Genomic DNA, 72,089 nt, shown 5'->3' on the forward strand with positions numbered 1-72,089 from the left:
TAGTGAACTGAAAATGATCTTGTACCTCCCTAAATTGGTCGTCAGATAACTTGAAGTGACCCTCCAACAATCGTTGTTGGGTATTTTGCTTCTCATGAAGGGAGTCTAAAGAGATATGGAAATCAGAGAAATCAAACCTAGAGGATCCTGTGCTATAAGCAAAAGAGTGTCTAGGAGGTTCCGGATATCCAGAAGGCTTCGAGAATCCTGATGATGAGGGTTCTTGGTGGTACTCGGGTTCTTCTACAATGGAAGGTACAATCTCGGGGTGTAAATCAGTAATCACCCAATTCGCGGGGTCACGAACTGAAGTGCGTTCGGGGCAAGGAAGGGGTAGTGGAAAACCATTGATTCTAGGGAAAGCAAACCCATTTTCATCCCGACAAATCATCTTCATAGCAAGACAAGAATCGATATCGATCTTGTCATTACCATGAATCACCTCTAATTCATCAAGTGCACAACCCAGATTGAATGCTACTTGGGTGATTAATCCTCCAAACACTATCATCCTCGAAGATGCTTTAGCTGCCTTCCACAAAGTTTGCAAGAAATAAAACCCTGAATCAAAATCAACTTTATTTAACATCGCCCAAAGAGAATAGAGTTCTAATTTATTAACCACCCCATCGCTCTCTCCTCGACCAAAGATCGTTTTACTCATCACTCTGTGAAGGTATCTAAAGGTCGGGTTTTGCATCCTGAATGCTTTGGCTCTAGAGGGTTCATAAGGGTCTTGTAATCCAGTAATCGACATCCAAAATTTGTTCCACTTAATACCACCATCAAATCCACGCGAACCACCAGTAGGTAATCCAAAACAATCATTAAAATTATTAAAAGTCAATCGAACTTCTTTATTCATCATTCAAAAAGTCATGCCCCCTACGTAATCATCCTCAGAAGGAAATTTAACATCTATCGAGCTCAAAAATTCAAGAACTAGGCGGGGGTAAGTCGGTGCATGGGCGTACATTATGTTGTTCCAATCTAAAGCACTAATTGTTGGATCGAGAAGCGCTAGAGGGGGGGTGAATAGTGCTCGCGGCTATTTCGTTTTTTGAATCGCAAAACTATCGGAGTAATTAAAACACAGCGGAATAAAATAAAGAAACACAACCAGAAAGACACAGAGAATTTTACTTCGTTCGGAGCCTTGATCGACTCCTACTCGAAGGCCCGCGATCCTTGATCGCTTTGCGTGGGCAAAAACTATAAGCTCGATAAAATGATTACAAGATGAAGTACAAGTAAATGCAAAAACTAATTATACCAACGACAAGAATAGAATCTCGGAGCTTCGGGTCGTCGTAAACTTGTAGCAGCACTTTCGGGCGTCTTTCAGAGCAGCACGTTGGAGACAGAAGACTTGGGAATTATTGTTTTGAGCTGCTGGTCGAGACCCCTTATAAAGGGTGTTCAAGGCGCCTTCTACTGTTCACCAAGGCGCCTTGAATGAGCCGAGTCAGCCGCGGAGATCAGTGCTGAACTAGTCGAACCTTATCAAGTTAAAGGCACCTCCAACCACTCCAAGGCGCCTTGGCTTCCTTCAAGGCGCCTCCAAGCTTACTTCGCAGCCAGCTCAGGTTTTGCACCCGAGGCGCTTCCAAACTCCATGGAGGCACCTCGGACACTGTTCATCTGAGAGTAATTGTGCACTTTGGTCCTTGCAAGATATGTTAATCACAAAAAATACCCTGCAGCACAAAGTTAGAATAAAATGACAGTATAAATATGATCAAGAATATTGTGATAGTCTCAGGACTGTCCGTGTCTGACTTCGGATTTCCTACCGGAAACCCTAGGTCGACCCGACGCCTACTGTTCCCTCTACGGGGAACGCGTCCTCACCTACTCCACTCAGGAGATTTACCTGTTGCCAGTGCGATCCTCCAGATCGACTGGACTTTTGCTCAGCACTCGACGCTTTCGGACTTTCTGCTGGACATCCGCTTCCCGGCTAGTCCAGTCTTTCACCTGGTTCGCGACACCAGGACTTTCCACCTAGGGTTACCACCCCCTAGGACTTTTGCCTGAAGCCATCGACCTGCCAAGACTTTCCGCTTAGGGTTACCGCCCCTATGACCTAGGGTTACCACCACTTAGGGTTTTTCCCTTTGCCTAACCTGTAACGACCAGACCCTTTGGCCTCTTGGGCTGCCCTTGTGGCGGCCCAACTGGCGGCCTTATGTCGTCAGCCCATTTGGCGACCTCTCATGTCGTCGATCGACGACCCTTTGTCCATGCCGTTACTCACTAGGACTTTCCACCCCTGGCTGTGGATTTTTGCCTCCCCCAGGATTAAGCCCGGAGGTTTAGAGTTCGAATCCTGGGGGAGGCAAAAATCCACTACCAGGGGTGGAAAGTCCTAGTGAGTAACGGCACGGCCAAAGGGTCGTCGGTCGACGACATGAGAGGTCGCCAAATGGGCCGACGACATAAGGGCCGCCAGTTGGGCCGCCACAAGGGTCGCCCAAGAGGCCAAAAAGGGCCGGGTCGTTACAATAATCTCACTTGGCTACTAGGATTCATAAACTCTAGTACTTAAGCTTGGAGGTCTAGAGTTCGAATCCTAGGGGAGGCAAAAATCCACTGGCCAGGGGTGGAAAGTCCTAGTGAGTAACGGCACGGCCAAAGGGTCGTCGGTCGACGACATGAGAGGTCGCCAAATGGGCCGACGACATAAGGGCCGCCAGTTGGGCCGCCACAAGGGCCGCCCAAGAGGCCAAAGGGTTGGGTCGTTACAATAAAAAGGCGCCTTTTATTGTAACGACCCAACCCTTTTGGCCTCTTGGACGGCCCTTGTGGTGGCCCAACTGGCAGCCCTTATGTCGTCGGCCCATTTGGCGACCTCTCATGTCGTCGACCGACGACCTTTGGACTTTCCACCCCTGGTCAGTGGATTTTTGCCTCCCCCAGGATTCGAACTCTAAACCTCCAGGCTTAAGTATTAGAGTTTATGAATCCTGGTAACCAAGTGAGATGGAGGTTTAGAGTTCGAATCCTGGGGGAGGCAAAAATCCACTGACCAGGGGTGGAAAGTCCTAGTGAGTAATGACACGGCCAAGAGTCGTCGGTCGACGACATGAGAGGTCGCCAAATGGGCCGACGACATAAGGGTCGTCGGTCGACGACATGAGAGGTCGCCAGTTGGGCCACCACAATGGCCGCCCAAGAGGCCAAAAGGGTCGGGTCGTTACATAACCGCAGCTAGGACTTTTCTCCACCTAGGGTTACCGCCCCCTAGGACCTAGGGTTACCACCCCCTAGGGTTTTCACCTGCCTAACTGCATTTAGGACTTTCCTAAAACACTCATTCAACATGTTAGATAACAACACGACTTAACTTTGAACCCTTTGCCATTATCAAAACTTGGGTTCGATCGTCGGATGCTTCCCGCACCAACAATCTCCCCCTTTTTGATTATGGCAACCCAAATTCAAAGTTAAGTAAAACAAATGCATAAGTATATTAAAAAGTTTTAAGTGAGCAAGCTTAAGTATATAAATTCAAATGAATGCCTAACTTAAGCTAACACTTAAACTTTTGTGAAGCTCCCCCTTAATACAGGGTTTCCTTTTTGAATTTTTACTTTTTACTTTTGAATTTCCTACTCTCCCCCTTTGCCATTTATCAAAAAAATAAGCCAGTTGAAAATTATTTTCAAAAACGGGATAAGTGCTAAGTTGAAAAATAAATTTTCACCTAAAATTTTGAAAGCACTGAGTTAAATTTTGTAAAACTGTGCTTTACGAATTTACAAAGTTAGATTTCAAAGTGAGCTAAGTTTTAAAATTTTGAAAATAAAGATTGGAACTTAGCTAAGCTCTTTGCAAGTATTGGATTTTGAAAGCTATAGCTTAGGTTAAAAACTTAGCTTAATTTTAAACAATACTTATTAAATTTTAGGACAAGGAGGGAGTAGAATAGCTAAAAATTTGGTTTAGGTTATTTATTCAAAGTCAGTTGGTTCTTAAGTCCAAGAATGAGTCAAGTTCAATAGATTGACTTTAAGATGTAACGACCCACCTTTCTACACTACTACTATTCTCTAAAGGTGGACGCTACTTGACTACTAACTCTACTTAACCGGTATGATTAAAAATCACATAGAAACTCTATCGAAAAATTTCGGCAGAGTCTCCCCTGTACCGGTGACCCCAAACTGGGATACATAACATGTATACTCAGCCACAGGCGGCTGGAACATATAATTTCACAACCACGCAGTATAATAGCACAATAAAAATATGAAACTACTCTAGCAATGGCAAACAACCATATCACTCCAACAATAGGAGGTATCAAACTACAAATGCGGAAATAAACTCAATTTCAATATAACATTAAAAGAGAACTAAAAGAAAAGTCTTGACAATTTTGCCAGCTAATTCTGGATCTCTCCATAGTCCACACATCACACACCGTCACAGCACCTCCTTGTCGCCTTCTTCCTTATACTTTAGCTTTTTCCTTTATCTGCAGTAGGAGGAAAATAGTATCTATAAGCTAAAAGCTTAGTGAGCGCTATCCTACTCACAAAACTCGATATGCATGTATATAAATAAAAACATGCTAAAACTGAATGCTAACATGTAAAGCTACTCATGCTCATAAATAGCAAAGAAATCATGCTAACTAAAATACTAAACATGTATGACTAATCATGCTCATAGATAGCGAAGGAACTAACTGAAAAGCTAACATGTAAAGCTATTCATGCTCATAAATAGCAAAGAAATCTAACTAACTGAAATACTAAACATGTATAGCTAATCATGCTCATAAATAGCAAAGAAATCATGCTAACTGAAATACTAAACATGTATAGCTAATCATAGAACTATCATGTGTATCAATAAGAAACTGAATTGATACCTAAGCTAAACTAATTAATGCTAAACTGAGTCTAACTTGTATTCACACAACTAATTTGTGAAGATTAAAATAATAATCATGCTGCTGATGGGCCCGGCAACTGTACTTGCTGTGCGCGCATCCCTAACTAAATCCGGGATTGCAAGTTCCGAATCTAGTAGGGTTTACTAGGTTATCTAAACCTAGGGACGACTGTGGGAGCCCAACCCAATGGATATCTAATCCAGTACAGTGCCACTACTGAAAATAAAATACTGATTTCATAGCTAATTAACTTATCTTGCTTTAACTAGGTTATCTGAACCTAGAACTAGGTTGTCTGAACCTAGAGGCGACTGTGGGAGCCCACCCATTGGACCGTAGTCCCATATAAGCTGAAGCAAGACTAACTAAGTTATTTTAAATGCTTCTACTGCATTTACTGAGCTATTAAAATGCCTACTGTAGCATTATATTGAGCTAAGCATTTTATCAAGCACTTGGTGTGCACTAGAACACACCCTACGTACTGAAAATCTGTATACAAAGCTTAACATAAATCTGCATGCAAAGCTTAACAAAAATCTGCATATTAAGCTTATCAAAAATCTACATACTAAGCTTATCTAAAATCTGCATGCAATACTTTATAAAAATATGCATGCTATACTTACAAGGCTACCCAAGCTTACCGAATCATTAAGAAAGAAAATCTAAACGACAAGTATCTAAAGCTAACACTGCATGCTTTAAACTAGAACAAATCTAAAATTTGATGCTAGATAAAGGGTTGTTCCAACTAATTAAGAAAGCATAAGAAACTAGAAACTAAATTATAATTCAATACTGCTCATGTTATTCTACTGCAAGTGAAACAGATTTTAAGAACTAACACTGCTCATGTTATTCTAATACTGCAAGTGAAACAGAATTAAGAACTAGTACTGCTCATGCTTGTGGACAGCAAAACAAAGGAACTGTTCATGCTCATCTAATGCTAAAAGAAAAGAACCAAAAACTGAACTGCTCGTGATAAATCTGCACTACAACAAACAAAAGAAAACTGCTCATATTAAATCTGCAAAAGATCTAAAACTGGTATGCAATTTATGGCCGGTTCTTGCTTATGGAGACACAAAAGAAATCTGGACTGCACACTTGAATTAAAGCTGTTAAATTAAAGCTGTTCATGCTCAAAATTAACGCTGATCTAAAACTGATCTGGACTTGGCACTAATCTAAAACTGCTTACTAAATAAGTAAAAGATCTAAAACTGATCTAAGTTGCTATAGGCTTATAAAACCCAAGTCAAAGATAAACATGAACTTAAAATTTATTTAAATGTTTCCATAACTAAAGCTGTTCACACCTATTACATAACACAACCGAACCCAAGCATTCTCTGTTCAGTGCTACGGTAAGGGGACAAAAGCATAACCCTTCGATAGAAATCCACCAAAACAGAACTACATGCTAATTAAACTGAACTTTTCTTATTCATAGCCTAGCAGCAGGAATCTAAGGCTTGTATCCCTTCCAACTAACCAAATTAAGCTTGCTGAAAGCTTTAGAACAGAATCCTATATGGAACTGATTCACGACCTGAACTTATACAGGGCAATCTATAAACCAGCAACTCATCTTATTTATCCAGGATGCTAGAACTATGTTACAACTTGGAAAACTCAACTAAACCGAATTCATATGCCTAACCTCTAGAAAGAAGGAAAACAAAACTACAAGGACTCGAAACTATTCTCAAACCTCTAGAAATTCCAATTCTGCACATGCTTGTTAAACTACAAGGAAAACAAGAATCCGAAGCCATGAAAACGAATCAAAGCTCGAAACAACTCCTACTGCAGGTGAGAAGCAACTCACCTTGGGTTCTTGGACTTACAACCGAGCAAGATAGCTTCTAGGGCTTCGGAGAAACTCACGATCTCGGCCTCTTCCTCGCGTCTTCGAGTTCTCCTTTACGAGAGGAGCTTGGATCGGTGAAGAACTCACGGAAGAAGACGCTCGCCGACCGCCGGAGACGAAGCCCTAGCTTCGTCTCTGTTTTCGCCCGAGAGGAAAAAAACGCCGTCACGAGAGGAGGAGAGGAGAAGATTTTTGTCACGGGGAAAACCTAAGTTCTCTTCTTATAACTTTAATATTCTGTTAACTAACTATTGCTTAAATACAACTTGATTCGGGTTTTATTAACAAACCCGCGGCTGGTCTGTTGGTGGGCTGCGTTCTGGGTGGGCTGCGTTCTGCTTAAAGCCCAACTCGAGGGATCGAATCCCAGCTGCAACCATTTTATTTTAAATATTCCAACTTATGCTTAAATATATTTGTTCTCCTATCTAGTTAACAAATCGAGCACAGCTCGGTTGGTCGGACCGAGTTCTGCTCGGGACGAGGAGCTCGGTTCGAAACCCAGCTTCTTCAACTTATTTTCCTTCTTATTATTCTCCATTACCATGTTCTACATCATATACATTTCATCTCATTTATTATTAACAAAACGTTTCCAGATCAGTTGGTTGGCTAAGTCCGGATTCGGGTCCGGGGTCTTGGGTTCAAAACCCGGCTTCAACATTTTTTTGTCACAACTTCTTTCTTTTGGTAAAAATACCAAACGAGCTCCAAAAATTCCATAAAAATACTCTAAAAATTTCTAAAAATATCTAGAATTTTTCTAAAGCATTTCTAAATTTTAATAAGGTCTTTTAGGACTCGAAATAGGGAAAATTGGGTCGTTACATAAGAGGTATCAGAGCCCTAAAGATCAAACATGCTTAACCTGAATATTTGCATTTCCTTTAGTTTGAGAGATACTTTTAGCTGAGATAAGGTTATTTTTGTCTTTAACAAGTAACTAAGCAAATTTTTGTGATATCACAACACTTTAAATTCTTTATTTTTTAAAGAGGGAGTTTAGCAAAAAAAAAACATTTGATCAAGACGCAGTTTAGCTAAGATTTTTACTTTTAAAATACTTTTATCAAAGACTTAGCTAAACTTATGAAAATAATAGTTCTGTTAAGTATTTAGAAGACTTAGTTTTTTTTTAAAAAAAAAATTGTTTTGATGAAATTTTGACAATGCTTTGGAAAATACTTATCTATATGTTCAGCCTAAAAATGATTGCTTTGAGAAAACATCTTGCCAAATAGCTAAGTTTAGAGTATAATCTAACTAAGTTTAGTTAACGAAGACTTGATTAAGTACTTAGCATAAAGAGGTTTTACATAAAGGCTTAGCTTTGAAAATATTTTAGAGGAGTTGTACTTTTAAAAGTCAGGTCATAGATAATTGAAATTTTAAAGCTAAGTTTGAAATGACTTGAATTTTCGAAGACATGCCAAAAATAGTTTTTAATTTTGAGGTCAAGTCAAAATTTTATTTTATAAAAAAAACTAATTTTAAAACCAACTCAAAATCTCTCCCCCTTAATTAATGCCTTAATTAATTCTTTGTTTTCAGGAGTTCAAGCATGAGAGGTTAAAAAAAATATTTTCCTATCTTTTCATCTCACTCATTCTAGATTAACAAGCATGTTTAGCATATGAGTGAGCGTGAGATGAAGTTGTCTTTACAGTTGATATAAAACATAAGTTTTGAATTTCAAATAATTTTGAAATTAAGTTTTGAAAAGATTTAAAATGATTTTGAAATTAAGTTTTGAAATGATTTTGAAAATAAGTTTTGAAAAGATTTTTAAAATGATTTTGAAATTAAGTTTTGAAAAGATTTTAAAATGATTTTGAAAATAAGTTTTGAAAAGATTTTAAAATGATTTTGAAATTAAGTTTTGAAAAGTTTTAAAATGATTTTGAAAGGATTTTTAAAATGATTTTGAAATTAAGTTTTGAAAAGTTTTAAAATGATTTTTGAAATTTAGTTTTGAAATGATTTTGAAAATAAGTTTTGAAAAGATTTTAAAATGATTTCATGATTTTGAAAATAAGTTTTGAAAAGATTTTAAAATGATTTTTGAAATTTAGTTTTGAAATGATTTTGAAAATAAGTTTTGAAAATAATTTTGAAATTTAGTTTTTAAAATAATTTTGAAATTTAGTTTTTAAAATAATTTTGAAATTTAGTTTTTAAAATAATTTTGAAATTTAGTTTTAAAATAATTTTGAAATTTAGTTTTTAAAATAATTTTGAAATTTAGTTTTTAAAATAATTTTGAAATTTAGTTTTAAAATAAGATTAGATTTGAAAATAATTCAAGTTAAAATAATTTAATTGTTAATTAACTTGATTTAAGTTAAGTCAATTTTAATTTCCTAGTCATCTCACCCGATCTAAAATTGTCAATCAGGGAACCCTATAATTGTTGTGAGATGAATTATGGTTGAATTTAAGGGTTTGGTTTGACTTTGTGTTAGATTCAGATTTAGCTTTGGGTTCAACAAGTAAGCATTCTTTGAATAAACTTCTGGGCTATGGTGAGTCACAAGGAACTCATTAAAGTAACCATGCCTTCGAGGTTTTCCAAATAGTCCTACCCATTGAACTTAATACTAAACCTTGGTCTAACTAGTTAGGATCCATTTAAGGGTAGCTTCGGTCAGTTCCACTTGGCCAAATGCACCAGGTCGAAGCCATATCTTCCTAGACATGTGATGCCCAAGCTTCCCTAACGTACTATCATCCAAAAATTTCATCAGTTCCATGGGTCAAGTTAAACCTAGTCCGTTTTAATCTAACCTTAATTACCCTACCGGGTAGTCTACTCTTGTTTTACCCATTTCGGGTAGATTAAGTTCAGTTACCCTGTCGGGTAGTTCAGTTGGGGGTGCCAGCTATTCTGGATCCTCCATCTATCTTTTAATTTTGAATTTTTTATTTTGTTTTTGATTTTTAAATTTTTAATTTGAATTTTTAATTGAATTTTTGAATTTAAAATTTGAATTTCGAATTTTTTAATTTTGATTTTGAATTATGAATTTTGAATTAATATTTTAATTTCAAATTTTTAGTTTGATTTTAAATTTTGAATTAATATTTTAATTTCAAATTTTTAATTTGATTTTGAATTTTGAATTAATATTTTAATTTCAAATTTTTAATTTGATTTTGAATTTTGAATTAATAATTTAATTTTAAATTTCTAATTTGATTTTGAATTTTGAATTAATATTTTAATTTTGAATTCTTAATTTGATTTTGAGTTTTGATTTATTAAGATCGTTTTTCTTTTAACTCCCCCAGGATCATAGCCTCGATATGGCCTATCAAGGTAATGTATTTGATCCTTCGGGACCCAGTATTGACCAAGTCCAATTTGATTGACCAATTTGGACTTGGGAACCCATGCTTGGACTGATGTACTATTTTGTTTGTTTATTAAGGATAAATAAGATTTATATTTCTTTTTACTTTTATATCCTAGTCCAGTTCTATTGTAAACGGCCCTTTGTGTCCCAAGAATTAGGTCAAGATTCTTGGAGCCTAAAGAAAACCGTTCTAAGGTATTTTTTAAATCCTTGACCTGATTTTTCAAACTTGAATTTTCTTCCTCAAGTTTTTGAACATGAGTAGAATTTTCAGTCTGAACTTGATCAGGTATGGATTTAATTTTAGTCACTTCTTTAAGGACAGCTACTTCCTTTAGAAGTGGTTTAATCCTAAGGTTTGACTTAGCTAACTTGCGTAATAAATAATTGACTAGGTTATTAAGTCTCGGAATACTTACTGTGGAGTCTGGCCCTTCGAAAATGGATGCGGATCCGTGGCTTCGCTCGGACTCGGACTCGGCCTCCGACTCGTCCTCGCTCTCAGATTCGACGATCTGGTCCCAGGCCATCAATGCGAGTAAACTCGTCTGATCATGTTCGTCGTCGTCGTCCTCCGAAGAAGATTCATCCCACGTTGCCTTCAGGGCCTTCTTTCTTCTTTTCTTTTTAGCTTCCTTTTGATTGGGGCAGTTGGCTTTGATATGTCCTTTCTGGTTGCACCCGTAGCAGGTAACTTCAAACTTTAATTTCGGACTCGGTTGGGTCTCCTTGGATTGAACTGCCTTCTTCAGGTCTTTCTTGTTGAAGCCCTTCTTCTTGTAGAGCTTCTTCACGAGGTTCACGAGTTCGCTGGTCAGTTCATCTTCTTCATCTTCTGAGTCAGGTTCATCTTCTAATTCTGGTTCAATTTTTCGCTGGGATCTCGATTCACGTGTTCTACTGGTACCTGCAAGCAAAGCTACACCTCTCTCGGATGGCTGTGCATTAGTTTGTTCATGAAGTTCAAATTCACTAAATAATTCATCTAACTTTAAAGAAGACAAATCCTTGGAGACTTTGTAGGCATCTACCATTGATGCCCACAATGTACTCCTTGGAAACGAATTAAGAGCATACCTTATTATATCCCTATTTTCTACCTTCTGCCCGATTCCGTGAAGGGAGTTCAGAATATCTTGAATTCGAGCGTGTAACTAGCTTGCCGTCTCATTTTCCTGCATTTTTAAGTTATACAATTTATTAAGTAAAAGATCCCTTTTACTTACCTTAGTGTCGGAAGTGCCCTCGTGGAGTTCGATCAGTTTCTCCCACAGCTCCTTTGCGGAAGAGAACAGACCGACTCTGTTGAGCTCCTCCTTGGTTAGACCGCACTGGAGGGTGCAGGTGGCTTTGGCGTCGGCTTCCACCTTTTTGATAAGGTCTGGCTCCCAATTCTCGCAGGATGTAGGCTTGCCATCTGTATCAGTTGGTAGTCGTAGTCACGTCTTGACTATCATCCAGGTGTCGAACTGGATCTTTAGATATATCTCCATTCGCCCCTTCCAATATCCGAAGTCTTCTCTGGAAAATAGTGGGGGACGAACAATGCTATATCCTTCTTGTTGGGCCATATAAATCTAGCAATAAAACAAAAACAAGAAGATCTGGTCCAAGACTGAGTCTTGGATTAGTAATGCGGGAAGAATAGAAAAAAATGAGCTCAAGTGGTTTTGACCAACTTTGAGCAACACCGATTTTGAAAAGAATTAGAATTTTAGCTACTTAGCTAATTTCTAATTGACTCCGAAAGAAAAACAAAAAATACCACGAAAAAAATGTTTTAAATGGTGGTTGCACCAATTCAAAACAACCCCGCTCTGATACCAATTGTTGGATCGAGAAGCGCTAGAGGGGGGGTGAATAGCGCTCGCGGTTATTTCATTTTTCGAATCACAAAACTATCGGAGTAATTAAAACGCAGCGGAATAAAATAAAGAAACACAACCAGAAAGACACAGAGAATTTTACTTCATTCGGAGCCTTGATCGACTCTTACTCGAAGGCCCGCGATCCTTGATCGCTTTGCGTGGGCAACAACTATAAGCTCAATAAAATGATTACAAGATGAAGTACAAGTAAATGAAAAAACTAATTATACCGACGACAAGAATAGAATCTCGGAGCTTCGGGTCGTCGTAAACTTGTAGCAGCACTTTCGGACGTCTTTCAGAGCAGCACATTGGAGAAAGAAGACTTGGGAATTGTTGTTTTGAGTTGCTGGTCGAGACCCCTTATAAAGGGTGTTCAAGGCGTCTTCTACTGTTCACCAAGGCGCCTTGAATGAGCCGAGTCAGCTGTGGAGATAAGTGCTGAACTGGTCGAACCTTATCAGGTTCAAGGCGCCTCCAACCACTCCAAGGCGCCTTCATGAAGCTGTCCAAGGCGCCTTGGCTTCCTTCAAGGTGCCTCCAAGCTTGCTTCGCAGCCAGCTCAGGTTTTGCACCCGAGGCGCCTCCAAACTCCATGGAGGCGCCTCAGACACTGTTCATCCGAGAGTAATTGGGCATTTTGGTCCCTACAAGATATGTTAATCACAAAAAATACCCTGCAGCACAAAGTTAGCATAAAATGACAGTATAAATATGATCAAGAATATTGTGACAGTCTCAGGACTGTCCGGGTCTGACTTCGGATTTCCTATCAGAAACCCTAGGTCGACCGGACGCCTACTGTTCCCTCTACGGGGAACGTGTCCTCACCTACTCCACTCAGGAGATTTACCTGTTGCCAGTGCGATCCTCCAGATCGACTGGACTTTTGCTCAGCACTCGACGCTTCCGGACTTTCTGCTGGACATCCGCTTCCCGGCTATTCCAGTCTTTCACCTAGTTCGCGACACCAGGACTTTCCACCTAGGGTTACCACCCCCTAGGACTTTTGCCTGAAGCCATCGACCTGCCAAGACTTTCTGCATAGGGTTACCGCCCCCTATGACCTAGGGTTACCACCCCCTAGGATTTTTCCCTTTGCCTAACCGCAGCTAGGACTTTTCTCCACCTAGGGTTACCGCCCCCTAGGACCTAGGGTTACCACCCCCTAGGGTTTTCACCTGCCTAACCGCAGTTAGGACTTTCCTAAAACACTCATTCAACATGTTAGATAACAACACGACTTAACTTTGAACCCTTTGCCATTATCAAAACTTGGGTTTGATCGTCGGATGCTTCCCGCACCAACACTAATCATCCAATCTATGTCATCCCTAATTCCTAGTACATCCATAGTAGTGGGATCCATATATTTAGTGCATAAGATTTTTCTAACGACAAGAATATAATATCTAGCTTTTTGCTCATGATTTCTAAAAATAATATTGAACTCATTTTCATTACCTTTGTCGCGTGCCACCCACTTTCCTTTGCCCTTAGATGATGAAGCCTTCCCCTTGCCCTTGTGTCCTCCCAATGCATCTCCTTCGCCTGATCCACCGCTTCCTCGATGAAGCCTCTTCAAGATCTACAACATGGTACAAGGCTTGGAGGAGTTTCTTGTGGAAATGGATCTTGAGGATGGGAATAGTGAGGAGAAGAAAGGGAAAATAGGGAAGTTTCTTCTCTCTTTTCGGATTTGTGGCTTGAGGAAGTTTTAGATCTAGGTGTAGATCTAAGAAAAAGTGAGCTCTAGAGGTGAGAAATCAAGGGTGGACGAGGTGTAGTGAAGAGGAGAAGGCTTTTGGGAGAGAGGGAGAGGGGAATAGAGTTTCTTGGTAGAGGAGGCGATGCACACGGGTTGAGACACGCCCATGTCTTATAGACACGGCCAAGTCCATAGATGTCGCACGGCCGTGCCGATTGGCACGACCTCTTTCTTTCTCCCCTCGGCTGAAGTGGCACGGTCGTGCCAGTTGGCACGGCCATCACCCTTTTCTCCTCTGAATGAGACGCACGGTCGTGCCAGTTGGCACGGCCTGGATCTTCTTCCTCTCTGGCATGGCTGCACAGTCGTGCCAATTGGCACGGCCCGTGCCTCTTCCTTCTTTGCACAATCTACATGGTCATGCAGAGTTACACAGCCCCTGGCTTTAGTCTCTACGTTGGCTTCACACGGATGTGTGAGGTCACACGGTCGGCTGCTTCCTTAAGCTCAAAGTGATTCACTCTTTGTCATTTCGGCTCCTCCATCGCCTCCACACCCATGAAGACGCTCATGGTCAGCTCATGGAGGCTATGCACATCCTGAAAATGAAATACCCAAAATAAAATACTAGACTAAAACTCACTATAGAAATAGAGCGACAAAAAGGAATGATGAACTAAAATAGAAGAAAAATCCTTGGGTTGCCTCCCAAGAAGCGCTTGTTTTAGGTCTTTAGCTCGACCCCATTTCAGTTAATGTGGACTAAACCTGTGGAAGGACGGCTCTCATCCTGGGGTTAATGCTCCAGCCTGCGCCTTTAGTTTCGCTCACACAGGACAAATGTACTTCGTGGTGCTTGCTGGAGGGGAACTCTCATGCAAATTGCACTCCTCGACTTTGTGTATGTTGATCTTATGAGAATTTCCCTAAGAAGAGGGGTTGTAGATGGAGGAATCTGATAAATCAAACTCGATCTTCTCTTTGGTGATCTCTAAGGATAACCTGTGACTTTTTACATCGATGATGGCTCCAGCTGTGACAAGGAATGATCTTCCAAGGATAATCGGTATCTTAGGGTCTTCCTCCATATCCAAGATAATGAAATTTGTAGGAACCATACATCCACCTACTTCAACTGGTATATCTTCCACTATCCCCATTGGGTATATGTGATGTGCGTAGATTATATACTCTTTTATGCATGTTTTTACGCACATTTACATATTTTGAGCATGCTTGATCTATGCATTTTTATACTTCCAGCTTTCCTTTTAGCATATTTACTCTTTTGGTTCGGAGATCTGCTTTTTGTGCATTTTCTGTACACAGGAGTCGATTTGGTGAAGAATCTACATCTTTGGGCATGCATTGGAGGAAACAAAGGGAGAAAGCACCGGGCCGTGTACCTCACACGGCCCTTCACTGGTATGGAGCTCGGTCCGTGTGGAGTTTGGCACCAACAGAAGAGGAAGATGACATGGCCGTGTGAACCTCGCACGGCCGTGTCAAGATTTGAAGCCAACCAGAGCAGAAGCCTTACATGGCCGTGTGGATCTACACGGCCGTGTGAGATTTCCAGAGACCAAGCAGGCTTAGGCCGTGTGCACCACACGGCCGTGTAGCATTTCCAGAGACTAAGTAGGCTGTGGCCGTGTGCACCACACGGCCGTGTAGCATTTCCAGAGAGCAGAAGGGTTCTGGCCGTGTGGAGTCACACGGCCGTGCAGCTTTGGCAGAGAGGGAACTGGACATGGCCGTGTGAATCTCACACGGCCGTGTCACGGGGCCGTGTGGCGCCCGATTCCCTCCTCTATTTAAACCCTTCTTCATGAATCGAAAGGGGATCTCTCCCCCTTTGGGAGAAAGCAAGATTTGGTGGTTTCCTCCCAATCTTGGGAGGATTTCTGGGCGATTCAAGGGGAGATCTCGATGATTTCGACTCCGGAGCGAGGATTGGATCCGAATACGAGGCTTCTTCATAGATAAGTTTTCTCTTTCCCCCTCTTCTTGATTTCTTGGATTGGGGACTTAAGAAATGCTTGTAATCTCTATTTCTTCGGGTTTTCTTCCTCGATTCATGGAGTAGATTTTGTATTCTAGGATTAAGGGAGTATTTGTATGGTGAATTGATGTAATCTCTTATGGATTTGCCATTTTCTTGTTTCAATGACATTGTCTTGCTTGTATCAATTAGATCTTGAATGATTAATGGTGATTTGTGCTTAATTCTCATTCTTGATTGATTGTTTGAATTTCTTGTGGACTTTGTAAAGATAAACTCTCACTCGATCATCCGAGGGATCCACGTGACAGGTGCAAGCCCGTGTAAGGACGTTTGAGAGATAATCTTGAAGAGGAAATGGGAATATTCAAGAGAGTAGGATGGATCTTATGATTAGATTCTTGTATCTTGATAGATTAATAAGTTGTGGGCTTCTATGTTGATATCCGAGGAAGGCATAGTAATAGGTGCGCTTCTGTGTAAGGACAACGTAGGTTCATGTCTAATTAATCCTATTTAGATACATTTCTCAGTCCTTAGCCGGTTGTCTATTGCAAGAGAGAACCGGCAACTTTCTACATGTTTGGCAATTGAGGGATAAGAATTGGTGAACCATTTACATTCAAGAAATCTTACAAAGAAATCGAAACTCCTTGAATCTCCCTTTATCAAAACCCAAAACACTAAACTCTTGTTTGTTGATCTTTAAGATTAGATTTGTTTACCTTTACTTTGCTTTTGAAACGATTGGATAGTTGTTTAGCTAATTCGCATTGAGACATTTCTAGTGCTTATTCCAGTCCCTGTGGATACGATAATCTTTTATATTACTTGTGACATTTCCGTACACTTGCGGAGAGCGAACAAGTTTTTGGCGCCGTTGCCGGGGACTGCGCTATAACATTAGGAATTATCAATTGAGTTAGACTAAACATAACATTTGTTTTCCTTTCATATTACATAGTTGTAACTAATCAGTAGATTTCTGTTTTTACTTTCTTGTATAACTTTCACTTTTTGTTAATTCTTTTTGTACAAATTCAATTCTGTATTTTTGATCCTTCTATTTTTCTTTTTGTGTCTAATTGTCATCTGCTATCCTGTTCTTGTGTATGTGAAGATCTAACTTTGCAGGGGAATTCTTTCCTTTTGACCCTGAGATTGATAGAACTTTCCATAAAAGAAGAATTCTGCAAAGGCAAATTGAAGAACAGGAACATTTGAACATGGCGAATAGACCACTTAAGGATTATGCAGCACCCTATGCGAGAGGTTTTCGATCTAGTATTTCAAGACCTTCAGTGGAAGCTAATAACTTTGAGATCAAACCCGCAATCATATCTATGGTGCAGCAGAATTAATTCGGTGGAGGACCTCATGAGGACCCTAATCAACACTTAGAGGTCTTTTATGAAATATGTGGTACCATAAAAATGAATGGAGTTCCTTCAGATGCAGTTAGATTATTGTTATTTGGGTTTTCTCTAAGAGATAGGGCAAAGCAATGGATGAATTCTTTGGCCCCTAATAGCATCACCACTTGGGAGCAGTGTGAGCAACAGTTTCTTGATAAGTTCTATCCACCAAGCAAAACAGCTCATATGAGGAATTTAATTGCAAGCTTCAAGCAAACTGACTCAGAATCTCTTTTTGAAGCATGGGATAGATATAATAGTATGCTCAGACAATGCCCACATCATGGGTTGGAAAGATGGTTAGTGTTGCATACTTTTTATAATGGTATCAATTATCATACCAAAGTGTCCCTTGATTCAGCTGCTGGAGGGGCACTTATGAACAAAAGCTTAGATGAAGCCGAAGAAATCATTGAAAGTGTAGCACAAAATCATCATCAATGGGCAAATGAAAGAAGTGGAGGCTATTCCTCTGTAAACCCAACAATTAAAGCATCAGGGAAGTTTGATGTAGATGCAGTCACTCTTTTGTCTGCAAAATTGGACGCTCTTACAAAGAAATTTGAGAATATGGGGACTAGTGCTAATATGGTCAATGCTATTAGTACATCTTGTGAAGTATGTGGGAGTTCAGAGCATTCAAATGACTCATGTCCATTGGGAGCTATCACTGCACAAATCAATCAACTTGAACAATGTGATGCAATCATGAGTTACAATCAAAGGCAGAACAACCCATACTCAAATACTTATAACCCTGGATGGAAGAGTCATCCAAATTTTTCTTACAGAAACAATCAAGATCAAGGACCATCCATGGGGGCAAGACCAAATTTTCAAGCTGGGCAACAAAATTTTCAACATCTATCTTCTCAAGGCTTACCAAAGTCAAATGTTGAAAAGATGCTTGAAGAAATTATCTCAGGTCAGAATGAAATGAAGCAAGATATAGCAAAGCTCATCCAGAGAATGGATAATTCTGAAAAGCATCAAAAGATCCAGGATAGTCAAATTGCCCAACTAGCTTCCTCATCATCCAGAGCACCAGGACAACTTCCAGGAAAACCTGATGTGAATCCTATAGAGCATTGCAATATGATTGAGCTTAGGAGCGGACGGACCTTGGGAGACTCCCAAGTGACTGCTTCAAAAGGGATACAAAAAGAAGAAGAGCTCTCTCCTCCTATATCAAATCAGATTCAAGCTAATGAGGAGAGTACCATTGAGGTTGAAGAAACTCTTCCACTGAACCATCAGAGCAAAGCTGTCCCTTTTCCTCAAAGACTTACAATGCTCAAGAAAGATGAAGAATTTGGCAAGTTTCTAGAAAAAGTTAAGGAAATTTGTGTAGAGGTACCTCTTATCGATGATATTCTGCAAATGCCTAGATTTGCCAAATTCCTAAAGGATCTCATGTCAAACAAGAGAAGAAGAGGAGAGGTTGAGACCATTATGCTTAGTGAGGAATGTAGTGCTATTTTTGAGAATAACACTTCTCCAAAACTGAAGGACCCAGGGAGCTTTTATATCCCTTGCAACATAGGAAAAGAATTTTTTGAAAAAGCTTTCTGTGACTTGGGGGCGAGTGTTAGCCTCATTCCTTACTCAATTTGTAATAAATTAGGTCTCAAAAACATTAAACTTACTACTATGGCACTTCAACTTGCCGATCATTCCTGCAGGTACCCTTTGGGTATTATAGAAGATGTGCCAGTAGAGGTGGATGGGAATGTTATTCCCACAGATTTTGTCGTGTTGGACATGGAAGAGGACCCTAGGATTCCTATCATATTAGGAAGACCTTTCCTTGCTACAGCTGGAGCTATAATTGATGTCAAAAATCATAAGCTTTCTTTGGTAATTGGTAAGGAAAAGTTGGAATATGATTTATCTAATATCTCTAACCATGTCTCGTCTCTTTTAAATGCTTGTAGCAGGTCAAGCATTTATAAACTTGAGGAATGGAATTTCCATCCTCATGGAAGGCCACCAAATGAAGAAGACAATGAGGTGGAGGATGTTGGGAGAAGATCTCCCAACAAAAACGAAAAGTATATCTGTCCTCCAAGGGCGAGGAAAAGAAGCGAATGATAAAGTTTGGTCGAGCTAAAGACCTTAAACAAGCGCTTCTTGGGAGGCAACCCAAGGGTTCTTTTAGTTAGTTTTGATCTGCATCTAAATCTCTTTTAGTTTGATGCATTCTTTTGATTTTTGTTTTCAGGTTAGGTGCAAAACGGAGCTCGGCTGTGTGCTATACACGGCCAGGCAAAAGTTGCAGAGAAGGGAAGTACTTAGGCCGTGTCATCCAGACACGGCCGTGTAGCATCTTTCAAGGAGAAAGATGAATAGGCCGTGTCCCAGACACGGCCGTGCGAAGAAACCCCGTGAAAGAAGAGGTTTGGGCCATGTCTCAGACACGGCCCGTGTCTGGAATCCAGAGAAGAAAGGGAAGAGGGCCGTGTCCCAGACACGGTCGTGCGAGGAATCCAGAGAAGGAAGAGGGGGAGGCTGTGTGGATCTACACGGCCCGTGCAAAGAATCCCGAAAGGAAAGATGGGGAGGCCGTGTAGATCTACACGGCCCGTGTAGGAGAACTATGAAAGTCTTCTTCCTACCTCACACGGCCAGATCTTGGCCGTGTTCCGCACACCCCCGACTCTCCAAAACATATCTTTCTCTCCCAATTTCTTAAAAACCCCTCTCTAATCTCTCAAGATCTCTTAGATCCGATTCTCCTCCTCTCTAAGACTTGGACTTTTTGTTCTCTTAACCTAAGATCTTTTGTTCTTTGAAGTTTTGTTCTTTGAGTTCCACAACTCTAGATAATTCTTCCCCTATCTAAACTCATCAAGATGTCCAATATTTTGAAGAGACTTCGCAAAGGGGGTAGTGGATCTGGTGGAGACAAAGAGAAGGAGCCATCAAGGGACAAAGGAAAACAACCAGTAAAGGGCAAAGGCAAAAGGACTTCACGCAACGAAGGTAATGACAATGAATTCAATATTGTGTTTAGAAATGATGATCAAGTAACTAGATTTGCAATTCTTGTCAATAGAAAGATAGTGTGTACTAGATATATGGACCCAACTGTTCTTGATATGCTTGGAATTAGGGAAGATGTAGATTTGATGATTGGGTTTTTGGATTGGAGTGATATTATGTACACCTACATATCCTCGTCTTGTTTTGGAATTTTTAAGTTCATTGGATGTCCATTTTACTAATGAAGATGATTATTCTGGAAAAATCTCTTTTAGATTAATGAATCAAGAATTTCTATGGGCATTTAGTGACTTTAATTCTTGTTTTGGAATAACCACCAGTAGCCCTCGTAGGTTTGATCCAAGGTTTAATTGGAATCATTTTTGGAATGCAATAACTGGGTTAGATCAACCTTATGAGCCTTCAAGAGCTAAGGCCTCCCATATGCAAAACCCCATCTTTAGGTATCTACATAGAGTCATGAGTAAAACTATTTTTGGTAGGGGAGAGAGTGATGGGGTGGTTAAAAAGATAGAGCTTTATGCTTTATGGGCTATGCTTTATAAGGTTGAATTTGATTCTGGTTTTCATTTTGTTCAAACCTTATTAAGATCTGCTAGGGCATCATCGGGATCAATTGTTTTTGGTGGTTTGATTACCTGAATAGCTTATAATTTAAATCTTGATGTTGATGGGTTGGAAATAATTCATGGTAATGACATGATTGACATTGATACATGTCTTGCTATGAAAATGATCGTTCGGGATGAGAATGGTTTCGCGTTTCCTAGGAGGAGTGGTTCTCCTTTACCCCTTCCTTTTCCTGAACGAACTACTATTCGTAACCCGGCTAATTGGGTGATTTCTGAGTTAGATTTTGAGGATAACCCTTCTATACCTGGAGACACTGAGCCACATCATGAGCCCTCGTCATCTGGACACACGCAGCCTTCTAGTTTTATGGAGCCTGCTAGGCATTCTTTTGCATATGGCACGGGATCTTCTAGGTTTGATTTTTCAGATTTTCGTACGTCTCTAGAATCACTTCATGAGAAGCAAGATTCCCAACGAAAAATGTTGGAGGGGCGCTTCTCTTTATCTGATGATCAGTTTAGGGAGGTACAAAATCATTTTCAGTTTACGAGGAATTTTCAAGGTCAAGTGGCTGAGTTTGTGCAGGATTATGATACTGATCAGGCTAGGATGAGAGATTTTATGCAGAGTATGACGCTTACTAGCCAACAAGTAGATGCTTTATATGAGTATCATAGATCCTTGGGTGAGATTCCAGGTTTTCCTAGTTTTTCTATTGGCCAACCACGTCGTAGACCTCCTTTCCCTCGTCCACCTCCACCTCCTCCACCATACTGATTTCATCGGGACGATGAAAAGTTTAAGTCTGGGGGGGTGTCATGTATTGTTTAGTTTGGTTTTCAATTTTTAGTTTTTGTTAGTTTTTCATGTTGGTTCTTATTTTCATTGCTTGTTGCTTTATTTTGCTTGTTTTTGAAATAATCATGGCAAAAAAAATTTTGAGAACATCAAATCTTCACTTATATGCTTTCTTGGATTCAAGTAAAATGTTAGCACGATTATTGTCTTGATTCATGATGTTCGAATGATGCTAGTAGTAAACTTTGTGTAGTTCTTTTTTCTATCTTGGGAAGCATTAATAAGCTAAGAATCTTATGGTGATGAGTTTTAGTTTTGGTTCAACCTTAAGGATTTTATCTTCACTACACTTGTGCTTGACACTTGAATAGTTGATGTCATTGAAATAGTCATGATTCATCTTGTTTGCTTAGTACTTGGTTTCCATGGTGATTTCTCAACTTTCATTTTGGTTACTGGATGAGGCTCAAATCATTAAAGCTCATTTGGAAAAATCAAAATATCCCAACATGTGTGCTAAAAGTACATTTGTGAATAAGTTTTGCACAATGCAAACACTTAAAAAAAGAAAAAATAAATAAAAGAATAATAAGGGATATAAAAAATAGTTGTCATGAGTGGAATCTAGCAAGTCACCCCTTTGAGACCGAGTTAGGTTACTGGGGAAATGACTACTTAGCTTCTCTTGAGATTGAGCACACCTTTGAGACCTTGGGTTAGTTGAGAAATATGAACCAAGTGAATGGTGAGTAAGTGCCTATCACTGGTTACTTGTCGTTCACTGGGAACACTAGGAATTCAAATTTGATGACGACTTGACTAGGACATGGATTGAAACTTGAAGGGTGTTGAGTTACTTTTACACTGCGCACAAGATTCTTATGCTTGAACCATACTTTACTTGTTTCCATGATCATGCTTGTTAATGAAACTTTTTGATAGAGTTAGGAAAGTGCACTGGGTTTTATGAATGTGTTGTAGAACATATGAATTTAGACTGCAGCATTTTGCTTGAGGACAAGCAAAGGTTTAAGTCTGGGGGTGTGATGTGCGTAGATTATATACTCTTTTATGCATGTTTTTACGCACATTTACATATTTTGAGCATGCTTGATCTATGCATTTTTATACTTCCAGTTTTCCTTTTAGCATATTTACTCTTTTGGTTCGGAGATCTGCTTTTTGTGCATTTTCTGTACACAGGAGTCGATTTGGTGAAGAATCTACATCTTTGGGCATGCATTGGAGGAAACAAAGGGAGAAAGCACCGGGCCGTGTACCTCACACGGCCATGCACTGGTATGGAGCTCGGGCCGTGTGGAGTTTGGCACCAACAGAAGAGGAAGATGACATGGCCGTGTGAACCTCGCACGGCCGTGTCAAGATTTGAAGCCAACCAGAGCAGAAGCCTTACATGGCCGTGTGGATCTACACGGCCGTGTGAGATTTCCAGAGACCAAGCAGGCTGCGGCCGTGTGCACCACACGGCCGTGTAGCATTTCCAGAGACTAAGCAGGCTGTGGCCGTGTGCACCACACGGCCGTGTAGCATTTCCAGAGAGCAGAAGGGTTCTGGCCGTGTGGAGTCACAGCTTTGGCAGAGAGGGAACTGGACATGGCCGTGTGAATCTCACACGGCCGTGTCACGGGGCCGTGTGGCGCCCGATTCCCTCCTCTATTTAAACTCTTCTTCATAAATTGAAACGGGATCTCTCCTCCTTTGGGAGAAAGCAAGATTTGATGGTTTCCTCCCAATCTTGGGAGGATTTCTGGGCGATTCAAGGGGAGATCTCGACGATTTCGACTCCGGAGCGAGGATTGGATCCGAAGACGAGGCTTCTTCGTAGATAAGTTTTCTCTTTCCCCCTCTTCTTGATTTCTTGGATTGGGGACTTAAGAAATGCTTGTAATCTCTATTTCTTCGGGTTTTCTTCCTCGATTCATGGAGTAGATTTTGTATTCTAGGATTAAGGGAGTATTTGCATGGTGAATTGATGTAATCTCTTATGGATTTGCCATTTTCTTGTTTCAATGACATTGTCTTGCTTGTATCAATTAGATCTTGAATGATTAATGGTGATTTGTGCTTAATTCTCATTCTTGATTGATTGTTTGAATTTCTTGTGGACTTTGTAAAGATAAACTCTCACTCGATCATCTGAGGGATCCACGTGACAGGTGCAAGCCCGTGTAAGGACGTTTGAGAGATAATCTTGAAGAGGAAATGGGAATATTCAAGAGAGTAGGATGGATCTTGTGATTAGTTTCTTGTATCTTGATAGATTAATAAGTTGTGGGCTTCTATGTTGATATCCGAGGAAGGCATAGTAATAGGTGTGCTTCTGTGTAAGGACAACGTAGGTTCATGTCTAATTAATCCTATTTAGATACATTTCTCAGTCCTTAGCCGGTTGTCTATTACAAGAGAGAACCGGCAACTTTCTACATGTTTGGCAATTGAGGGATAAGAATTGGTGAACCATTTACATTCAAGAAATCTTACAAAGAAACCGAAACTCCTAGAATCTCCCTTTATCAAAACCCAAAACACTAAACTCTTGTTTGTTGATCTTTAAGATTAGATTTGTTTACCTTTACTTTGCTTTTGAAACGATTGGATAGTTGTTTAGCTAATTCGCATTGAGACATTTCTAGTGCTTATTCCAGTCCCTGTGGATACGATAATCTTTTATATTACTTGCGACATTTCCGAACACTTGCGGAGAGCGAACAATATGCATGAATGGTCAACTAATTGTAGTGCCATAGTGGTCAATTTAATGTTCTGGTGGCCCAACTTCTTGCATAAAGTGTACGGAAGTAGGCTGACGCTGACCCCCAAGTCGTAGAAAGCTCTCGGTATAAGTTCAGAACAAATTTTGCACGGTATGGAGAAGCTTCTTGGATCTTGAAGCTTTGGTGGAGAATTCACCATAAGGAAAGCGTTGCAATTCTCTGTCAATGCCACGGTCTCAAAGTCACCTTTTTGCCTCCTGTTAGATAAAATTCCCTTTAAAAATTTCGTGAACTTCGGTATTTGGTGTAGTGCATTTATCAGTGGTACTTCTATGCAGATTTCTTTGATATTCTTCAGGAATAGGTTGAACTCTTCGTCTTTCTGGGACGTTATAAGCTTCTAAGGAAAAGGGATCGTTTGATTCTGTGGGGTAGCTTGAAAAGTTTCTTCAATCTTTTTAGTAGCCTATTCTCCATCCCTGTTTTGAGTCTGATTGGGTAGTAGGAGAGAGGACTCTTTCTCTGAGTCAAGCTCCTTCTAAGTAGTGATTTGGGGATCTCCCATAGTACGTCCGCTCCTCAGCTCAATGCGGTTGCAATGTTCCACTGGATTTAAATCTGGCTTCCCTAGGAATGTACCCTGTGCTCTTGAGACGGACTGAGCTATCTGAGCTATCTGGTTGTCTTGCATCTTCTGGTGTTTTTCAGATTTTTCTAGCCTCTGAGTCAGTTGTTTGATCTCGTTTCTCATCTCCTTTTACTCTGAGAGAGCTTCCTCAAGCATCTTTTCAATCCTGGACAGTTGTGAAGGTTGTTGTTGTTGGTAGGTCTGTTGTCTAGATTGGTGACTCTGCTGCCTAGGCTGATAATTCTGATGTGCTGGTCCTTGATCCTAGTTATTTCGGTATGAGAAATTGGGGCGATTCCTCCATCCAGGGTTGTATGTACTAGAGTCGGATTATTCTGCCTCTGATTGTAGCTGGTTATTGCATCACACTGCTCAAGTTGGTTTATCTGTGCCTGTATCGACCCAAAAGGGCAGGTGTCTTGAGCGTGATCCGTACTTCCATAGGTGTTGCAGACGCATGCTATTGCATTAGCTGTGTTGCCTCCCATGACGTCAAATTCCTTGGTCAGAGCGTCCAGCTTTGCAGACATGAGTGTAACTGCATCTACGTCGAATTTCCCTAACGCTTTAATTGGATTCCCCGTAAAAGAGCCACTGGATTTTCAGATGCCCATTGATGGTGGTTCTGCACCACATTCTTTATGATCTCTTTAGCTTCATCCAGGCTTTTGTTCATCAGTGCTCCTCCTGCTGCAGAATCAAGAGATACCTTCGTGTGATAATTTATCCCATTGTAGAAGGTGTACAGAACCAACCATTTTTCAATGTCATAATGGGAGCATTGTCTTAGCATACTCTTGAATCTGTCCCAAGCTTCAAATAATGATTCTGAGTCTATCTATTTGAAGCTGGCAATCAGGTTCCTCATGTGAGCAATTTTTCTAGGTGGGTAGAACTTATCCAGAAACTTTTGCTCACACTGCTCCCAGGATGATATGCTGTTCGCTGGAAGGGAGTTCAACCACTGCTTGGCTCTGTCTTTCAGGGAAACCCTGAAGAGAAGTAGTCTGACTAATTCTGGAGGGACCCCATTCACCTTCATAGTGCCACAGATCTCGTAGAACAACTCTAGGTGGTGGTTCGGGTCCTCATGTGGTCCTCCTCCAGAATTGATTTTGCTAGACCATGTGGATTACTGCGGGCTTGATTTCAAAGTTGTTGGCCTCAATTGGCGGTCAGGTGATGCTAGACCGAACCCCTCATGCATATGGTGCCGCGTAATCTTTCAGCAGTTTGTCAGCCATTTTTGAGGATCATTATGCTGCTTGGAATGCCTTTTGTAGATTTCTTCTCCTGAGAAAGGTCTTGTCAATCTCTGGATCGAAAGGTAGTAGTTGTCCTGAAAGGTTAGCTCTATGCATGCAACAGTAAGGTACGAAATATGATAGCGGAATAAAAAATATAAATAAAAAAAATGAATGCGGAAAATTAAGGAAAGAAAGAAAGCCTAGTCTAATCCAATATGATTTTGCTAATGTTATAGATGCAGTCCCCGGCAATGGTGCCAAATACTTGTTACGATTCCGCAAGTGTACGGATTCGTCATCAGTAATAAAAATATCAATCCCACAGGGATTGGTTATAAGCACTAGCAATTGTTCACTAAGGGTTAGCTAGACTACCTATGGTTGTGGATAATCTAGGGAAGAATGGTCGGGAGGAAGAATCGAGAGCTGGTGAGTCGGAGTGTTCACTTGGTTATGAGGAGCTCTAGGAGGTCGGTTTTGTTGTGGTGGTATTGATGTGTCACGTTTTATCCTACACTCACTGTCCTTTAACATGCAATTGCTGGAAGCTAAAGCGGCTATTCTTAAATGCCAGAATGGAGAAGGACCCTAAGAAGGCCTGTTACGGTTTACCCCTGTCACTAGGGCATCTCAGCAAATCTTGAGGACACGACTCCAATTGGTAAGTCAAGAATAATGGTTAAGAGCTAAGTTTGGCCTCTCGCTTCCTTAAGGGGAATTTGCCTCTCCTTTCAAGGAAGTATCCTAAATGTCCGTGAACGAGTTACCCCTGTCACTAGGGCCCCTCAGGTGTACTATCTAGGGATAATCCCTCTATGAGGTTAACAAGTTCTACACAATCAAGCAACATGCAATTGAGACAAAGCATAAAAGATCATCCAACGAGTATAAGCATAATGCGAGTTTTACATCAAACCGAACCACAACTACTCCCTAGTCCTAGAACAAAGGATCTACTCCATAGGTGTCAGAGAGATATCCAAAGTCATAATGTAGATAAACATACAATCTTCAGACACGGAGAAAGAAAGAAAGAATATGCTTATCCAATGACGACGAGTAGCCTTCGGATCCAATCCTCTACTTCTGGAGTCGATACTGTAACGACCCGCCTTCTACTGGCTAAGCTGTAAGGCCGGGGGTTAAATTATGTTGTGCTAAGCTATATCTTAAGGTGTGGAAAACTGAGTTAATTAAAAATTTTGCTAACTAATACAATTTCTTCTGCTAATTTCTATTAGATCTAAAATTCATCTTTAAACTACATCTTGAATGTTATTCCTATACTAAAGGAGGTAATCTAGGCTTCACATATGATCAAGGGATGAAATGAGGGGGGGGGGGGGGGGGTCCAACTGTTATCAGGCCTCCCAATCGATCGGTGGATCGATTGGAGTGATCTGATCGATCCACTGATCGATTCAGCTTGCTACTGTGCGCGGGATAAATTCTGGATCGATCGGCTGATCGATCCAGACTTGTTGATCGATCTAGTGATCGATTCCACAGCACTCTATTCGCAACAAAACGCGACCGGATCGATCGGCTGATCGATCCAGGAGCTTACTGTTTACGAAAAAACTACCCAATCGATCAGCTGATCGATTGGGAACCCTCGAATCGATCGGCTGATCGATCGGGGTTCCTGATTTCGTATCAGGAGTCTGATTTCAGCACTGTTTCGTGCCCAAATCACATACATAAATTCTAAAGTGGCTGGACAATATTCTAATATCAAATATTAGTATTCTAAGCATGATAACTAGTATTCTAGACATACTTTCACAATTCAAGGCATTGAGATGACTAAGTAAGCAAAGAGTAACATGATAAGAAACGCTAAGTTCTTAAATGTTCTAGTTCTTCCAAGATCTTTATTCCAGGTTCCATCCACACACATCTTCTTTGCATTGTCCTCCAGCCTCCTCTAATCCATCCTTCCATTACCTTTATCTATAATATAAGGAAAAGAAGTATCTGTAAGCTTGGGAGCTTAGTAAGAAACCATCTATCTCACAAAACATGTATTCGATGCAATTTATGCTTTTAAAACATGCTATTTGAAATATATGCTGATCATTGCTAAACATGGACTCTAAAACATGACATAATCACATACGATACATGGCAATTATATCTAAGCATAAAATCATCATGTGGATCCATAAGAACTAAACTGAAATAAAAACGGAGTTATACTACTGCTAACTGATGCTAAGCTGCTCTGTATTCACATAAACTATTTTGTGAGTTTTGAAAGCTATTTATCATAAATAGATTAAAATACATAATCATGCTGATGATGGGCCCGACAACTGTACTTGTTATGCGCGCATCCCTAACTAAACCCGAGGTAGCTAGTCCCGAATCTAGTAGGGTTTACTAGGTTATCTAAACCTAGGGACGACTATGGGAGTCCAACCCAAGGACATCTAGTCCAGTACAGTGCCACTGCTAAAAGTAAAATACTAGATCATACGCTAATTAATTTATCTTGCTTTTACCAGGTTATCTGAACCTAGAGGCGATTGTGGGAGCCCACCCATTGGACCGTAGTCCCATATATGCTGTAGCAAGACTAACTAAGCTATTTTAAATGCTTCTATTGCATTTACTGAGCTATTAAAAATGCCTACTGTAGCATTTTACTGAGCTAAACATTTTATCAAACACTTGGTGTGCGCTAGAACACACCCTACGTACTAAAAATCTACACACGACTAAACTAATGCATAAAACATATAAATAGCTACTTATACTGCAGGTGAGAGGTTTCTTACATCCTGCGCTAGACTTCCTTATGATCTGATCGCTAGTTTCCGGTGGAGAAGATCCCTTCATCGATCTCCTCGCGTCTGCACGTCCCCCTCACGGAGAAGAGCGTCCTCGTGCCGGAGTTGTCGTCGGAAGGTGCTCTTGGAACCTTTGGGACGGAACCCTAGTCCTTGGGGCTTGGTGCGCCGAGTGAAGAAGAAAGAAAGAAAGGGGGCGGCGTGGCTAGGGTGAGGAGAGAAAAGTTCCCGATGAAAAATCACCTCCTCACTTAATTATTTCCTATTTATATTAAGTGGTTTATATGGCCCACCTCTAACATAAATATAATTGATTCCCTCTTCTTTCAGCACAACCCTGCTGGGTTCACTTGGTTACTAGAGTTCTCTATAAGACATTGGGTCCTATAGGTTTTGGGTTCAATTCCCACGTAGGCCATTTTCGTTTTCTATTTATTTTTGCTACTTCCGCTACTCTAAAAATCCCGAAAAAATATTCTAAAATTCTAGAAAAATCATAGAATATTTCTAATATAAATTTGAGAATTTTTCGGGTGTTACAATCCCCCATACCTTATAAAAAGTTCGTCCTCGAACTTAGAATAATTCTGGGTACTTCTCTCTCATACTGGCTTCTGTCTCCCAAGTTGCCTCTTTTGCTGTGTGACTTTGCCAAATAACTTTTACTAATGGTACCCCCTTGTTCCGCAATTTCTTAACTGCTCGGTCTATTATCTGAATAGGTCGACTGTCATAGCTGAGGTCTTCGCGGACTTGTACCAACTGGGGCTCAATCACCTGGGTGGCATCTGGAATATGCTTCTTCAGCATAGAGACATGAAATACATTGTGGATAGCTGACATCTCCTGAGGTAACTCTAGCTCATATGCTACCTTGCCAACTCTTCTGATGATGGGGTATAGTCCCACATATCTGGGGCTTAATTTGCCCTTCTTCCCAAAATGCATCACTCCCTTCATGGGAGCTACTCTGAGGAACACTGAATCCCCAACTGAAAACTCTAAGGGTCAACGCCGTGTATCAGCATAGCTTTTCTGGCGGCTCTAAGCTGTCTCTATCCTCTGGCGGATCTGCTGTATAGCTGCTGTGGTATCTGCTACTAGATCTATCTGAAGTTCTAGTTCTTTCTATTCACCACTTTCATACCAGCAGATTGGAGATCTACACCTCTGCCCGTAGAGAGCCTCGTAAGGTGCCATGCCGATAGTGGCCTGATAGCTATTGTTGTATGCAAATTCCGCTAAACTCAAATATTTGCACCAACTTCCTTTGAAGTCTAGGGCGCATGCTCAGAGCATATCTTCGAGTACCTGATTTACCCGCTCCGTCTGACCATCTGTTTGAGGATGGAAGGCTGTGCTAAATTTTAACTTGGTGCCCAATGCTGACTGTACACACTCCCAGAAGTGTGATGTGAATCTACTGTCTCTATCTGAAATAATGGTCCGTGGGACTCCATGCAGTCTGACAATCTCCTTGAGATACAACTGAGCTAGCTGCTCCATGGAGTAGGATATCCTGATAGCTAAGAAGTGGACTGATTTAGTCAACCTGTCGACTATTACCCAAATGGCATCAAAACCATTTGTGGTTCTGGGTAATCCCACTATGAAATCCATGGAAATATCCTCCCACTTCCATTCTGGGACCTGAATGGGCTGCAGAACTCCTCCTGGTCTTTGATGTTCTGCCTTGACCCTCTGACAGGTCAGACAAATACTAACATACCTAGCGACGTCTCTTTTCATCCCAGGCCACCAAAAACGTTTCTTTAGGTCTTGGTACATTTTGGTGGAACCAGGATGCATCGCATAAGGAATCTTGTGAGCCTCGTCTAGAATCTTCCTCCGTAGTTCCTCCTGATCCGGAACACATAGTCTGTCACCAAAATATAATACCCCACTATCTGAGACCCTGAACTCTCCACTTTCTGATTCTGTTAACCCTTGCTTGATTTTCTGAATTTCAGGGTCCTGATCCTGAGCTGTCTGGATGTCACCAAGCAGGGTAGATGCTAAAGTCATGGTAGAGAGCTGTCCCACTATAAGTTCGAGACCAAAATCTGTAATCTCCTTCTGTAGGGATGGTGACATGGCTGCCAGGGATAGTAAGGTGACACTGGACTTCCTGCTAAGTGCATCTGCCACCTTATTGGCCTTTCCTGGGTGGTAGAGGATGTCTATATCATAGTCCTTGACCAGCTCGAGCCATCTGCACTGTCGCATATTCAGATCCTTCTGAGTGAAGAAGTACTTCAGACTCTGATGATCTGTATACACTCTACACTGAGCTCCATACAGGTAATGTCTCCAAATTTTGAGAGCATAGACGACTGCTGCAAGCTCAAGGTCATGAGTAGGATAGTTCCTCTCATAGTCCTTGAGTTGTCTGGAGGCATAGGCGACCACCTTGCCATTTTGCATCAGTACTGCTCCTAGTCCCAACTTAGAGGCATCACTATAAATGTCAAAGTTGTCTGTGTTTTCTGGTAGAGCCAGAATGGGAGCACTGGTCAATCTCCTCTTTAGCTCGCTGAAGTTGTTCTCACAGTCCTCTGTCCACTGAAATTTTCTGTTCTTTCTGGTAAGAGCTATCAGTGGGGAGGCTATCCTGGAGAAGTCCTCTACGAATTTTCTGTAATAGCCTGCTAGCCCCAAAAAGCTTCTGATTTCACTGGCGTTCTTAGGCCTTTTCCATTTGCTCACAGCCTCTATTTTACTAGGGTCTACCATAATACTCTCCTTAGAGATGATGTGACCCAGAAAGGACACCTGATCGAGCCAGAATTCACACTTCGTGAACTTGGCGTACAGCTGGTTCTACTGAAGAATCTGTAGTACTGTCTTCAGGTGCTTTGCGTGTTCTTCCTGAGTTCTGGAATAGATAAGAATGTCGTCGATGAATACGCTAACAAACTTATCTAAGTATTCCCTGAATACTCTGTTCATGAGATCCATGAAGGTAGCTGGAGCATTTGTCACGCCAAAGGGCATGACTACGAACTCATAATGTCCGTATCTGGTCCTGAAGGTTGTCTTGGGTATATCACCTTCTTTAACTCTAACCTGGTGATATCCTGACCGGAGATCTATTTTAGAGAACACTGCTGCTCCCTTTAGCTGATCAAACAGGTCATCTATTCTGGGAAGAGGATACCTGTTTTTGATTGTGACTTGGTTAAGTGCTCTGTAATCTATACACAGGCGCATGCTCCTGTCCTTCTTCTTCACAAATAATACAGGCGCTCCCCATGGTGAGTGACTAGGACGTATGAAGCCCTTGTCAAGCAGCTCCTGTAGTTGCTCCTGAAGTCCCTTCAGTTCTGTTGGAGCCATGCAGTAAGGTGCTTTGGAGATGGGATTTGTACCGGGAATGAGTTCTATCTCGAATTCAATCTCCCTGTCTGGTGCTAGGCCTGGTAACTCTTCAGGGAAGACTGCTGGGTAGTCACATACAACTCAGACCTCTTCTAGCTTTTGGTCGTTGTCCTGACTGGTATTGACTACATGCACTAAAAATCCCGTACATCCTGAATCTAGCAATTTCTGTGCTTTCAGAGTTGAAAGAAATTGCTTGGCTTTTCTCTTTGGTTCTCCGCTGTACTCAAATTGTACTCCTACTTCAGGTTGGAATATGACTTTCTATTTACGGCACTCGAAAGAGGCACCGTATCGGATTAGGAAGTCCATTCCAAAAATGACATCGTAATCAGTCATATCTAGCACTATTAGATCACAAAAGAGTTCTCTGTCTGCTATAATGACTAGCACTGCTCTGAGCCAGTGCGTGGATGCCATAATTTCTCCCGAAGGTAGTGTTGTCAGAAACTGACCACTGAATACCTCTGGAGGTATCGCTAACTTTTCATAAAACGCCCTGGATATATAGGAATGGGTTGCCCCAATATCGAATAAGACAGTTGTACTTTGCTGTAAAATACTGATCTGACCTGTAACAACTGTCGAGGCATTCGCTACGTCTTCTCTGGTGAGTGAATAGATCCTCGCGTTCGTCGTGGCTGAGGGGGCTTCTAGTCTGCCTTGGCTGATGTATGGACCGTCTAAAGCAGCCTGCATCTGGTGTAACTGGGCTGGCTGGCCTCCATACTGAATCGGCTGTGGTTGAGGAAAACTGGTCTTGTTCGGGCACTGCTTGGCCATATGCCCCTCTTGTCCACATTCGAAGCATCCTCGTGTGCCCTTGCGACAAACTCCTGGGTAGAATCTCCCACAAGTAGAACACTTGGGATAACTAGGTTGTTTGTTGGTTGGTCCTCCTTTTGGGTAACTCCCTGGTTTGCGTTTGTTGCTGGAGTTCCCTTTCCAGTTAGAGCTGTGGCCCTAGTGTTTCTAAGTACCTGAGCCTCCCTGACCTTTGGACTCTGAGAGGACTTGCTTCTGCTGTTTGATATTGTTCTGGTAGTGTTCGGTGGTCAGAGCACTGCTTACTAGTTCTTTAGTGGTTTGCGGCCTATGGACGCCGCTGGCCACGTTCATTGCTATTTCCATCCTTAGCATCCTGAGTATCAACCAGACTCGTTCTTTTTCAGTGCTGACCAGTTCAAGGCATAGACGAGCCAATCTGTTGAATTTCTTCACGGCTTCCTCCACTAAAAGGTTGCCCTGGCGAAATTCAGTGAACTCATCGTAGTGGCGGTTTGTGACCCGCATGTGAAAGAACTCTTCAAAGAATTCTTTCTCGAAGTCGGCCCACATCACCTGGTTCACTGGGCGCTTCGCTTTAATTCTCTCCCACCACATACGTGCGTCCCCTGCCAGGCAGAAAGAGGCGCATTTCACTTTCTCATGCTCTGGCCAGTCCAGAAGCTCCATCGTACTCTCCAGTGTTTTGAACCAGGCTTGAGCATCCCATGGTTCACTGGTGCCTGAGAAATTCTCTGGCTTAATTTTCTGCCACTGGATTAGATAGGCTTCCCTGCTGGGGCTACTGGTGCTGCAGGTTGGACTGGTGGAACCGATATAACTGCTGGGGTTGCCATGTTAGGTTCTGGAGTGACAGTGGGAGTGTTCTGCTGACTAGCCCTTAAGGTGGCTATCTCCTGTTGTTGTTCGGCCAACTGCTTCTGTAACTGAGCTACTACTGCTGTAAGGTCTGGAGGAGGCACTGAGCTTCCTACCTCATGCTGGGGCTCAGTAGTTGGCGTCTTTCTAGCTGGGCATCCTCGTACCATTTTCTAAAGAAATAGAGGGCATACATAACTAATAGGATCATATTGCATAACTATTGTTATCATGTTAGGTACTATCATACATATATAAGCATGCTTTAGTTATCTAGGAACATGAAAACAACAAAACATAAATTAAGTGAGAGATGTTCTTACCTGGAAGCTGCAGGTACAATGCTGATGTGTGTGTGAGGAAGTATGGAACCTTTTGCTCTGATACCACTCTGTAACGACCCGCCTTCTACTGGCTAAGTTGTAAGGCCGGGGGTTACATTATGTTGTGCTAAGATATATCTTAAGGTGCGGAAAACTGAGTTAATTAAAAATTTTGCTAACTAATACAATTTCTTCTGCTAATTTCTATTAGATCATAAATTCATGTTTAAACTACATCTTGAATGCTATTCCTATACTAAAGAAGGTAATCTAGGCTTCACATATGATCAAGGGCTGAAATGAGGGGGGTTCCAATTGTTATCAGGACTCCCAATCGATCGGTGGATCAATTGGAGTGATCTGATCGATCCACTGATCGATTCAGCTTGCTACTGTGTGCGGGATAAATTCTGGATCGATCGGCTGATCGATCCAGACTTGTTGATCGATCTAGTGATCGATTCCACAGCACTCTATTCGCAACAAAACGCGACCGGATCGATCGGCTGATCGATCCAGGAGCTTACTGTTTACGGAAAAACTACCCAATCGATCAGCTGATCGATTGGGAACCCTCGAATCGATCGGCTGATCGATCGGGGTTCCTGATTTCGTATCAGGAGTCTGATTTCAGCACTGTTTCGTGCCCAAATCACATACATAAATTCTAAAGTGGCTAGACAATATTCTAATATCAAATACTAGTATTCTAAGCATGATAACTAGTATTCCAGACATACTTTCACAATTCAAGGCATTGAGATGACTAAGTAAGCAAAGAGTAACATGATAAGAAACGCTAAGTTCTTAAATGTTCTAGTTCTTCCAAGATCTTTATTCCAGGTTCCATCCACACACATCTTCTTTGCATTGTCCTCCAGCCTCCGCTAATCCATCCTTCCTTTACCTTTATCTGCAGTATAAGGAAAAGAAGTATCTGTAAGCTTGGGAGCTTAGTAAGAAACCATCTATCTCACAAAACATGCATTCGATGCAATTTATGCTTTTAAAACATGCTATTTGAAATATATGCTGATCATTGCTAAACATGGACTCTAAAATATGACATAATCACATATAATACATGGCAATTATAGCTAAGCATAAAATCATCATGTGGATCCATAAGAACTAAACTGAAATAAAAACGGAGCTATACTACTGCTAACTGATGCTAAGCTGCTCTGTATTCACATAAACTATTTTGTGAAGTTTTGAAAGCTATTTATCATAAATAGATTAAAATACATAATCATGCTGCTGATGGGCCCGGCAACTGTACTTGCTATGCGCGCATCCCTAACTAAACCCGAGGTAGCTAGTCCCGAATCTAGTAGGGTTTATAAGGTTATCTAAACCTAGGGACGACTATGGGAGTCCAACCCAAGGACATCTAGTCCAGTACAGTGCCACTGCTAAAAGTAAAATACTGGATCATACGCTAATTAATTTATCTTGCTTTTACCAGGTTATCTGAACCTAGAGGCGACTGTGGGAGCTCACCCATTGGACCGTAGTCCCATATATGCTGTAGCAAGACTAACTAAACTATTTTAAATGCTTCTATTGCATTTACTGAGCTATTAAAAATGCCTACTGTAGCATTTTACTGAGTTAAACATTTTATCAAACACTTGGTGTGCACTAGAACACACCCTACGTACTGAAAATCTACACACAACTAAACTAATGCATAAAACATACGAATAGCTACATATACTGCAGGTGAGGGGTTTCTTACATCCTGCGCTAGACTTCCTTACGATCTGATCGCTAGTTTCCGGTGGAGAAGATCCCTTCGTCGATCTCCTCGCGTCTGCGCGTCCCCCTCGCGGAGAAGAGCATCCTCATGCCGGAGTTGTCGCCAGAAGGTGCTCTTGGAACCTTTGGGATGGAACCCTAGTCCTTGGGGCTTAGTGCGCCGAGTGAAGAAGAAAGAAAGAAAGGGGGCGGCGTGACTAGGGTGAGGAGAGAAAAGTTCCTGATGAAAAATCACCTCCTCACTTAATTATTTCCTATTTATATTAAGTGGTTTATATGGCCCACCTCTAATATAAATATAATTGATTCCCTCTTTTTTCAGCACAGCCCTACTGGGTTCACTTGGTTACTAGAGTTCTCTATAAGACATTGGGTCCTATAGGTTTCGGGTTCAATTCCCACGTAGGCCATTTTCATTTTCTATTTATTTTTGCTACTTCCGCTACTCTAAAAATCTCGAAAAAAATATTCTAAAATTTCAGAAAAATCATAGAATATTTCTAATATAAATTTGAGAATTTTTCGGGCGTTACAGATACGATGGTGGAAGATCACTAGACGGTGGTCCAAGACGGCGCGGGATGGCTTCAGGATGTTTCTCCGACTGACGGCTCGCTTCCCCGTGCTCTCCCCTCGAGAAAAAAGGTTAAAACCCTTATATAGACTAGGGTTCGGCTACGGCGACACGGCCGAGCAAGGATGGCACAGTCGTGTCCATTGTCTTCTCTGGTGGCACTGCACGGCCGTGCCAATTGGCACGGCTGTGTGGTGTCTAGCCTCGGCTCCTGCAGCACGGCCGTGCAGGGATGCACGGTCGGGCACTTCCTTGTCTCGGTCAAGGGGTGGCACAGCCATGCAGGGTTGCACGATCGTGTGTTGATCTGCCTCGGTCTCGGCTGCACGACCGTGCAGTGTTACACGGCTGTGCACTTCCCCTCTTCGATCTGGTCACACATTCGTGCGAGATCGCACGGGTTCTGTGGCTTGTTCCGGTGCATTGATAATCATTGTTTTCGCTCCGAAAGTTGTCCCTGTTAACACGAAACCAAACAAAAAGCATATATCCGAACAAAAAGAGTATATATAATGAATACAAGATGAAAGAGGCAATCATGCAATGAATACATATACACAAAGTACGTGAATGTACGCTAAAACATGCGTAAATTATCATAATATTTACGCACATCAAAAGCCTAATATATGCAATATTATGCACAAGACCGAATATCTATTTTGCTGTGGGCATGGTTAGCAGATATCAAAGTAACCTAGGACCGAGACATTGGATTGTTGTATGGCAGATAATTTTCTCCCTGTGGGTTATATGGATTGGGACTGATAGGAACAATAGTAAGTTGACCTCAGGGTTTTGTATTTACTTTAGGAAGTAGAGGCATAACAATGGAGAAGTGTTGAGCAGAAATACGTTTCAGAGTCAACCATGAAAGCAAAGTATGTGGTAGCCTCAGAGGCAGCCATAGAAGCTGATTGGCTCTGTAACTTCATGATGGACTTAGATGTGATTCCTGGTTTGTCCAAAATCATTTAGTGCAGTAGCAAACTCGAAGGAACCACGAGCCTATAAGACAAGTAAACATATAGAGCGCAAGTACCACCCAATACGAGACATCGTATAATGAGGAGAAGTTGTTGTCACCTAGATTGCATCAGGAGATAACCTGGATCCTTTCACTAAGGCCCTTAAGGCAAGAGCTTTTGATGGGATGGGAATCAGATGTATGGCAGCATATAGGGCAGCATAGTCTTTTATAAGTGGGAGATTGTTAAAATGTATACTAAAAGTCTAGCTTTTTGTATAAACACTTAGTTTGAAATAAGAATCATATTGGTCAAATATCTGCATTTATGTTAAATGTAGTTGTCCATTTAATTTATATTGTAGATAACATGGTGTGAGGTGCCACACAGAAAATCATGTTATCAATTCCTTATAAATTATAAATAGTAGCTCACAGCCAAGATGGAATGGGACAAACTATTGGAGTGGTTGTAGTGTAATTTGGTATTAGTTTATCTTAACTATAAAATTACACTAGTACACTAGGTGTATATTGAGCAGGATCATTTGAGGTAGTTCTTTTTATACTGACTAAATAAAAGAACAAGACCTTTGTTATTATGGAAGTGTATGCTCTTAATCTCGATATAATAACAAGCACGTATATTTAGTATTTATTTCTTTAATTTATCAAAGGGTGAGATTTATTTTTATGAATCAATAGGCCCGATAAGTTGGGAAATAATATTATTTATATGGTATGTTGTTGGTTATAGAAGAAAATTATGTCCTAGTAATCTAGGTTGATAATGTCCCCTTGAGGAGTTCATAACGATTGTCATGTAAACCCTGCAGGTGGACTTAGTCCAACATGACAATAAAGTTGAGTGGTACTACTCTTGGACCTAGATATTAATTAAGTGAGTTATCAGTAACTCATTTAATTAGTGGGCATTCGATATCTTAAACACAGGGAGATTAATGCACTCATAATAAGAAGGAGCCCATAATGTAATTTGGGATTGGTACGGTAGTTCAATAATAACTCTTTAGTGGTATGAATTATTATTGATGAACTTGAGTTAGGTGTTCGGGGCGAACACAGGATGCTCAAGCTCATCGGGAGACCAAAACCAATTTCTCCTCTCGGTCCCTGTTGTAGCCTCTATAAAGTCTTGTATCCAAAAAGTCCACTTCTTACCCAAGTAAGTGGCCAGACACATCCTTGCTTGGAGCAAGGGGGTCGGCCAAGCATTGTTTTGGAGCCCATGAAGTGGCCGGCCAAGCCATGCTTGGTGACCAAGCATGGGGCCGACCATAAGAAAAGGAATAAGGAAGTTTTGTTTAAAACAAAATTTTGTTAAAATCTTTCCTTATTTGTAGTTATCTATAATGGTTAAAAGAGAGATTTTATTTTGTTAAAATCTTTCCTTTTTTGTAGTTATCTACAATGGTTAAAAGAACGATTTTAATTTCCTTTTATAGTCATCCTCATGGTTTTAAAAGAGAGTTTTAAAATTTTAAAATCATTCCTTTTATAACTATCTACAAAAGATTAAAGAGAGATTTTAATTTTGTTAAAATCTTTCCTTATTTGTAGTTATTTATAATGTTAAAAAGAGGGATTTTAATTTTTGATAAAACCTTCCTTTTTTGTAACCACGATTTAAAAGGAGAAGTTTTAATTAATCTTTCCTTTTTGTAGTTGTCTACATTGTTTAAAAGAGAGATTAATTTTAAAACTTTTCTTTATTGCCATGTACAATAAGAAATTTAGAAAAGAGAGATTTTAATTGTTGTTAAAATTTCCTTTTTTAAAAGGGAGGTCACAAATAAAGAAGTTTTAATTATGTTTAAAACTTTCCTTTTTTGCCGTGACCAAGGATTATAAAAGAGAGGTAGAGGGTGCCTTATGGAAAGATAATTGATCTCTCTTAGCTCCTCTCTTTTCCTTGGTGTGGCCAGCCATCCTCTTCTCCCTTCCCTCTTCTTTGTGGTTAGCGGCATTAAGGAGAGAACCACATCCTTGGTGGTCAGTTTTATAGAGAAGAAGAAGAAGAGAATAAGGCATTGTATCCTAGCATCCCTTGGTGGTTGGTGGCCAGATTTTCTCTCTTTTCTTCCTTTCTCTTTTGCTTCCTAAGGGTCGGCGGCACATCAAGTTGGCATCTCCTTGGTGGCCGGCTACTTGGAGGAAGAAGAAGAAGAGAAGGAGTTCCCTATTTTGGTATCCCTTGGTGGCTCAAGAGTCTTGGAGGAGAAGAAGTAGTTCGAGTGGATTCCATCTTGGTAGATCGTTGCCCACACAACGTCCAAGAGGAGAAGAGGAATACAACAGAAGATCAAGAGGTCTTTAGCTACAAAGAAAGGTATAACTAGTTATTTGTTTCCGCATCATAACTAGTTCATGTTCTTTATATAGATCTTGAAAACCCAAACACAAGAGGCTATCGGTTTTAGTTTATCATTTTTGTTATCGATTTTATTTTTCAATTTCATGTTTCGATAATGTGCTTCTATTGAGGTCTCTATAGTTAAACCTAGTTTACTGTAAGAAATTAAATATCCAATTTCTTTGTGAGCCTTTGTCTAGGAAGTGGTGGATGATCCCATACCCAAGAAGGCTTAGTGTCTCGCTATGTTTAACCTGGAAGCCGATCTTTGAAATAGATATTTGATAACTTTTGTAATATGATTTAACTTAGAAAGATCACATCGGTTAAACTTGAAGTAAGAATGTTAAGTTTCGTTCCCAATTCAAGTTTAACTTCTGAAGGACAACTTGGATTAATAATGTTAAGCATCATTTGCAATCCAAGTTTGACTTCAGTAGAGCACAAGGATAGCTAGTAAAAGTTCTATGCTTGTACAAAATTTTTGTACAGGGGAACTAGAGCGGTATTCCGAGTAGCAACCAATAATAGTAGCATAATTTGACATGTAATTACATTAGATGGATGTAAAAATGACTTTCCTTAATGGTAATCTTGATGAAGAAATCTATATGGTACAACCAGAGGGTTATGTTGCTGAAGGCCAAGAGAATAGAGTATGTAGGCTTAGGAAGTCTATATATGGGCTAAAGCAAGCGTCAAACAATGGAACATGAGATTTAATGAAGTCATTTTGTCTTATGGTTTCAAAATGATCAATGAGGATCATTGTGTTTACCTTAGAAAGAAAAAAGGAAAGTTTGTCATTTTATAATTATATGTTGATGATATGTAATAGCTAGAAGTGACATAAAGTGTGTGATAGAAGTCAAATCTTGACTTTCATCGCAATTTGACATAATAGATATGGGAGAAGCAGAGTACATCTTAGGAGTGAAGATCATTAGAGATCGATTAAAAAGGCTTTTAGGTTTGTCTCAAGAAACTTATATCACTAAGATGTTATAGCACTTTAATATGTCAGATTGCAATATCGAACAGATGCCTATAGCGAAAGGTGTTAGAATGTATACTAAAAGCCTAGTTTTTTGTATAAACATTTATTTTGAAATGAGAATCATATTGGTCAAAGGTATGCATTTAGTTAAATGTAGTTATCCATTCAATTTATATTGTAGATAACATGGTATGTGGTGTCACACATAAGATCATGTTATCAGTTTCTTATAAATTATAAATAGTAGCTCACAACCAAGATGGATTGGGATAAACCATTGGAATGGTTGTAGTGTAATTTGATATTAGTTTATCTTGACTATAAAATTATACTAGTACACTATGTGTGTATTGAGCATGACCATTTGAGATAGTTCCTTTTATACTGACTGCATAAAAGAACAGAACATCTGTTATTATGGATGTGTGTACTCTTAATCCCGATATAATAATAAGCACATATACTTAGTATTTATTTCTTTAATTTATCAATGGATGAGATTTATTCATTAAATCAATAGGACCGATAAGTTGGGAAATGATTTATTTATATGGTGTTGTTAATTATAGAAGAAAACAGTGTCCTAGTTATCTAGGTTAATGATGTCCTCTTGAGGAGCTCATAAGGATTGTCATGTAAACCCTGCAGGTGGACTTAGTCTGACATAACAATGAAGTTGAGTGGTACTACTCTTGGAGCTAGATATTAATTAAGTGAGTTGTCAGTAACTCATTTAATTAATAGACATTCGATATCTTAAACACAGGGAGATTAACGCACTCATGATAAGAAAGAGCCCAAAATGTAATATGAGATTGGTGCAGTAGTTCAATAATACCTCTTTAGTGGTATGTGTAATGCCCGAAAATTCTCAAAACTATCTTAGAAATATTCTATGATTTTTCTAGAATTTTAGAATATTTTTATGGAATTTTTAGAGCAGCAGAAGTAGCAAAAATAAATAGAAAACGAAAACGGCCTAAGCGGGGATTGAACCCGAGACCTATGGCTTAGGGATAATGCTAGTAACCAGTTGAACTCAGCAGGGCCGTGCTGAAAGGAAAGGGAACCAATAAAATTTATATTGGAGTTGGGCCGAAATACCCACTTAATATAAATAGGAAATTAGAAGAGGAGTTATGAGATTTTTATTCGTGGCTTTCTCCTCCTCACCCTAACCTCACGCCGACTCCCCTTCTCCTCTCCTTCTCTCGGCGCCAACCACAAGAACAACCTAGGGTTTCTCTCCCTAGGGCCCTAAGAGCACCTTCCGGCAGCGATTCTAGCACAAGGATGTTCCCCTCCGCGAGCAGAACACGTAGACGCGAGAGTATCGTCGAGAAGCTCATCTCCACCGGAAACCTAGCGATTAGAATTGTAAGGAAATTAGCGCACGAGGTAAGAAACCCCTCACCTGCAGTATAAGTAGCTTCCATGTGGTTTTCTATGCATTAGTTTAGTTATATGTAGATTTTTCGACACATAGGGTGTATTTAACCCTCCTCGCAGGTTTAGGGATTTAGTGAGTACCTTTAGATGGGTCGGACACGTCTTTCCCCCTTCAGTTGGAGGTCTTAGATATTGTCGGGTGCCTAGAGGTAGTCTCCCTAAAAGAGGGGAGAGTTTAAGCACACTAGATGTTCGATTAAATGATTAGCTCAGTAAAATACAACTTAGGCATTTTTAATAGCTCAGTAAATGCAATAAAAGCATTTAAAATAGCTTAGTTAGCCTTACTACAGCTTTCATGGGACTACGGTCCAATGGGTGGGCTCCCACAGTCGCCTCTAGGTTCAGACAACCTAGCACTAGGTTCAGATAACCTAATAATAGCAAGATAAGTAAATTCAACTATATCAGTATTTTATTTTCAGTGGCACTGTACAGGATCAGATATCCATTGGGTTGGACTCCCACAGTCGTCCCTAGGTTCAGACAACCTAGTAACCCTACTAAATTCGGGATTTGCAAACCCGGGTCTAGTTAGGGATGCGCGCACAGCACCTACAGTTGCCGGGCCCAAACAGCAGCATGATTACCATTTTCACTTATTATGATAATAGCTTTCAAATTCGCAACCTAGTTATGTGAATATAGTTTTAGCTCAGTTTTAGTTTCAGTTTCAGTTTAGTTTCTCCTAGTTGATACCATGAGATAGCTCCATGCCTAGATTTTATTATGCATGCCATGTTTCAGTATTTATGCCATGTAACTTCAGTATGCCATGCTTTAACAAATTCAGTGCATGTTTGTAAATAGCATTCTTTAAAAACATGATTGTATCGTTGCATGTTTTTGTGAGGTAGATGGTTTCTTACTAAGCTTAAAGCTTACAGATACTTTTTCCTTATACTGCAGATAAAGGTAAAAGGAAAATGGATTAGCAGAGGAAGCTGGAGGTCAATGCAGTGATGGTGTGTGTGGAAGGAATCTGGAATGAAGATCCTTAGGGAGTTTAGCCAATTAAGAACTTAGTTTTTTTTCTCAAGTACCTTTATGCAATTTTAGACCTTAGAATATTTAAATCATGGAAGATTTGTTTAAGTTGTTAGTAATTATGTTGGAATGCTAGTTAATAGATGTTAGAACTTATTTCAATTGATTTTAGAACTCTTATATGAGATTTTGGCACGAACTAGTGCTGAAATCAGAAGTTCTGATTCGAAATCAGAACCCAGATCGATCTACAGATCGATCTGAAGTTGAGTTGTGCCCCTGGATCGGTCAGCTGACCGATCCATACACGAACAGAGAGTTAGCGTCTGTTATGGATCGGTCAGCCGACCGATCCATGTGCGAACAGAGAGCACAGACGCTCACTGATCGGTCAGCCGACCGATCAGTGAGCCACTGGATCGGTCTACCGACCGATCAGTGTGCTCCTGGATCGGTCGGTAGACAGATCTAGCCGCATTCAGAAGCGATGTGTGCTCCTGGATCGGTCGGTAGACCGATCTAGCCGCATACAGAAGCGAAATAGCTTATGGATCGGTCAGCCGACCGATCCAGTGTCTTTTTCCGTGCCAGTATCAAGCTGGATCGATCACTGGATCGATCCGATAGCCCAATCGATCCTTGGGTCGATTGAAATGCCTGATTACAGCTAGCAGGTCATCCGAGAGGCATAGATTATCTTCCCTAGCATGTGTACAACTTCTAGGTACACTTAGAATATTAAGTTCAGATTTTACAGTAATCAGTTTAGCAAAATTTTAATCAATCCAGATTTCCACAATAGTAATTTAGCACAGCATAATGTAGCGATCGGCCTCACAGCCTAGTCAGTAGGAGGCGGGTCGTTACAGAGTGGTATCAGAGCAGTGTTCCATACTTCCTACACACACATCAGCATTGTACCTACAGCTTCCAAGTAAGAATACCTCTCACTTTGTATGTTTATTGATTTTCTGTTATAGACAACTAAAGCATGCTTGTTTATGATAGTAGTTAACATGATAACAATAGTTTCTCTATTATGCTTGTGTTAGTCATGTATGTCCTGCATGTCTTTAGAAATGGCACGAGGACGCCCAGCTAGAAGGGCACCAGCCACTGAGCCCCAGCAAGGGGCAGGCAGTTCAGTGCCTCCCCCAGATCTTACAGCATTAGTGGCTCAGTTACAACAGCAGCTAGCTGATCAGCAGCAAGAAATAGCCACTCTTAGGGCTAAGCAGCAGAACACTCCCACTGTCACCCCGAAACCTAACTTAGCGACACCAGTGGTCTTAGAGGTTCCACTAGTCTAGCCTACAGCACCAGTAGCCCCAGCAACAGAGGCAAGGAGAGAAGCCTATCTGATCAAGTGGCAGAGAGTCAAGCCAGAGAACTTCTCAGGCACCAGTGAACCATGGGATGCTCAGGCATGGTTCAAAACACTGGAAAGTACGATGGAGCTTCTGGATTGGCCAGAACACGAGAAGGTGAAGTGCACCTCCTTCTGCTTGACAGGAGATGCACGCATGTGGTGGGAGAGAATCAGAGCGAAGCGCCCAGTGAACCAGATGTTGTGGGCTGACTTCGAGAAGGAGTTCTTTGAGGAATTCTTTCACATGCGGGTCACGAACCGCCACTACGACGAGTTCACAGAGTTTCATCAGGGCAACCTTTCAGTGGAGGAAGCCGTGAAGAAATTCAACAGGTTGGCTCGTCTATGCCCAGAACTAGTCAGCACAGAAAAAGAACGAGTCCGGTTGATGCTCAAGATGCTGAGGCCGGAAATAGCAATGAATGTGGCTGGTGGCATCCACAGGCCGCAAACCACCGAAGAACTAGTCAGCAGCGCCTTGACCACTGAGCACTACCAGAATAGTATCAAGTAGCAGAAGCAAATCCTCTCAGAACCTAAGGGTTAAGGAGGCTCAGGTACCCAGAAGCAGCAGGGCCACAGCTCTCATGGCTCTAACTGGAAAGGGAACTCCAGCAACAAGCACAAACCAGGGAGTTACCCAAAAGGAGGACCAGCCAGCAAGCAGCCCAGTTATCCAAAGTGTGCTACTTGTGGGAAATTCTATCCTGGAGTTTGTCGTAAGGGCACACGAGGATGCTTTGAATGTGGACAAGAAGGGCACATGGCTAAGCAGTGCCCAAACAAGACTAGTCTTCCTCAGCCACAGCCGATTCAGTACGGAGGCCAGCCAGCTCAGTTACATCAGATGCAAGCCGCTTTAGATGGTCCACACATCAGCTAGGGCAGATTAGAAGCCCCTCCAGCTATGACCAATGCGAGGATCTACTCACTCACCAGAGAGGACGTAGCAAATGCCTCGACAGTTGTTACAGGTCAGATTAATATTTTTCAGCAAATAGCAACTGTCTTATTCGATACTGGGGCAACCCATTCTTATATAGCCAGGGCATTCGCAAACAAGTTAGCAATACCTCCAAAGGTACTCAGTAGTCAGTTTCTGACGACATTACCTTCGGAAGAAATTATGGCATCTACGCACTGGCTCAGAGTAGTATCAGTCACTATAGCAGACAGAGAACTCTTTTGTGATCTGATAGTGCTAGATATGACTGACTACGATGTCATCTTTGGAATGGACTTCCTGATCAGATACGGTGCTTCTATAGAGTGCCGTAAACAGAAAGTCGTATTCCAACCCGAAGCAGAAGCACAGTTTGAATACGTTGGAGAACCCAGGAGTATGGCCAAGAAGTTTCTCTCAGCTATGAAGGCACAGAGGTTGATGGATTCAGGATGCACGGGGTTCTTAGCACACGTAGTCAGTACAGTCAGGACAAGGACCAACCGTATGTGACTACCCAGCAGTCTTCCCTGAAGAGTTACCAAGCCTAGCACCAGACAGGGAGATCGAATTTGAGATAGAGCTCATCCCCGGTACAAATCCTATCTCTAAAGCACCTTACCGCATGGCTCCAGCAGAACTAAAAGAACTTCATGAGCAACTACAGGAGCTGCTTGACAAAGGCTTCATACGCCCTAGTCACTCACCATGGGGAGCACCTGTATTGTTCGTGAAGAAGAAAGACGGGAGCATGCGCCTGTGTATAGACTACCGGGCACTGAACCAAGTCACAATCAAGAACAGGTATCCTCTTCCCATAATAGATGACCTGTTTGATTAGCTAAAGGGAGCAGCAGTGTTCTCTAAGATAGACCTCAGATCAGGTTATCATCAGGTGAAAGTTAAAGAAGGGGATATACCCAAGACAGCATTCAGGACTAGATACAGACATTACAAGTTCGTAGTCATGCCCTTCGGCGTGACAAATGCTCCAGCTACTTTCATGGACCTCATGAACAGGGTATTCAGAGAATATTTAGATAAGTTCGTTATTGTATTCATCGATGACATTCTTATCTATTCAAGAACTCAAGAAGAACACGCAGAGCACCTGAGAACAGTATTGCAGACCCTTCAGCAGAACCAGTTATATGCCAAGTTCACAAAATGTGAATTTTGGTTAGATCAGGTGTCCTTCATGGGTCACATCATCTCAAAGGATGGTATCATGGTAGACCCCAGTAAGATAGAAGCTGTGAGCAACTGGAAAAGACCCAAGAATGCCAGTGAGATCAGAAGCTTTCTGGGATTAGCAGGTTACTACAGGAAATTCATAGAGGACTTCTCCAGGATAGTCTCCCCACTGACAACTCTTACCAGAAAGAATAGAAAATTTCAGTGGACAGAGGACTGTGAGAACAGTTTCAGCGAGCTGAAAAGGAGATTGACCAGTGCACCTATTCTGACTCTACCAGAGAACGCAGATAGCTTCGACATATATAGTGATGCCTCGAAGTTGGGACTAGGAGCAGTGCTGATGCAAGATGGCAAGGTGATCGCCTATGCCTCCAGACAACTTAAGGATTATGAGAAGAACTATCCTACTCATGACCTTGAGCTTGCAGCAGTGGTGTTCGCTCTCAAGATTTGGAGACATTACTTGTATGGAGCTCAGTGCAGAGTGTATACAAATCATCAGAGTCTGAAGTACTTCTTCACTCAGAAGGATCTGAATATGCGACAGCGCAGATGGCTAGAACTGGTCAAAGACTACGACATAGATATCCTCTACCACCCAAGAAAAGCGAATAGGGTAGCAGACGCCCTCAGCAGAAAGTCCAGCGCTACCCTATTATCTCTAGCAGCCATGTCACCGCCCCTACAGAAGGAGATCTCAGATTTCAGTCTCGAGCTCATAGTTGGACGGCTCTCTACCATGACATTAGAGTTTACCTTGCTTGGTGACATCCAGACAGCTTAGGAGCAGGATCCTGAAATTCAGAGAATCAAGCAAGGTTTAGCAGAATCAGGAGGTGGAGAGTTCAAAATATCAGATAGCGGGGTGTTGTATTTCGGTGACAGGCTATGCGTTCCAGATCAGGAGGAACTACAGAGGAAAATCCTAGATGAGGCTCACAAGACTCCCTATGCGATGCATCCTGGCTCCACCAAAATGTACCAGGATTTGAAGAAACGTTTTTGGTGGCCTGGGATGAAGAGAGACATCGCTGGATATGTCAGCACCTGCCTAACCTGTCAGAGGGTTAAGGCAGAATATCAGAGACCAGGAGGAGTTCTGCAGCCCATACAGGTACCAGAATGGAAGTGGGAAGACATTTCTATGGATTTTATAGTGGGATTACCCAGAACCACGAATGGTTTTGATACCATCTGGGTAATAGTCGACAGATTGACTAAATCAGCCCACTTCTTAGCTATCAGGATATCCTACTCCATGGAACAGCTAGCTCAGTTGTATCTCAAGGAGATCGTTAGATTACATGGAGTCCCACGAACCATTATTTCAGACAGAGACAGCAGGTTCACGTCACACTTCTGGGAGTGTGTACAGACAGCTTTGGGCACGAAGTTAAAGTTTAGCACAGCTTTCCATCCTCAGACAGATGGTTAGACGGAGCGAGTAAATCAGGTACTCAAAGATATGCTCCGAGCATGTGCAATAGATTTCAAGGGAAGTTGGTGCAAATATCTGAGTCTAGCAGAATTTGCATACAACAACAGCTATCAAGCCACTATCGGCATGGCACCTTACAAGGCTCTCTATGGGCTGAGGTGTAGATCTCCACTCTGCTGGTATGAGAGTGGTGAACAGAAAGAACTAGAACTTCAGACAGATCTAGTAGCAGATACCACAGCAGCTATACAGCCCAGAAGAGTTATGCTGATACACGGCGCAGACCCTTAGAGTTTTCAGTTGGGGATTCAGTGTTCCTCAGAGTAGCTCCCATGAAGGGAGTAATGCGTTTTGGGAAGAAGGGCAAGCTAAGTCCCAGATATGTGGGACCATACCTTATCAGCAGAAGAGTGGGCAAGGTAGCATATGAGCTAGAGCTACGTGAGAATGTCACCGTCCACAACATATTTCATGTCTCTATCTGAAGAAGCAGATGCCACCCAGGTGATTGAGCCCTAGTCAGATCCGCGACCTCATGCTATGACAATGGTTGCCTATTCGGATAATAGACCGAGCAGCGGTTAAGAAATTGCGGAACAAGGAAGTACCATTAGTCAAGGTTATTTGGCACAATCACAACAAAAGAGGCAACTTGGGAGACAGAAGTACCCAGAATTATTCTAAGTTCGAGGATGAACTTTTTATAAGGTATGGGGGATTGTAATGCCCAAAAATTCTCAAAACTATCTTATAAATATTCTATGATTTTTCTAGAATTTTAGAATATTTTTATGGAATTTTTAGAGCAGCAGAAGTAGCAAAAATAAATAGAAAACGAAAACGGCCTAAGCGGGGATTGAACCCGAGACCTATCACTTAGGGATAATGCTAGTAACCAGTTGAACCCAGCAGGGCCGTGCTGAAAGGAAAGGGAACCAATAAAATTTATATTGGAGTTGGGCCGAAATACCCACTTAATATAAATAGGAAATTAGAAGAGGAGTTATGAGATTTTTATTCGTGACTTTCTCCTCCTCACCCTAACCTCACGCCGACTCCCCTTCTCCTCTCCTTCTCTCGGCGCCAACCACAAGAACAACCTAGGGTTTCTCTCCCTAGGGCCCTAAGAGCACCTTCCGACAGCGATTCTAGCACAAGGACGTTCCCCTCCGCGAGCAGAACACGTAGACGCGAGAGTATCATCGAGAAGCTCGTCTCCACCGGAAACCTAGCGATTAGAATTGTAAGGAAATTAGCGCACGAGGTAAGAAACCCCTCACCTGCAGTATAAGTAGCTTCCATGTGGTTTTCTATGCATTAGTTTAGTTATATGTAGATTTTTCGACACATAGGGTGTATTTAACCCTCCTCGCAGGTTTAGGGATTTAGTGAGTACCTTTAGATGGGTCGGACACGTCTTTCCCCCTTCAGTTGGAGGTCTTAGATGTTGTCGGGTGCCTAGAGGTAGTCTCCCTAAAAGAGGGGAGAGTTTAAGCATACTAGATGTTCGATTAAATGATTAGCTCAGTAAAATGCAACTTAGGCATTTTTAATAGCTCAGTAAATGCAATAGAAGCATTTAAAATAGCTTAGTTAGCCTTACTACAGCTTTCATGGGACTACGGTCCAATGGGTGGGCTCCCACAGTCGCCTCTAGGTTCAGACAACCTAGCACTAGGTTCAGATAACCTAGTAATAGCAAGATAAGTAAATTCAGCTATATCAGTATTTATTTTCAGTGGCACTGTACAGGATCAGATATCCATTGGGTTGGACTCCCACAGTCGTCCCTAGGTTCAGACAACCTAGTAACCCTACTAAATTCGGGATTTGCAAACCCGGGTCTAGTTAGGGATGCGCGCACAGCACGTACAGTTGTTGGGCCCAAACAGCAGCATGATTACTATTTTCACTTATTATGATAATAGCTTTCAAATTCGCAACCTAGTTATGTGAATATAGTTTTAGCTCAGTTTTAGTTTCAGTTTCAGTTTAGTTTCTCCTAGTTGATACCATGAGATAGCTCCATGCCTAGATTTTATTATGCATGCCATGTTTCAGTATTTATGCCATGTAACTTCAGTATGCCATGCTTTAACAAATTCAGTGCATGTTTGTAAATAGCATTCTTTAAAAACATGATTGCATCGTTGCATGTTTTTGTGAGGTAGATGGTTTCTTACTAAGCTTAAAGCTTACAGATACTTTTTCCTTATACTGCAGATAAAGGTAAAAGGAAAATGGATTAGCAGAGGAAGCTGGAGGTCAATGTAGTGATGGTGTGTGTGGTAGGAACCTGGAATGAAGATCCTTAGGGAGTTTAGCCAATTAAGAACTTAGTTTTTTTTCTCAAGTACCTTTATGCACTTTTAGACCTTAGAATATTTAAATCATGGAAGATTTGTTTAAGTTGTTAGTAATTATGTTGGAATGCTAGTTAATAGATGTTAGAACTTATTTCAATTGATTTTAGAACTCTTATATGAGATTTTGGCACGAACTAGTGCTGAAATCAGAGTTTCAGTGCGAAATCAGAAACCCAGATCGATCCACAGATCGATCAGAGTTGGGTTGTGCCACTGGATCGGTCAGCTGACCGATCCAGTCACGAACAGAGAGTTGGCGTCTGTTATGGATCGGTCAGCCGACCGATCCAGATGCGAACAGAGAGTCACTGAAGCTCGCATACGTATGCTTATGGATCGGTCAGCCGACCGATCCAGAGTCATCTTCCGTGCCAGTATCAAGCTGGATCGATCACTGGATCGATCCGACAGCCCAATCGATCCATGGGTCGATTGAAATGCCTGATTACAGCTAGCAGGTCATCCGAGAGGCATAGATTATCTTCCCTAGCATGTGTACAACTCCTAGGTACACTTAGAATATTAAGTTCAAATTTTACAGTAATCAGTTTAGCAAAATTTTAATCAATCCAGATTTCCGCAATAGTAATTTAGCACAGTATAATGTAGCGATCGGCCTCACAGCCTAGTCAGTAGGAGGCGGGTCGTTACAGTATGAGTTATTATTGATGAACTTGAGTTGGGTGTTCGGGTCAAACACAGGAAGCTAAAGCTCATTAGGAGGCTAAAACCAATTCCTCCTCTCGGTCCCTGTTGTAGCCTCTATAAAGCCTCGCATTCACCCATTTTGATTTTCCTTCCTACCCAAGTGAGGGGTCGGCCACATCCTTGCTTGATGCCCAAGCAAGGGGCCGGCCAAGCCTTGCTTGGTGCCCAAGATGTGGGCCGGCCAAGCCATGCTTGGTGCCCAAGCATGGGGCCGGGCATAACAGAAGAGAAAAGGAAGTTTTTATTTAAAACAAAATTTTATTAAAATCTTTCCTTTAATAACTTTCTACAAAGGATTAAAAGAGAGATTTTAACTTTGTTAAAATCTTTCTTTTTTTGTAGTTATCTACAATGGTTTAAAAGAAAGATTTTAATTTTGTTAAAATCTTTCCTTTTTTGTAACCAATCATTATAGGAATAAAAGGAAGATTTTGTTAAAACAAAGTTTTGTTATAATCTTTCCTTTTATAGCTATTTACAGCGGTTTATAAGAGAGATTTTAATTTTGTTAAAATCTTTCTTTTTTTTGTAACCATCCACAATAGAAAATAAAAGGAAAATTTTGTTAAAACTTTCCTTTTTAGCCGCTAGCAAAGATTATAAAAGAGGAGGAGGTACTCCCTAAAAACATAACCTAAGCTCTCTCTCTTTTATTCTCTTGTGTGGCCGGCCCTCATCTATTATTTTCTTTCTCTCGAGGTCGGCGGCACCTTGCTTCAATCTTTGTGGCCGACGGTGCTTGGAGGAGAAGAAGAAAAGGTTCGAGTGTTTTGTCTTGGTAGATCGTCGTCCACATGACGTCCAAGAGGAGGAGAGGAATATAGCAGAAGATCAAGAGGTCTTTGTCTACAAAGAAAGGTACTACTAGTTCTTTATTCCGTAGTGAAACTAGTTTAGTTTTTCTTTGTATGGATCCTAAAATACCAACACAAGAGGCTATCAATTTTGTGCTTCAATTGAGTTCTCTGTAGTTAAACCTAGGGTTTACTGTAAGGAGTTTAAATATTCAATTTCTTTGAAAGGCTTTGTCTAGGAAGTGGTGGATGATCCCATAACCAAAAAGTCCGAGTGTCTTGCCAACGACCTGAAAGTCAATCCTTGAAATAGAAATTTAATCAACTTCTGTAATATGATTGATGTGCGTAGATCTTATGATCATTTATGCATGCTTTGACGCACATCTACTTGTATTTCATTAGCATAATTTATGTTTATTGTATCCTGTTTCATTATAATGTCATACTTTCATTATATTTTATTCGGAGATCTACTCTTTGCTTGTTTTAATTGATAGGACATGATTTGAAGCAAAAACGGAGCTTAAATGAAGTCTAGAGCTTCTAGAGTGTCACGGGCATTCAAAAACTAACTTCTTCCAAGTTCTGGCCGTGCGGAGACTACACGGTCGTGTGAAGGTCATTGTGTGTGTGTGTGTGTGTGTGTGTGGGGTGAATGTCACACGGGCGTGTGAAGGCCGTGCGGAATTTTCAGCACTATAGACCAAAAGTAAAATGACTATAACTTTGTGCTTAGTTGGAGTTTTGGGTTGTTCTTTATACCAATTTGTAGATAACTTCAAGATCTACAACTTTGATGTAGACCTCAACTCAAGAATACCACGTTAAATGTGCTAAAATGATCTACAATTTCACACGATCGTGTCAATTCCAGAGCAGAAGGAAGGTACGACCGTGTCAATTCGCACGGACGTGCGATGTAACTAGAGTAGAAGAAAGAAATGGCTGTGCCAATTCGCACGGCTGTGTAGTGCAACCAGAGTAGAAGGAAGGCACGACCGTGCCAATTCACACGGCTGTGCGGTGTAACCAGAGTAGAAGGAAGGCACGCCTGTGTCAATTCGCACGGCCGTGTAGCACGGCCAGAGGCAAAAGAAGGCACGACCATGCCAGATCTCGCATGGTCGTGCCACTCAACCCGAAGGGAGAAGGCAGTTGGTCGTGTCAAGTCACACAGCCGTGGCACGGGCCGTGCAACGCCCATGCTCCAGCTTATAAAAGGGGTCAAGAACCCTATTCTTGGGAGCATCTTTGGTTCGGAATTTCATCCCTCTCCTTGGGAAAGGGTTCTCCCCGTCGAGAGAAACCCTAGAGCTTCATTCACCACCATCCCTTGACATTCTGTCCATCTCCAGAGCAAAAAGGCATCCCTAAGACATCGGAAACTTCAGCAAGCATCTCTTCTTCTCACATCAAGGGTTGTAAGTATGCTTTACTTTATATTTTGGGGTTGTTCTTCCCTCACAATGGAGTAGATATCCTCTTCTAGGATTAGGAAGTATTTGTAATATGATGGAGATGTAGAACTATGTAGATTCGCCATATTTCTATTCAATGACTTGTTAATACCTTGTTCATGATGAATTGTGTGTGTGACATATTTATATTTCTTTGCATGCTTCATTGATTGATGTGGAGGATTGTTAATCTCGCAAAGGGGATGCCCTAGAGTGTATTGACCAAGGTGCCCTAGTGGCAGGGGTAATCCTTTCTGGACGTCTAGGACGTTCCCTTAAAAGGAGAAACAATCCCATAGGAATTGTTTCTCTCGTAGAAAGAGTGCTCTATATCGTATACCCGAGTGGCCCTAGTGACAAGGGTAACCCATTCACAGACGTCTAGGACATTCTCTTGAAAGGAGAGGCAACTCCTCCATAAGGAAGTAGGAAATCGTACCAAATCTCTACCTTTAACCTTATTGTTATTTACTAGACATATATTCCTGTGATCTACCGAGGCACACTCGTGATTGGAGTTAACCGTTATAGGATTTCATAGGAACCGTCTCTATTCGATACTTAGGGATATTGACCAATTTAACTTCCTGCAAGAGCATGAACATAGAGGGTAGAAACTATGCAATCTATGTAATATCTCCTAGTATTATAATGAAACCGAAATCCTAGAATTCATCTTTCAAAGCTCATTCCCTCCAAGATCAATTCTCTCTCTCCTCTCTCTTCGTCTTAGCCTTCTTTTCCACTCTTTAATTGTTAGAGTGTATACTGAAAGCCTAAGCTTTTGTAAACATTTATTTTGAATAAAAATCACATTTGGTCAAATTGACTACATTTAGTTGTAGTTGTTCAATTAATTTATATTGTAGATAACATAGTATGTGGTGCCACAACAGAAGATGATGTTATCAATACCTTATAAATTATAAACAGTAGCTCACGGCCAAAATAGAAAGGAACAAACCATTAGAAGGTCGTAGTGTAATTAGGAATTAGTTTATCTTGACTATATAATTACACTAGTACATTTAGAGTGTATTGAGTAGGACCATTTGAGGTTGTTTCTTTTATACTGACTTTATAAAAGAACAAAGACCTCAGTTATTATGGAAGTGTGTACTCTTAATCCTAATATAATAACAAGCACATATATTTGATATTTATTTCTTTAATTTATCAATGGGTGAGATTTAGTTCGATGAATCAATAAGCCCGATAAGTTGGGAAATGATATCACTTATAATGTGTGTTGTTGATTATAGAAGGAAATTGTGTCCTAGTAATCTAGGTTGATAATGTCCCCAAGATGAGCTCATGAAGATTGTCATGTTAAACCCTGCAGGTGGACTTAGTCCGACATGACGATAAGGTTGAGTGGTACTATTCTTGGATGAAGATATTAATTAAATGAGTTGTCAGTAACTCACTTAATTAGTGGACATTTGATATCTTAAACACAGGGAGACTAACACACTCATAATAAGAAGGAGCCCAAAAATGTAATTTGGGATTGGTGCGGTAGTTCAATAATAGTTCTCTAGTGGAATGAATTATTATTGATAAAATTAAGTTGTGTGTTCGGGGCGAACATGGGATGCTTAATTTTATCGGGAGACCAAAACCAATTTCTCCTCTCGGTCCCTATCGTAGCCTCTTATTTATAGAGTACTATACCCAACTATACCCACCTTCGTACCCATGATATAGGGGCCGGCCAAGCTAGCTTGTGGTTCAAGCTAGGGCCGGCCAAGCCTTGGTTCATGGGTGGCCGGCCCTAGCTTGAACCCAAGCTTAGGTGGTCGGCTCCCATTAAATTAAAAATAATATTAATTTTAAAATTTTCTTATGTGAAAGATATAATTTATTGGAGAGATTAAAAATTAAAATATCTCTTTTAAAAGGATCTACAAAAGATTAAAGAAAGAGATTAGATCTCTTTCCTTATTTGTAGATTGGAAAGATATTTTATTTTTCTTCTTTATAAATTATTCACATGTAGAAGAATTAAAATTATAGAATTTTCTTTTTATCAACCATGAAGGGATTTTAAAGGGAAATTTTATTTTTTAAAATTTCCAAAGATAAATAAGGAATTTTAATTGTTGATTGAAATTGCTTTGTTTGCTCTTGTTGATGTGGCTGGCCAAGACATGGAGTATTAAGAAATTTTGTTTAATTTTTCTTAATTAATTCATGTCAAAGAAAGTTAAGGAAATTTTATTGTAATTAAATTTCCTTATTTACCAAAGCTAAGGAATATAAAAGAGAGGGTTGGAGTGCTTTCATGAGACACAACTTCTATTATTCTCTCCCTCTTTTCCTTGGTGTTGTGGTCGGCCATCTTCTCTCCCTCTCTTCCTCTTTGTGGTGGCCGAAACTCTTCATTGCTTGGAGCTTTTGTGGTGACCGGATACTACTTGGAGAAGAAGAAGGAGGAGGAGGGAAAGCTTTCATCCCTTGGAGTTTGGTTGGTGTTTTTTCTTCATCCTTGGTGAAGCTTTTGATTTGGCCGAACCTAGCAAGGAGGAGAAGAAGGTGCTTTGGTGGTTTCTCATCTCGGAAGATCGTTGCCCACACAATGTCCAAGGTTAGAAGAGGAATACGGTAGAAGATCAAGAGGTCTTTCTAAAAGGTATAACTAGTATTTTTCCTTTCCGCATCATACTAGTTATTTTTGAAAATAATACCAAATACAAGAGGTATGCGATTCTAGTATTTCGAATTTGTTTCGATGTTGTGTTATTTGTTTTTTCTTATCCTTGTGATTTGATTGTTTCTTTCGGTTAACCTAAAGTTATTTTAGGAAATTAAATATTAGCTTTCCTTAAAAGGTTTTGTCTAGTCGGTGGTGGTTGTTCCCATATCCAAGAAGGTCATGTGCCTCGCCACGTCAATACTGGAAATCAATTTTGGAAATTAATATTTAATGAAATTAATATTTAATGAAATTAATAACCTAGGTGATTTGGATCGAACGTGTTAAGTTCCGCAGGAGATCCAAGTCAAAACTTAAAAGAACAAATAGATTAAATTTTGGATCAAACGTGTTAAGTTCCACAAGCGATCCAAGTTTAATTTAAAAGAACACATGGTAGCTAGGAAAAGGTTCAGACCTTTGTACAAAATTTTTGTACAGTGGAACCATTAGGTTTTCCGAGTAGCAACCAACAATTGGTATCAGAACTAGGGTTTTGCCTCTGTGTATTTGGTATTAGTTTAATTATGCACATGTCATACATAATTTAGGCAGGTTAATAGTAGGATGTGCTAATTTTGTGGATGCAGGATCCAACTATTATGGCTTATAGTTTTTTATGTGTGTGTTTGGACCCTTGGACATGTCAAGGGCATTTATATGTGTATACATGATTGTATTATAAAATACAGCAGGAGCTGTATTTAGTTTTTATTAGGATTTTATTTTTGATCTAGTTACATGTACATTCCTTTTATGGAATATAGGATCAATGGATGTAAATTTTTATTTTATGTTCGATCTAGTTTACATGTACATTCCTTCGAGGAATATAGGATCGAAAAATGTAAAATTCTATTTATGTCACGGATCGAATCTTGCAAGACGTGGAACCTTTTGAGGACCAGAGGCGCAGCGGAACAAGGAGCAAGATGGATGCGACAACCAGACCCGGTGGCGGTGACCAAAGATGGCAGCAACTAGGGTTGGCGACACACGGAGGACAACAATAGATAAAATCCATAATAGTTGAAAATTAGTTTTTCATTTATTGCTTTTATATTGTGCTGTGTGTGCATGTTAGTAAACATGTCTAGTAGGCTAACATAGTTAAAATTCCTCATTTATAAATAACTAAGTGGGAGAGGGATTTTAAATAAATTCCACGGTCTCCATTACTGGTTTGTAAGTGATGCAAGCAAGCTTGCGCGTTGGCTCTGAGTGCCTTCCTCCATATCGGATGAGCTTGTTTGTGGATCACTAGAACAAACTTCCATTTTGGATTACTATAGGAAGTTAATTAAGAGCGTGTGATCTTCCCCATCGGAAGGGGCACAATCTTATTAATGGACTTAGTGTCAAGTAATGGTGCACACTTAGGCACGTCTAATAGTATCCTCCCCATCGGAGTTACTGCTATTATTCGTGTGACCAAACAATACCAACTATTAATTTTATTTGTCAAAAAGTTAGGTTGACAAGATAATAAAATTAATGGGCTAAAACCCTCCTTTTACAAATGTTAAATTTGTATACGTCCACACTATCGTGGCATACAAAATTCATGGTGTTTTGATGTGTTGGTTAATTTAAAATAGTATTGTTTGAGGAATCAATATTATTCTAAATTTAGAATTCTAACCAAAAGTTATTTGTGATTCTTAGGATGACTTTCAACCCACTGTCCATCATACTACAACAGAATAGACTTACTGGTCCTAACTACATAGATTGGAAAAGGAACCTGGACATTGTTCTTACTGCTGAAAGTTATAAGTTTGTACTGACTGAGCCATGTCCTGATGCACCCACTTGTGAATCTACCCAAGAGGAGATTGAATATCATAGGAAATGGGTAAAGGCAGATGAGATAGCGCGGTGTTACATTTTGACTTCAATATCAAATGTATTGCAACATCAGCATCAAGATTTACCAACAGCTTATGATATTATGAACAATCTCAAGGAACTCTTTGGTCATCAAGATCGGGCTTCTAGACAAGAAGCCATGAGAAAGATAATGACAGCCACCATGCAAGAGGGTACTCCTGTGAGAGATCATATCCTAAAGATGATGGCTTATCTAAACGAAATACAGATCCTTGGAGGAGAAATTGATGGGGAAACCCAGATCGATATGATCCTCCAAACACTACCTAGAAGTTTTGAGCAATTCCACCTGAATTACAATATGAACAAAAGGGTATATTCATTGGCGGAACTACTGACAGAACTTCAGGCAGCAGAAAGATTGTTTCGTCATAATTCTCATATTCACTATGCTGAAAATGGTTCTACTTCTAAACCGAAAGGAAAGAAGAAGAAGAAGAAACAAGTTGGTTCAGCAAAGAAAGTGAATAAATCTCAGAGTACAGGACCTAAAGCTGGAATGAAGAAGTCGAAGGGCAAGTGCTTCATCTGCAAGCAGTCAGGGCATTGGAAGGCGGACTGTCCTCGTAGGAATCAGAACAAAAAAGGTATATCTCATGCTCTAGTTGTTGAAACATGTTTAGCAGTGTTATCTACCAGCACCTGGTGTGTAGATACGGGATCCACTGATCATGTCTGCAATTCCTTGCAGAGGTTTCAGGAAACCCAACGACTAACTGAAGGAGAGATTACCGTCTACATGGGCAATGCTACTAAGGTGGTGGCTGTTGTAGTGGGAGACGTCTACTTATCTTTTAATAGAAATAGAAATTTGGTTTTAAGAAATTGTCTTTATGTACCCAGTTTCAGAAAGAATTTAATTTCAGTTTCTAAACTGTTTTTGGATGGATATTCAGTTTCCTTTAGTAACGATGTAGTTATTAAGAGAAATAAAGTGATTATCTGTTCTGGTGCATTAGTTGGCAATTTGTATACTTTAAATCTAATTTCTTCCACAAAGCAAAACATAGAAATTTATAACTCATCTTCTAACTCAAATAAAAGAAAAGAACCTTCGGAAATGTACCAAGCATATCTTTGGCATCTAAGGCTTGGTCATATTAACTTAAGTAGGATTCAAAGGCTTATGGCCGATGGACTTTTGGGTTCATTAGAGTTGGAAAATTTTTCAACTTGTGAATCTTGCTTGGAAGGTAAAATGACCAAGAGGCCTTTTAAGGCCAAGGGGTATAGAGCCAAAGAAGTGTTAAAATTGGTTCATTCTGATTTGTGTGGTCCTATGTCTGTCCAGGCAAGAGGTAGTTTTGAATATTTTGTCTCTTTTATAGATGATTATTCAAGATATGGATACATTTACCTAATGCGACACAAGTCCGAGTGCTTTGATAAGTTCAAAGAATACAAGGCTGATGTGGAGAAACGACTAGGTAAAAGTATCAAGACACTACGGTCTGATCGTGGTGGCGAATACCCCTTAGGAAAGTTTAGGAATTACTTATCAAAGGTCGGGATTCAATCCCAACTGTCCGCACCTGGTACACCCCAACAGAATGGTGTGGAAGAACGAAGGAATAGGACTCTTATGGAAATGGTTAGATCGATGATGAGTTATTCAGAATTACCAAATTCGTTTTGGGGATACGCTCTGGAAACAGTAGTGTACATTCTGAACTTAGTACCTTCTAAATCAGTTTCTTCTACTCCCACAGAATTGTGGAATGGGCGAAAGCCCAGTCTAAGACATATTCGGATTTGGGGTAGTCCAGCACATGTGCTGAAACCAGATGCTGATAAGTTAGAATCTCGTACAGAAGTTCGTGTGTTTGTGGGGTATCCCAGAGGAACGAAAGGTGGTTTATTTTATAGTCCTAAAGACCAGAAGGTCATTGTTAGCACCAATGCCCAGTTTTTAGAAGAAGACTATATAATGGATCACAAGCCCAGTAGCAAAGTTGTTTTAGAAGAACTTAGAGAGGACACGTCTACCTTAGTACCAGCAATACAAGATGAAGTACCACAAGAGACTGCAACACGTGTCACACATGATGCACAACCACAGATAGTACCTCGTCGTAGTGGGAGGGTTGTAAGGCAGCCTGATAGATTCATGTTTTTGGGAGAGTCTTCGGACTTGATCCCGGGAAAACATGAACCTGATCCCCGAACATATGACGAAGCACTCCAAGATATAGATGTAGCATCTTGGCAAAAGGCAATGAATTCTGAATAGAGTCTATGTACTCTAATAAGGTCTGGGAGCTCGTAGAACCACCTGATGGTGTAAAAGCCGTTAGATGCAAGTGGATCTACAAAAGGAAAGAGGGACAGACGGGAAGGTAGAAACCTTCAAAGCTAGGCTTGTTGCGAAAGGGTACACTCAGAAAGAGGGAATCGATTATGAGGAGACCTTTTCACCAGTAGCCATGCTTAAGTCTATCCGGATACTCTTATCCATTGCTGCTCATATGGATTATGAGATTTGGTAAATGGATGTCAAGACAACTTTCCTTAATGGAAGTCTTGAAGAGAATATCCATATGAAGCAACCAGAAGGGTTTATTGAAAAAGGCAAAGAGCATCTAGTGTGCAAGCTCAATTGGTCCATTTATGTACTGAAGCAAGCTTCAAGGTCTTGGAATATCCGGTTTAATGAAGTAATCTAGTCATATGGATTTATTCAGTGTCCGGATGAGTCTTGTGTATACAAGAAGTGTAATGGAAACGTGGTGGTATTTCTTGTACTATACGTAGATGATATTTTGTTAATTGGCAACAATGTCAAGGTATTATCGGATGTAAGGGTATGGTTATCCAAATAATTTGATATGAAGGACTTAGGAGATTGTGCTCACATTCTTGGGATCAAAGTAATAAGGGATCGCAAGAAAAGAATATTGTGTTTGTCACAAGCTTCATATATAGATACAATCCTTGCTCGTTTTAGCATGCAGGATTCCAAGAAAGGTTTCTTACCTTTTAGGCATGAAGTAGCTCTATCTAAAGAGATGTCTCGACATCAAAGGAGATAGAGGACATGAAAGCAGTTCCTTATGCTTCGGCTGTAGGAAGCCTAATGTATGCAATGCTATGTACGAGACCTGATATCTGTTTTGCCGTGGGCATGGTGAGCAGATATCAGAGTAACCCTGGACAAGGACATTGGACTGCGGTAAAGCATATATTAAAGTACCTGAGAAGGACTAGAGATTATATGCTAGTTTACCAAGTAGACGATTTGCTCCCTGTGGGTTACACGGATTCAGATTTCCAATCAGATAGGGACAACAGTAAGTCTACATCAGGCTATGTGTTTACTTTGGGAGGTGGAGCCTTTGCATGGAGGAGTGTTAAGCAGAAATGCGTTTCAGACTCAACCATGGAAGCTGAGTATATAGCAGCCTCTGAGGCGGCTAAAGAAGCAATATGGCTCAGGAACTTTCTAATGGACTTAGATGTGATTCCTGGTTTCCCCAAAATCATCACAATTTATTGTGATAATAGCGGTGCAGTTGCAAACTCGAAGGAACCACGAGCCCATAAGGCAAGTAAACATATAGAGCGCAAGTACCACCTAATACGAGATATCGTGAAGCGAGGAGAAGTTGTCATCGCCAAGATTGCATCAGCAGATAACCTGGCAGATCCTTTCACTAAGGCCCTTCCAGCAAAAGCTTTCGATCGGCATGTGGAGGGAATGAGAATCAGATGTATGGCAGAAGATATGGCAGCTTAGTTGTTAGTATAAGTGGGAAATTGTTAGAGTGTATACTGAAAGCCTAAGCTTTTGTAAACATTTATTTTGAATAAAAAATCACATTTGGTCAAATTGACTACATTCAGTTGTAGTTGTTCAATTAATTTATATTGTAGATAACATAGTATGTGGTGCCACATACAGAAGATGATGTTATCAATACCTTATAAATTATAAACAGTAGCTTACGACCAAAATGGAAAGGAACAAACCATTAGAAGGTCGTAGTGTAATTAGGAATTAGTTTATCTTGACTATATAATTACACTAGTACACTTAGAGTGTATTGAGTAGGACCATTTGAGGTTGTTTCTTTTATACTGACTTTATAAAGGAACAAATACCTCAGTTATTATGGAAGTGTGTGCTCTTAATCCTAATATAATAACAAGCACATATATTTGATATTTATTTCTTTAATTTATCAATGGGTGAGATTTAGTTCGATGAATCAATAAGCCCAATAAGTTGGGAAATGATATCACTTATAGTGTGTGTTGTTGATTATAGAAGGAAACTGTGTCCTAGTAATCTAGGTTGATAATGTCCCCAAGATGAGCTCATAAAGATTGTCATGTTAAACCCTGCAGGTGGACTTAGTCCGACATGACGATAAGGTTGAGTGGTACTATTCTTGGATGAAGATATTAATTAAATGAGTTGTCAGTAACTCACTTAATTAGTGGACATTTGATATCTTAAACACAGGGAGACTAACACACTCATAATAAGAAGGAGCCCAAAAATGTAATTTGGGATTGGTGCGGTAGTTCAATAATAGTTCTCTAGTGGAATGAATTATTATTGATAAAATTAAGTTGTGTGTTCGGGGCGAACACAGGATGCTTAATTTTATCGGGAGACCAAAACCTATTGGTTGCTACTCTAAAAACCTAGAGGTTCCATTGTACAAAAATTTTGTACAAAGGTCTGAACCTTTTCCTAGCTACCATGTGTTCTTTTAAATTAAATTTTGGATCGCCTGCGGAACTTAACACGTTTGATCCAAAACTTAATCTATTTGTTCTTTTAGGTTTTGACTTGGATCTCCTGCAGAACTTAACACGTTCGACCCAAATTGTTGGTGCAACCTTAGGTCAAGGTTGACTTGGTTGACCTGACTCGAGTTGGTCAAGGGTGACCTGACTCGAGTTGTATTTTGATGTTTGACAATGTTTGAGGAGAGTAGAAAAGTTGTATTCTGATGTGTTGACAAGAATACGAACTTGGGAGATTGTTGGTGCAACCGTAGGTCAAGGTTGACCTGGTTGACCTGAAAAGTCCAAGCAGGGAGCTTGGCACTGGAAAAGTCCAAGTATGGAGACTTGGCACTGGAAAAGTCCAAGCAAGGAGCTTGGCACGATGGAAAGTCCTAACTGGGATGTTAGGCAGTTGGAAAGCCCTGGTGAGTGAAGCCAGGCAATGGGAAAGTCCTAACTGGGATGTTAGGCAGTTGGAAAGCCCTGGTGAGTGAAGCCAGGTAGTGGGAAAGTCCTAACTGGGATGTTAGGCAGTGTGGAAAGTCCTGGTAAGTGAAGCCAGGCAGTGGGAAAGTCCTAACTGGGATGTTAGGCAGTTGGAGAGTCCTGGTGAGTGAAACCAGGCAAGGGAAAATCCAGATGGATCAGGGATGATCGGACTTCTGGTGTTGGAAAGTCCAAGTAGGTCAAGGGAGTGATCGGATACTTGGCACGAAGAGGAAAATCCAGATGGATCAGGATGATCGGACATCTGGTGTGGAAAAGTCTAAGTGGGTCAAAGGGATTGACCGGACACTTAGCGGGGAGTGCTAGCAGGTCAAGGGAGTGACCGATGCTAGGATGATGTACCAACAGTCAAGGTTGACCGGATGTTGGTGTGGAAGCCTTAGGTTTAGGGTCGAAGTTTGGATCGGCCGGTGACCGATCCGGTGATCGTTGTTGCTGATCGGTCCGTGACCGATCGTAATCGATCGATGGCTCATCGATAATCGATCGGCCCGAGACCGATCAGAGGCAACGCAACTCGCGAGAAGAAAGGCGTGGATCGGTCCCGACCGATCCACCCATGGCTCCGATCACCGCAGACCGATCGCATAGATCGCGGAAGAAAGCCCGACGGCTATGGACCGATCAGATGTTCCTGATCGGTCCACAAGACCGATCAGAGACGCCGATCGATCTGGGGTCAAGCCCGATCGGTCCATGGACCGATCAGAATCTTAGCCGTTGTGACGCAACGGCTAGTTCTCTCTTCTTCTTCGCAGTATAAAAGAGGGCTACTGGACTTGGTGAAATCTCTTCGCAGCCTACTTCTTCTTCCTTCGAAGTTCTCTCCCGCTCAAGCTTCGCTTCTTCTTCCCGAGCTTTGTTGAGCTCGGGTGCTAAAGCTTCGCGTGAGCTTCTTCCTGTTGCTGGTTTTCTAGCTAGGCTTGGATCTGAGAAGCTGCTGCTTCACCAGGGTTCCTGCTGACTTCAAGAAGGCAAGCAAGTGTTGTTTACATTTCTGTTCTTGTTTTCTTGTTCCTATTTGTACTCCTATTGCTGTTGCAAAGATTGTAGTGAGGTTTCTCCACCCACAAGGAGTATCTATTAGCCGGGTTTCCGGGGACTCATCCACCGACGGATTGGTAGGCTTCGTCCACCTTACGGACACGCCGAGGAGTAGGAGTTCATCTCCGAACCTCGTTATATGGTTTGTCTTTCTTCTCCTGTTTTCCTTCTACGTTGTATTTCCGCTGCACTAACCTAATCGTAGGAAGAAACGCGAAAGATTGGGGTCGGCTATTCACACCCCCCTCTCTAGCCGTACGAAGGATCCTAACACAAATCACCTTAAGTTATTAATTCCATTAAATATTAATTTCCATAATTGGTTCCCAGTACTGACGTGGCGAGGCACATGGCCTTCTTGGATATGGGAGCAACCACCACCGACTAGACAAAACCTTTTATGGAAAGCTAATATTTAATTTCCTAAAATAACTTTATGTTAACCGAAAAGAACAATCAAATCACAAGGAAAAAATAAAACAAAAGAACACAACATCGAAAAATATATTCAAAATACTAGAATCGTAAGCATCTTGTATTTGGTATTATTTCCATAAATAACTAGTATGATGTGGAAAGGAAAAATTACTAGTTATACCTTCTAGAAAGACCCCTTGATCTTCTACCGTATTCCTCTTCTAACCTCGGACGTTGTGTGGGCAACGATCTTCCGAGATGAGAAACCACCAACCACCTTCTTCTCCTCCTAGCTAGGTTCGGCCACAACAAGGAAGCTTAACCAAGGATGAAGAACAAAACACCAACCAAGCTCCAAGAGATGCAAGCCTTCTCTCCTTCTTCTTCTTCTTCTCCAAGTAGTATCCGGCCACCACAAGAGCTCCAAGGGAGATGAAGGATTCAGCCACCATAAGAGGAAGAGAGGGAGAGGATGATGGCCGGCCACAATACCAAGGAAAAGAGAAAGAGAAATAATAGAGGTTGTACCCCATGAAGGCACCCCCACCCCTTCTTTTATATTCCTTAGTCTTGGTAAATTAGGAAATTTAATTACAATAAAATTTCCTTAATTTCCTTGACAACAATTAATTAAGAAAAAATAAATAAAATTTCCTAATTAATTGAATGTGGCCGGCCACCTCATGGAGAACAAATAAGCCAATTTTTAATCAACAATTAAAATTTCCTTATTTTTCTTTGGAAATTAAAAAATAAAATTTCCCTTTAAAATCCCTTCATGGTTGATAAAAAGAAATTTCTATAATTTTAATTTTTAATATGTGAATAATTTTCAAAAAGAAAAAATAAAATATCTTTTCAATCTACAAATAAGGAAAGAGATCTAATCTCTTTCTTTTAATCTTTTGTAGATCCTTTAAAAAGAGATATTTTAATTTTAATTCTCCGTAATAAATTATATCTTCCACATAATAAAAATTAAAATTAAAATTCTTTTTAATTTAATTATGGTCGGCCCCCTCTAGCTTGGGTTCAAGCTAGGGCCGGCCACCCATAAACCAAGCTTAGGCCGGCCCTAGCTTTGATTCCCAAGCTAGCTTGGCCAGCCCCCTTTAGGTGGGTATATAAGGTGGGTATAGTACTCTATAAATAAGAGGCTATGATAGGGACCGAGAGGAGGAATTGGTTTTAGTCTCCCGATAAAATTAAGCATCCCGTGTTCGCCCCGAACACACAACTTAATTTTATCAATAATAATTCATTCCACTAGAGAACTATTATTGAACTACCGCACCAATCCCAAATTACATTTTTGGGCTCCTTCTTATTATGAGTGTGTTAGTCTCCCTGTGTTTAAGATATCGAATGTCCACTAATTAAGTGAGTTACTGACAACTCATTTAATTAATATCTTAGTCCAAGAGTAGTACCACTCAACCTTATCGTCATGTCGGACTAAGTCCACCTGCAGGGTTTAACATGACAATCCTTATGAGCTCCTCTTGAGGACATTATCAACCTAGTATCTCTAGGACACAGTTTCCTTCTACAATCAACAACACACACTATAAGTGATATCATTTCCCAACTTATCGGGCTTATTGATTCATCGAACTAAATCTCACCCATTGATAAATTAAAGAAATAAATATCAAATATATGTGTTTGTTATTATATTAGGATTAAGAGCACACACTTCCATAATAATTGAGGTCTTTGTTCCTTTATAAAGTCAGTATAAAAGAAACGACCTCAAATGATCCTACTCAATACACTCTGAGTGTACTAGTGTAATTATATAGTCAAGATAAACTAATACCTAATTACACTACGACCTTCTAATGGTTTGTTCCTTTCCATTTTGGTCATGAGCTACTATTTATAATATATAAGGTACTGATAACATCATCTTCTGCATGTGACACCACATACTATGTCATCTACATTATAAATTAACTGAACAACTACAAACAAATGTAGATAATTTGACCAAATGTGATTCTTTATTCAAAACAAATGTTTACAAAAGCTTAGGCTTTCAGTATACACTCCAACAAAACAAATTCCTCCTCTCGGTCCCTATCGTAGCCTCTTATTTATAGAGTACTATACCCACCTATACCCACCTTCATACCCATGATATAGGGGTCGGCCAAGCTAGCTTGTGGTTCAAGCTAGGGCCGGCCAAGCCTTGGTTCATGGGTGGCCGGCCCTAGCTTGAACCCAAGCTTAGGTGGTCGGCCCTCATTAAATTAAAAAGAATATTAATTTTAAATTTTTCTTATGTGAAAGATATAATTTATTGGAGAGATTAAAAATTAAAATATCTCTTTTAAAAGGATCTACAAAAGATTAAAGAAAGAGATTAGATCTCTTTCCTTATTTGTAGATTGGAAAGATATTTTATTTTTCTTCTTTATAAATTATTCACATGTAGAAGAATTAAAATTATAGAATTTTCTTTTTATCAACCATGAAGGGATTTTAAAGGGAAATTTTATTTTTTAAAATTTCCAAAGATAAATAAGGAATTTTAATTGTTGATTGAAATTGCTTTGTTTGCTCTTGTTGATGTGGCTGGCCAAGACATGGAGTTTTAAGAAATTTTGTTTAATTTTTCTTAATTAATTCATGTCAAAGAAAGTTAAGGAAATTTTATTGTAATTAAATTTCCTTATTTACCAAAGCTAAGGAATATAAAAGAGAGGGTTGGAGTGCCTTCATGAGACACAACTTCTATTATTCTCTCCCTCTTTTCCTTGTTGTTGTGGTCGGCCATCTTCTCTCCCTCTCTTCCTCTTTGTGGTGGCCGAAACTCTTCATTGCTTGGAGTTTTTGTGGTGACCGGATACTACTTGGAGAAGAAGAAGAAGAAGAAGGAGAGAAAGCTTTCATCCCTTGGAGTTTGGTTGGTGTTTTTTCTTCATCCTTGGTGAAGCTTTTGATTTGGCCGAACCTAGCAAGGAGGAGGAGAAGGTGCTTTGGTGGTTTCTCATCTCGGAAGATCGTTGCCCACACAATGTCCAAGGTTAGAAGAGGAATACGGTAGAAGATCAAGAGGTCTTTCTAAAAGGTATAACTAGTATTTTTCCTTTCCGCATCATACTAGTTATTTTTGGAAATAATACCAAATACAAGAGGCATGCGATTCTAGTATTTCGAATTTATTTTCGATGTTGTGTTCTTTATTTTTTCTTATCCTTGTGATTTGATTGTTCCTTTCGGTTAACCTAAAGTTATTTTAGGAAATTAAATATTAGCTTTCCTTAAAAGGTTTTGTCTAGTCGGTGGTGGTTGTTCCCATATCCAAGAAGGTCATGTGCCTCGCCACGTCAGTACTAGAAACGAATTTTGGAAATTAATATTTAATGGAATTAATAACCTAGGTGATTTGGATCGAACGTGTTAAGTTCCGCAGGAGATCCAAGTCAAAACCTAAAAGAACAAATAGATTAAATTTTGGATCAAACGTGTTAAGCTCCGCAAGCGATCCAAGTATAATTTAAAAGAACACATGGTAGCTAGGAAAAGGTTCAGACCTTTGTACAAAATTTTTGTACAGTGGAACCATTAGGTTTTCCGAGTAGCAACCAACATTAATCACTCTCGTTAATTTGCAAGCGCCAAAGCTAACTTTCGACCGTCTAGATAACCTACTTTGTGACATCTCTAGTGCTTAATCAACAATTCCTGTGGATTCGACAAATCTTATATATTACTGACGACGAAACCGTACACTTGCGGAATCATAACAATGGTTTAACTTCTGAAGAACACATGAGTTGAACTTGGATTAATAATGTTAAGTTTCATTTGCAATCCAAGTTTAACTTTTGAAGAACATATGGGTTGCTAGGAAAAGTTCTATACTTGTATAAATTTTTGTACAGGGAAAATAGAACGGAATTCTAAATAGCACCCAACAATTGGTATCGGAGCTAGTTTTCTGTCTCTGTGTGTTTGGTTTTCAATTAAATTATGCACTTTTCATGTTGGTTGCTACACCTGGAGATCGTTCTATTTCCTTGTACAAAAATTTTGTACAAGCATAGAACTTTCCTAACAACCCTTGTGCTCTACTGAAGTTCAACTTGGATTGCAAACAGAACTTAACATTATTAATCCAAGTTATCCTTCAGAAGTTAAATTTGGATTGGGAATGATGCTTAACATTCTTATACCAAATTTAACCGATGTGTTCTTTTTAAGTTAAACCATATTACAGAAGTTGATCAAATATCCATCTCAAGGACCGACTTCCAGGTCAAATGTGGCGAGGCACATGACCTTCTTGGGTATAGGAGCATCCACCACTGCCTAGATAAAGCCTTTCAAAGAAATTGAATATTTAAACTTCTTAAGTAACCTAGGTTTAACTACGAAGACCTCAATAGAAGCACAATATCGAAACATGAAACCGAAACGAAAAATCGATTACTAAACGATAACTAAAAACTGATAGCCTCTTGTGTTTGGTTTTTCAAGATCTATACAAAAGATGAACTAGTTATGATGCGGAATTAAATAACTAGTTATACCTTTTATAGCTTATAGACCTCACGATCTTCTATTGTATTCCTCTTTTTATCTCGGACGTCGTGTGGGTGACGATCTACCAAGATGAGACTCCACCAAAACCTTCTTCTTCCTTCCAAGTTTCGGCCACCAACAATCTCTTAGAGATGAACAACTTCGGCCACCAACCAAGCTCCAAGGGATGCTAAGAAACAATGACTCCTATCTCTCCTTCTTCCTCTAACAAGATCCGGCCACCAACAACTCCTAGAGATGAGATGTCGTCGGCCACCAAGGAAGAACAATAGGGGAAGAAGAGGGTCGGCCACCACCAAGGAAGAGAGGAGAGGAATAATAGATGTGTTATGTTATGAGGCAACCCCTCCCTCTCTTTTATAATCTTTGGTCATGGCAAAGAATGAAAGTTTTAAACATAATTAAAACTTCCTTATTTTCCTTGCCAATAACTAAAAAGGAAAATTTAATTAAAACATTCTTTTAATCTTTCAATGGCCGGCCACATCATGTGCACTAAACAAGGAAAGTTTTAAACATAAAATTAAAACTTCCTTATTTGTTTCCGAAAATTTTTAAAATAAAAATTTCTCTTTTAAATTCCCTTCATGGTTGGTTATAAAAGGAAATTTTTATAAATTAAAATCTCTCTATTAAAATAAGTAGATGATTACAATTAAGGAAAGTTTTTTCTAAAAATTAAAATCTTCCTTTTAACTACAAATAAGGAAAGATATCAAACCTTTCTCTTAATCCTTTGTAGAAACTATAAAAGGAAAGATTTAATTTTTAAAACTCTCTTTTAAAATCATGGCTTCCACACAAGGAAAGATTTTAAAATAAACTCCCTTTATTTTTTTTATGTGGCTGGCCACCTAAGCTTGGGCTCCAAGCTAGGCCGACCACATCTTAATCCCATCCAAGGCTTAGTTTGGCCGGCCCTTGCTTGGGCTCCAAGCTTGGCTTAACCGGCCACCTAAGGATGGATAAGAAGGTGGGCTTTAGGTGGATATAAGACTTTAAAATTAAGAGGCTATAATAGGGACCGAGAGGAGGAATTGGTTTTGGTCTCCCGATGAACTTGAGCTTCCCGTGTTCGCCCCGAACACCCAACTCGAGTTCATCAATAATAACTCATACCATTAAAGAGTTATTATTGAACTACCGCACCAATCCCATATTACAATATGAGCTCCTTCTTATCATGAGTGCGCTAATCTCCCTGTGTTTAAGATATTGAATGTCCATTAATTAAATGAGCTACTGACAACTCACTTAATTAATATCTAGCTCCAAGAGTAATACCACTCAACTTTATTGTTATGTCAGACTAAGACCACCTACAGGGTTTACATGAGAATCCTTATGAGCTCCTCTTGGGGGCATCATCAACCTAGATCACTATGACACAGTTTCCTTCTATAATCAACAACATACACAATAAATAATATTATTTCCCAACTTATCAGGTCTTTTGATTTATCAAAATAAATCTCACCCATTGATAAATTAAAGAAATAAATACTAAGTATATGTGCTTGTTATTATATCGGGATTAAGAGTATGCACTTCCATAATAACAGAGGTCATGTTCTTTTATATAGTTAGTATAAAAAGAAACTACCTCAAATGGTCCTGCTCAATACACTCAGAGTGTACTAGTGTAATTTTATAGTCAAGATAAACTAATACCAAATTACACTATGACTATTCCAATGGTTTGTTCCTTACCATCTTAGTCGTGAGCTACTATTTATAATTTATAAGGAACTAATAATATGATCTTCTGTGTGTGACACCACACATTATGTTATCTACAATATAAATTAATTGAACAACTACACTTAACATATAAATGTAGATATTTAACCAATGTGATTCTTTATTTCAAAATAAATGTTTATACAAAAAGCTAGGCTTTTAGTATACATTCCAACAATCTCCCACTTATACTAAAAGACTATGCTACCATATACCCTGCCATACATCTGATTCCCAACTCCTCAACATGCCATCAAAAGCTCTTGCCTTAAGGGCTTTTGTGAAAGGATCTTCCAGGTTATCATCTGATGCAATCTAGGCGACAACAACTTTTTCTCATTTATACGATGTCTCATATTAGGTGGTAGTTGCGCTCAATGTGTTTGCTTGCCTTATTGACTCATGGTTTCTTCGAGTTTGCTACTGCACCACTATTATCACAATAAATTGTAATAATTTTTTGGCAAACCAGGAATCATATCTAAGTCCATCATGAAGTTTCTGAGTCATATAGTTTCTATGGCTGCCTCAGATGCTGCAATGTACTCAGCTTTCATAGTGGAGTCCGAAAAAGCACCTATGCTTAACACTCCTCCATAGTTATGACTTCACCTCCTAAAGTAAACACAAAACCCTAAAGTTTACTTACTATTGTCCTTATCAGATTGGAAGTCTGAATCCATGTAACTCATAGGGAGCAAATCATCTATCTTGTAAGCTAGCATATAATCTCTAGTCCCTCTCAGGTACTTTAATATATGTTTTATGACAGTCTAGTGTCCCGGTCCTGGATTACTTTGATATCTTCTCACAATGCCCACGGCAAAATAGATATTCGGTCTTATGCATAACATAGCATACATTAGGCTCCTTATAAC

At 40.3% G+C, this 72,089-nt stretch overlaps 1 non-coding gene across 1 annotated transcript; it reads right to left on the reverse strand.

Annotated features, from left to right (window-relative positions):
• Positions 1 to 17,312: 17,312 nt before the first annotated feature.
• Positions 17,313 to 17,418, reverse strand: LOC121998927. Its single transcript, XR_006116707.1, has one exon. It is a non-coding gene; the product is annotated as a small nucleolar RNA R71 (small nucleolar RNA).
• Positions 17,419 to 72,089: the final 54,671 nt, after the last annotated feature.

This window comes from Zingiber officinale, chromosome 6A (genome assembly GCF_018446385.1).
Source record: "Zingiber officinale cultivar Zhangliang chromosome 6A, Zo_v1.1, whole genome shotgun sequence".
Classification (NCBI taxonomy): domain Eukaryota; kingdom Viridiplantae; phylum Streptophyta; class Magnoliopsida; order Zingiberales; family Zingiberaceae; genus Zingiber; species Zingiber officinale.